Source organism: Brachypodium distachyon, chromosome 2, assembly GCF_000005505.3.
Source record: "Brachypodium distachyon strain Bd21 chromosome 2, Brachypodium_distachyon_v3.0, whole genome shotgun sequence".
In the NCBI taxonomy this organism is placed as follows: Eukaryota; Viridiplantae; Streptophyta; class Magnoliopsida; order Poales; family Poaceae; genus Brachypodium; species Brachypodium distachyon.
In genome coordinates this window covers 45,652,050-45,721,769 of record NC_016132.3, presented here as the reverse complement: position 1 = coordinate 45,721,769, position 69,720 = coordinate 45,652,050, and the positions used below count along the sequence as shown (strand labels likewise).

General features: G+C 45.1%; 6 protein-coding genes, 1 long non-coding RNA gene and 1 pseudogene across 9 annotated transcripts; 5 read left to right on the top strand and 3 right to left on the bottom strand.

Annotated features, from left to right (window-relative positions):
- The first annotated feature begins 9,812 nt into the window (after positions 1 to 9,812).
- LOC100840731 (ubiquitin-conjugating enzyme E2 5A) lies at positions 9,813 to 14,276 on the top strand. 2 transcript variants are annotated; one of them, XM_003569438.4, is made up of 5 exons: positions 9,813 to 10,113; positions 10,212 to 10,300; positions 12,408 to 12,535; positions 13,631 to 13,735; positions 13,856 to 14,276. In XM_003569438.4, the coding sequence occupies exons 2-5, from the start codon at positions 10,231 to 10,233 to the stop codon at positions 13,994 to 13,996; spliced, it is 444 nt and encodes a 147-aa protein (XP_003569486.1). In that variant the 5' UTR covers positions 9,813 to 10,113; positions 10,212 to 10,230; the 3' UTR covers positions 13,997 to 14,276. The 2 variants fall into 2 exon arrangements, with proteins under 2 accessions (XP_003569486.1, XP_010232099.1); XM_010233797.3 differs by having other exon boundaries at positions 9,816 to 10,113; positions 10,208 to 10,300.
- A 7,909-nt stretch (positions 14,277 to 22,185) lies between these two features.
- On the bottom strand, positions 22,186 to 24,697 carry LOC100843044 (annotated as a pseudogene).
- A 3,315-nt stretch (positions 24,698 to 28,012) lies between these two features.
- Positions 28,013 to 29,894, top strand: LOC100840424 (pathogenesis-related genes transcriptional activator PTI6). The gene has a single exon (XM_003569437.4). It carries the CDS (start codon positions 28,806 to 28,808, stop codon positions 29,706 to 29,708), a length of 903 nt encoding a protein of 300 aa, XP_003569485.1. The 5' UTR covers positions 28,013 to 28,805; the 3' UTR covers positions 29,709 to 29,894.
- A 5,977-nt stretch (positions 29,895 to 35,871) lies between these two features.
- LOC112270890 lies at positions 35,872 to 38,306 on the top strand. Its single transcript, XR_002963476.1, has 4 exons — positions 35,872 to 36,504; positions 36,847 to 36,932; positions 37,153 to 37,357; positions 37,566 to 38,306. It is a non-coding gene; the product is annotated as an uncharacterized LOC112270890 (long non-coding RNA).
- A 1,394-nt stretch (positions 38,307 to 39,700) lies between these two features.
- Positions 39,701 to 42,147, top strand: LOC100839916 (inorganic phosphate transporter 1-11). Its single transcript, XM_003569436.4, has 2 exons — positions 39,701 to 41,259; positions 41,345 to 42,147. The coding sequence occupies exons 1-2, from the start codon at positions 40,124 to 40,126 to the stop codon at positions 41,868 to 41,870; spliced, it is 1,662 nt and encodes a 553-aa protein (XP_003569484.1). The 5' UTR covers positions 39,701 to 40,123; the 3' UTR covers positions 41,871 to 42,147.
- A 12-nt stretch (positions 42,148 to 42,159) lies between these two features.
- Positions 42,160 to 42,893, bottom strand: LOC100839608 (arabinogalactan peptide 16). Its single transcript, XM_003569435.4, has 2 exons — positions 42,650 to 42,893; positions 42,160 to 42,452 (listed from the first exon to the last, which is right to left on the bottom strand). The coding sequence occupies exons 1-2, from the start codon at positions 42,750 to 42,752 to the stop codon at positions 42,346 to 42,348; spliced, it is 210 nt and encodes a 69-aa protein (XP_003569483.1). The 5' UTR covers positions 42,753 to 42,893; the 3' UTR covers positions 42,160 to 42,345.
- Positions 42,894 to 43,879: 986 nt separating this feature from the next.
- On the bottom strand, positions 43,880 to 47,220 carry LOC100842741. The gene is made up of 2 exons (XM_003566904.4): positions 45,839 to 47,220; positions 43,880 to 44,477 (listed from the first exon to the last, which is right to left on the bottom strand). Exons 1-2 carry the CDS (start codon positions 47,008 to 47,010, stop codon positions 44,297 to 44,299), a joined length of 1,353 nt encoding a protein of 450 aa, XP_003566952.1. The 5' UTR covers positions 47,011 to 47,220; the 3' UTR covers positions 43,880 to 44,296.
- Positions 47,221 to 51,858: 4,638 nt separating this feature from the next.
- Positions 51,859 to 59,818, top strand: LOC104582831 (COP1-interactive protein 1). 2 transcript variants are annotated; one of them, XM_010233796.3, is made up of 5 exons: positions 51,859 to 52,016; positions 52,136 to 52,243; positions 52,401 to 52,468; positions 55,210 to 55,417; positions 55,668 to 59,818. In XM_010233796.3, the coding sequence occupies exons 4-5, from the start codon at positions 55,363 to 55,365 to the stop codon at positions 59,588 to 59,590; spliced, it is 3,978 nt and encodes a 1,325-aa protein (XP_010232098.1). In that variant the 5' UTR covers positions 51,859 to 52,016; positions 52,136 to 52,243; positions 52,401 to 52,468; positions 55,210 to 55,362; the 3' UTR covers positions 59,591 to 59,818. The 2 variants fall into 2 exon arrangements, with proteins under 2 accessions (XP_010232098.1, XP_014755314.1); XM_014899828.2 differs by lacking the exon at positions 51,859 to 52,016 and having other exon boundaries at positions 52,034 to 52,243.
- The last annotated feature ends 9,902 nt before the right edge of the window (positions 59,819 to 69,720 follow it).

Here is a 69,720-nt window from a genome sequence, read left to right as displayed (position 1 = left end):
CGACGGTTGAACTGAATCGGGCTAGGGTTCTCAACGCATGAGAGTGGAAAAACCGTGCCTCTTAGGCATCCCACGCCCCTGCTTATATATCGAGTGGAAGTGGGCTCCAAGCCTTGTGGCCCATCCACCCTGCGAGTCCAACTCGCATTGTCAGCCCAATTCCAGTTCGGGTCCAACCCGACCAAATACTTGCTCCCGCTCTTAAGTGTGTGACCCCACAGGCTCATGGCGACTTGGACACGATTGGAGTCCGACTCACAATCGATCAATCGGTAGCGGCTCCTAGCAGAACGTGCCGACTCCCAAGTACCATCGAGTCATGACGACGTACCTTCCAATGTGACATACGTCTTAGTCCCTTTTGCCTCACGATATACCTTGTCGAACTATAGGCGATTAATCGTCATCCCTTTAATAGTTCAACTCTCTTCTCGATCCGTGATATACGATTCATCCGACTAACTCTTAGTCGATCGACCCGGTTAACAGTTAACCAAGTCGCGCATGGCCATGCTTCCCGAATCATATCACTCGAGAGGGCCCAGAGAATATCTCTCCAGTCGGAGGGGCAAAATCCCATCTTGGTTATCCACATCACACAGCTTGATTCTTAGTCAACCCGAACTCTGCCTTTATAACTGCCCTGTTACGGAACAACGTTTGACAGAACCTAAGTTGGTGATCCACAACTCGGATTGTGCGATAACCTCAGGTCTAAGGATTACATTGATTGAGACATGCAAATGACGACCTACTCGTTGCATCTCAATATGGGTCAGTCCGACTCGCTAAACTCTTTAGCCGAGTCCGTGTAAGCTGGAATGACATCACCATGCCCATGACAAGTGGAACCGAGTCATCAGCCAACTTTCACATTAGTCTAGGTTATGTGTCCAGCACAACCTCAATGACTAAGGACAATTTAGTATGAACAACATGAATACATAGTTCCACAATCAAATCACATATTCAATGATACATATCAGATGTTCAAATAAGGACAACTTAATAATATTTATGAATACATTGGGAATTACATCATACATGATTGCCTCTAGGGCATATTCCCAACATTGGCAACATCCCAATGCTACTTGTTTGACAGGGCGCGACCTTTCAGATTTTGATTTTCTTAGTGCTACTAAGAATGGATTTGTGCCTGTCTCTCTAAAGCCGGTTGGTAATAATCGGCTCCCAAATATGTGATTAATGAATCCCAACGAGGAGTGGTTGCGGCGAAGGCTTGAAGAGTATCGGTCCAATGAGAATGATATGTATGAGTCCATAGAAGAATTAGAAGACATGGATAAATTAGGACAAGGTTTTACATCGGCTGATCCATTGGAAGAGGTAGACATAGGAGATGGTTCAATTCCTAGGCCGACGTTTGTAAACAAAAATTTGAAAGCCGATTATAAAGTTGTATTAATCGAGCTATTGAAAGAATATGTTGATTGCTTTGCGAATATCATGAGATCCCGGGCTTGAGCCGAGAACTAGTTGAGCATCGGTTACCTGTTAAGGCTGGTTTTAGGCCGTACAAACAACCGGCCCGGAAAGTCAATCCCAAGATGTATGACCGTATCAAAGAGATCGGTCGTTTGCTTAAAGCTAATTTTATTAGACCTTGCAGGTATGCAGATTGGATTTCTAATATTGTGCCTGTGGAGAAGAAAGGATCCAGCAAGCTGAGGGTGTGCATTGACTTCAGAGATTTGAATAGAGCTACGCCCAAAGATGAGTATCCTATGCCAATAGCCGATATGCTTATTAATGATGCCTTTGGACATAATATTATTAGCTTTCTTGATGGCAATGCGGGGTACAATCAGATTTTCATGGCCGAAGAGGATGCGTTCAAAATGGCCTTCCGGTGCACCAGGTTTGTTGGTTTATTTGAGTGGACGGTGATGACCTTTGGGTTGAAGAATGCGGCCGCCACATATCAGAGAGCTATGAATTTGATCTTTCATGATTTGCTTGGGGTCATACTTGAGGTTTATATTGATGATGTTGTCGTCAAGTCGAATGCTAATGAGTCTCATTTAGCCGATTTGCGCCTAGCTTTTGAGAGGATGATGAAATATGGGCTCAAGATGAATCCTTTCAAGTGTGCTTTCGGTGTATCGGCTGGGAATTCTTGGGTTTTATTATACATCAGCATGGCATAGAGATTGATCCCAAGAAGATAGAAGCTATCCAGAAAGTGCAAGCTCCGACATGCAAAAAGGATATGCAGAAATTCCTCGGCAAAGTTAATTATTTGAGGCGTTTAATAGTAAATTTGTCAGGGAAGGTTGATGCAGTTACCCCTATACTTCGGTTAAAGAATGATGCTGATTTTACTTGGGGGGCAAAACAGCAGGAAGCATTTGATAAAAATCAAAGTTAATTTATCTAGTCCTCCGGTGTTAAAGGCGCCGAAACATGGAGAGCCTTTTAGGATTTATATTGTAGCAGAGGAAGGCGTTATTGGCGTTGTTTTGGCTCAAGAGACCGGAGAAAAGGAGCATGTCATCACTTATTTGAGCCAGCGTTTAATAGACGCTGGACAAGGTATACCTTCATTGAAAAATTGTGCTTATGCTTATACTATATGTGCACTAAGTTGAGGCATTATTTGTTGTCTAGTATGTGCATTGTAGCTTGTCAAACGGATGTCATTAAATATATGTTGCATAGACCGATTCTTAGTGGTAGGATTTGCAAGTGGGCTTATGCTTTAATTGAATATGATTTGGCTTATGAATCTTTGAAATCTATGAAAGGCCAAATTGTTGCTGATTTCATTTTAGAACATCAGATTGACAACGAACATGACATTGAGATTAACCTTGTCTCTTTAGTACCATGGAGATTATACTTTGATGGTTCAGTTTGTAGCAATGGCCAAGGTGTTGGTGTTGTTTATATATCTCCTCATGGTGCTGTTTTTGAAGTATGCTGCTTAGAATATTTTTGCACAAACAATCAAGCCGAATATGAAGCTTTATTATTCGGTCTACAACTTTTAATTGCTGTAGGTGCTACACATATTGAGGCTTTTGGTGATTCGTTGCTAGTAGTACAGCAAATATCCAAGTTTTTCCAGTGTTTCGACGAATCACTAAATGTTTATATTGATAAGTGTCTAGATATAATTTCTGCCTTGGATTACTTTAGCATTGCTCATATATCTAGACAAGACAATTGAAATGCAAATGAGTTAGCACAACAAGCATCCGGCTACCATGTTAATCGTGGTGTTTTCTATATATCTCACAAGCCGATGTTTTCTCCTGTTAGCATTGGTAAGGCCGAATTAAATCACATTGATTCAGCCACTAATAAAGGATCTAGTGCAGGTGGAGATAAAGATTGGAGAAGACCCATTGTTGCATATTTGCAGGATCCTAGCAAGATGACGGACAGGGCTGTTCGGCAGATGGCTTTCAAATATGTGTTGATGGATGATGATCTCTATCGCCGAACAGTTGATGGTATTCTTTTGAAGTGCTTGGATGAAGACCAAGCAAGGGTCGCTATGGGAGAGGTACATGAAGGCATATGTGGTACTCATCAGTTGGCGCACAAGATGAAGTGGTTGTTGCGGCGAGCAGGATTTTATTGGCCAAAATGATCAATGATTGCTTCAAGTACTATAAAGGATGCGAGGATTGTCAGAAGTTTGGTGATATTCAGTTGGCTCCTGCTACTATGTTGAATCATATTATCAAGCCGTGGCCATTTAGAGGTTGGGGATTAGATTTCATCGGTATGATTCATCCTTGTTCATCGAAAGGGCATCGGTTCGTGTTGGTAGCTACTGATTATTTTACCAAGTGGTCTGAAGCAATACCTCTCAAAAATATGACCCATAAGGAGGTGATTCAATTCATAATTGAGCACATTATACATAGATTTGGCATTCCTCAAACATTGACTACAGATCAAGGTTCATCATTTATGGCGAAAGAAGTGAAGGAGTTTGCTGAATCTTATAAAATAAAAATGCTCAGTTCATCTCCATATTATGCGCAAGCTAATGGACAAGCTGAATCTAGTAACAAAATTTTGATCAAGCTCATTAAAAAGAAGATCGATGATCATCCAAGGAGGTGGCACGAAGTGTTGTCTGAAGCTTTGTGGGCACATAGGATCTCAAGGCATGGTGCTACAAAGGTAACTCCATACGAACTTGTGTATGGACAAGAAGCCGTTTTGCCTGTAGAGGTAAATCTAGCTGTTTTGAGATTCGCTAAACAAAATGATTTATCGGCAGTGGACTTCCATAATTTGATGATGGATAACATTGATGAAGTGGCCGATAAACGTTTATTTGCTTTGAGAGAGATAGAGAAAGAAAATATACGGGTAGCAAGATCTTACAATAAAAAGGTGAAGTTGAAGAGCTTCCAAGTTGGTGACCTAGTATGGAAGGTAATCTTGCCAGTTGGTTCGAAGGACAGAAAATTTGGCAAATGGTCTCCGAACTGGGAAGGTCCTTTCAAGGTTGTGAGAGTGGTTTCTGGGAATTCATAGTTGGTGGAATCAACAGAAGGGGATTTACTACCTCGAGCACTCAATGGAAGGTATCTAACAAAGTTCTACCCGAGTGTGTGCAAGTTATTTTTCGGCACACAAGTTTGCCGAAAAACAGGGGGACATGTGTTCACAACCAATTTTGGCTTACAAATAAAACTCCACCAGAAGTTCCGGATGATCAGCCGAAAGTTCCGCATATTCCTGAAAGAGTAACAGAGAGTACCCGAAGGTTCGGTCGGAAGTTCCGGTGATGGGAACCGAAGTTAAAAACAGAGAGAAACAATCATTAAGATCTACTCGGATGGAAAAGTCATAAACATGAAAGTTCTTCGTGTTTTTGAGACGAATAACTTTGCTTTTGGAATCGTCACGATCGAAGGTCGTTTACTACCTCAAAACTGGATCGGAAGGTGTAGCCAGATTTTGGACCAAACAGTTTTGGAAAGTTCGGGTTCAACCGTCCGAATTAGACTCAAATTAGGGTTTTGGACGTGGATCCAAGTCCTTTTCTTGCACGGGAAGTCCAGCCTCCCTTTATTATACATGAGGGGTGACGGCCGATTGAAATAACACACACAATCGCAAAAACCAATCTACAAATCTATCCCATCCTATTCTCTGCTTCTCGTTCATCGTCGTTCTTCAAACCGGAGAGCTTCGATCCACGAAGTCCTAGGGGCAGGCAAACTGACCTAGGGCAGCCCATTGCTGTCGTGCATCCAGACGGGGTCCCTCCCGGGCATGTGGGGTTTCGGGTTTCAAAAGATCTCGCTGGCTGTCTTGCGTATCGCGCTTCCGGCGAGGCTCCTCCGGCGACGTGTCTTGCGTATCGCGCTCGACGCGAGGGGTACACGTGACGTGTTCCTGTGCGAACACCATCCACAAATTTGCTCCCCTCGTCAAGGACTAGCTGATTCCAAGGATTAAAATCCCAAGTCCATAGTGTCTGGCACATTATTGGGAGCAATCGATTCAAGTAGCTAAGTAAAACAGATCGATGGAAAAGAAAAATCATGATTGACATGAGTTAGCAAAACTCTCATGCAATAGCAGCCATGGATCTTGATCACCCCCCCCCCCCCCCTAGCTTCTTCCAATCTAGGCTGGAGCGAAATTAAGCAGGCCTCAGCGGTAGGCATTGACCGGAAGATGTTCTGCCATTTAGTTGTGGCGATGAAAGAAAAAAAATCTTTTTTAGATAAAAAAATCTAATGCAAGTTCCTTGCCTATTGGACAACCGGGCTAGAATTTTTCTTCAGCCTGCTATTGGTTGGCTTGCAAGTTTAGAGAGTTGGGCTTCAGCCTTACCAAACCGACACACCAGAGAGGCCATCGGTATGGACGGGGCTTAGAGCAACTCCATCCCCCCATATGTCGTCCGGCATGCCATTTTTTTCAGCCGTATGTGGTGGTGGTGGTGGTCCGGGGGGGGGGGTCGCCGGCTAGATTTTGTTTTCAAGATCCAGCCGGCGCCCCCAAACAGCTCCCCAAACCAAATTTTACAAACATTGCAAATTGAAACAAGCTTCAAAAAGAGCTTTCGAGACATTTTGAAATGGCGCCGAAAGATCACATCGTTGTGCAATGGATCATCGGCGAAGTAGTCAGCGTACAGCACGCAGTACCCTTCCATCCTTTGCCTCGCCTTGCTCTTGCGGCGGCCCTTCCTCGATCCTCCCCTTCCCGGCCGTTGTGCATCTTGGGCGATGAGGCCAAGAAGTGACGAGACGATGAGTTGATGCTCCTCTTCGCCGCCGGAAGCAGCATCCTCGGCAGCGGCGATTTCTTCGTCAAAAAGCGCGGCGAGCATCTCTTCGTCGTCCGAATCCATGGCCTTGCCAAATCGTCGAACACCTTGCGAGCAAGGTGACCGCGGGGTGGACATCGACTCAGTGGTGGAACTGGCCGGCGGCGGACGGTGGAAATGGAACTGCGGCGGCAAAGGAAGATCTATGCGGCGGCAGGGCTTCTTCTATCGGCTATGTACCGTCGCCGGTGTGAGGGGTGGTTCCGGCGGCGATTCGGTGGTGGAAGTGGCCGAAGCCGACGGAGAGGGGCAAATGGGGTATGTTGTTTGGTTTGTGTCGCTGACAGTGCTGGCCCGCGAGGTTTTGCGCCCGAGCCGGCGCCCCCAACAGCCCCCCCCCCCCATGGGTTGGGTTCGGTCTGGGGGGCGCCGGATGTGAAGTTGGGCCGCGCCGGCTGAAAAAACAAATTGGGGGGCACGGCTGGGTGGGTTTTTCGACGCCGGTGCCCCCATTTGGCCTTTGGGGTGCCTTTAGGGGGGATGGCTGGAGTTGCTCTTAGTCACCCAATTAACAAGCCCACGAACCGCAGCATCGAGACAGTTTCCTTCGTCGTCTTGCAGGCGACACGGCCACGCGGGTGGCGTTCTCATCTCCGTCGGTGAAGGCATTGGTCCCTTCTCACTGCGCTTGTCGCTCCGGCAGCAAGAGAGAGGGTGTGTCTGCTATGGTGCCGATGTCCGAGCGAATAAATTTGTCTCAATTCTACTCCCACACCGACGGCGGTCTTCACGACAGCGCCTAGGAGTTGAATATGTACTTGTCGGTCGTTCAGATTAGTAGGTTGGTCTTCTCGCCGTTCTTCAGATTGTGTGAGATCCGTTTCACGGTGTGTCACTAGCATTCATCATTATCCACGGTGGCGGTAGGGGCCGAGGCGAGGTGGTTGCTCTGGAGCGAGGATGTTGGTTCGGAGGTGGTGGATCTATCGTTATTCCCTGACTTCGGCGCTTGCACTGGGCCTGTTCATCGACTCACACAACCTCGTTGGTGAGATGCTTCTTTGGACCCTGCAATGGTGGAGACTTGGTATCTCTTCCGGCGTCCAGGCAGAGTTGGAGGTTAGCGGTGGCCGCTAGCTTTGGCGAGTGTAGGAACACTGAGTGATCGTTTAGTACTTTTCTAGCCGTTGGATTCTTTCTAGAAATTTTCCAGAACAACTGTTTTTCTCCTGGTCTGTCTTTTCGTTTCCACGGTTGTTTGTTCATGTAACTTGATTTTCTATTAATGAAATACTTGGCTGCAAAAAAAATAACAATGATGATTTTTTTTCACAATAATGCTGATTGCAGCTGGCCGGCAAAGTAACGAGTTTTCTCAAAACCCTAGCCTACGGGGATTTTGTCGAGGTGGTCGGTTCCGGATGCTATCGTGGACCTTCAAGATGATTAGATTTTGGCTCGATGTTGGCGGGCGGGAAAAGGACTGTGTTGCTTAGGCTTTCTTGGCGGCATTCTCACGTCGGAATACGTCCTCTCCGCTCCGATGGTGATGGCCTTGGTTCCATAGGGGGCACGTGGAGGGTTTAGTCGACCATTTCTTTTTGGACCAGGTGGATTGTTCAAGAGTCAGTGGCTATCCGACGCTTCAGCTCCATGCAATTGTGGCAATGGTCATTGAGTTAAGTTCGAGAGAGGTAGTTGTGGTATCTTCAGGCATGTGATGACTAGATCTGCGTGTCTTGCTCGACATGGTCATTGGTAGCTTCAGATTTGGCAATAGAAAAGCACTGAGTGTGCCCCTAGTCATGTTTTCCAACGAAGTCTTCAATCACGTCTTTAGAGACGTGTGGCTATTGCGGCTCGTAAATTCACTAGGCAACGGTGTTTTCCTTGTTATTGAGTTGTTAGTTTTGTGTGTGTTTGTTGGTGGAGACACACGCCTCTCGTAATAGTCTGCTTTTTATACTCGTCTTCCTATGTCTTACATTTTAATATAGATGTGTACGCTACGAGTATGTTTTTTTTTATCCTTTTTTTTATATAAGTCCGGATACGGAGATACCTCAGGATTTCCCTATGCTCACTATGAGAGCAGGACATGGGTAAGTAACTAATTATCAATAAGGTAGGACTCCCTCCATCCCGTATTAAGTATCGCAATTTTGTCTAGATATGCATGTATCTACACGGTAGAATACATCTAGATACATGTATATCTAAACAAAGTTATGACACTTAGTACCGGACGGGATGGAGGGGAGGTATTTTATAACTTACTACTATACATATTTGTTATTACATTACTTCTAAATGACATGACAACGTGTTATTGCCACCAACAGTTAGTTATACTATTATCTTTACTTTTACAAATGACCACTTTGATCTCGAATGGAATTGATTGTGATGTCATGGTACGGTAGCACATGACGCAGGCGTCAAAGCAATAATGTCGATCAATGTCTTTGAAACATGATAGTACATCTCTTTTTATCACATCCTTCTCAAGGTTTAAGGCTAGTCATAGTGGGAGTAATATAAACTAGTACTAACATGGACATGTTATTTGTCTACGTTACTACCAAATGAGAAGTAACATCATTTTAAAAAGAGAGAGGTGGTACTAGCATCATGATATGATACCAGTAACATAGCGATTTTTAAGACATAATGTCTCTTGTAAGTCAATAAATGAATGCCCTATGATATCGTGTTTATGATACCATGCATTATTAAGGTAGTAACATAAAGTAGTATCATGTGATGATATGATGATACTATTTCTACTTTTATGTTACTCTCTGTGACTATCTAAGGCTCAACTTGTGCCTCCAGCTCCAATTTTTCTATCTAATTAACCAGATCTATTAACAACCCGAGAGTCAGCGTGTTCGATGTATCATGGCTTGCTTGAAATGGAAAAATATGGGAAAATGAAAGCTACCAGAAAAGAAATCTTCATATATTGTGGAAGAAGAAATAAAATTCATGTCGATTTCTTGCACATTGGAATTTAATACCGCAGATTCTTGTGACAATAAACCCTTCTCGAATCGTTTCTGTTTTTATACCATGTGATGTGTACAGTATTCTTCTATTTTTTATTTTATGTTACTGTCATGTTCTGCAGGTCCTGCAATCTGCGCAAAAGAGAAATTTCGAGCATATATAGAACCAAACAGTAACAATTTTTTTTTTATTAATGCTCTATCACCGTCAGGAAGTATAACACGCAGCTGGCTTCCACTCATCCACTTGACTTCAGCAATGTAACACGCCAGAATTTGATTCTCTTGTCCCCATCGATGACATGTGGACCATGAGGTATCAATAGTCGGCAGGGCTTCCTAACCAGAATCTGTGGATGTTTTGTGGATTCTTTATATGGCTATCATTCCGTCAGTTTCAGTCCCAATAATGTCCACATCGGTTACAAGATACATGCATTTCTCCATCTCTATCCCCAACCATTAATTTAATTTATTGCTGTTTAGAAAAGAAAGAAGGGGGAATATATCTCTGTTGACGAGCAACCACTAATAGGAGAGGGGATTAGTGTAGTGGATGATGGCATTTGATTTGATACCACCCGCTTTCACTTGCCTTTGCTAATCAGCCATGGCACCACTAAAGTAAGCAGGTCCCAGGAAACGATGATTCGATGGGAACGAATAAATTAGAGCAGCACGCAAGCCTGTAGCAACTAGCAGCAAGGGGGGTTCATTTATTTACATATATAGCCCTGCTTCTGGCCTCTTCCCTCGGCTCTGTTATTGGTTCTTGCGAGGGGCGGAGAAACGAAAGCAGGGAGCAAAGAGGAGATCAGTCCTTCAATCAGAGAGGTTTGTTCTCTCTTAATTCCTCTGTGATGTGCAGTAGTGGGATAACTTGTTGGTACCAGCAGATTTGATGGTTTCTTTGTTCTCGTTCTTGAAGATAGGAGGACAAACAAGGGCGTGATGGCGTCAAAGAGGATACAGAAGGAGCTCAAGGATCTGCAGAAGGATCCCCCTACCTCGTGCAGTGCAGGTCTTGGTCCTTCCTTGCTTGCTCCTTTTGGCATGGATTTCGCTGTTCTAGGACATAACCTTGTGTAAGAGTCAGATTTTTGTACACATGCTTCTGAATGGTATCAGTTGTTCACATGCTTGCGCCTCCCCAAGGAAAAATGCTCTGCAATTTGTCATACATCAAAAGGGGCTATCTTAGCAATTATTTGAAGCGACGCTGTATGCACTGCATGCCCAAAAAAAGATAGGAGACAAGGGTGATGTATGTGTGGAGTACTATGAATGATTGAATATTTGAATGAACTTGGACCTGAATCCTCGGTTCCTGTCCAAGGTATAACTGATGCAACCATCCAGTGAGTTATGAATGACACAAGGATTGACGGAGATGTCGTGTTCACCTGAGGGGGTCTATCAAATGATAATTAGTCTCATCATGCTTGATAGATTAAGTCTTGTTGACAGAATATAATGTCTGGTTGGATTTGAGGAATTTGGTGGAGTTTGGTTCCAAGCCAGCTTTGATCATCGACGACTCATGAGAAGATATATTGTTCCATGCAATCTGTGTTTCTTAAAGTGTAAGAACTAATTGGATTTCTGGTGTGCAAGTGTGGTTCTGTTAACAAACTTCAGTTATATGAGTTTCATTTCAAAAGATCTCTTCTTTCTAAATTAACACGTTGGAGTATGGTGCAGAATAATGAAAATGGATGTTAAAGATGAGCCATAGCTTGGGCTGCTGGCTTATTTCTGGAGAAAACTAGCTAATTATTTATCTTGAGTTCTGTTTTCAATGTTCAAAATGGTTACACTAGAACTAGCTATATCCAAACTGGTTCCATGGGTAACCTGCCAGCCATTAGTAGAAAGCAGGGGTATATAGTTTCTAGAACACTGGCCATATTAGATCTGTTAATGGGATCAAATGCAGATCTATCATCTTTTCAAATTGATAGGACCAGATATTCAAATTAAAATACTCAAGTTGATACTTATAGGATCAATTGTATGGATGATTTCTTTTTGTAGTTTATCATTAGCCCTCAGAGTGAATCATGCAGCTTACATTCCAATCCATGTAATATTCATCACACTGGTAGGTTGGCATGTGTAAACCACAACAAGTTTACATAGGAAAAACATGATCACAAATAGGTCCCTAAACTCGCACGGTCATCTCACTTGAGCCTGAAGGTTCTTGAACTCGAGAATGGTGCACGTTGGCCCTAAAAATTATATTAGCATGTCAAACCAAGGTAAAAATTACATTTATTTTGCAAATATGAACTAATGATCATTTGACAATTTGGGTCTATTTAAGCCCGAGTTTGGCCATGCGAGTGGTAAGGTCTGACTAAGACCAATAAGAATCTTCCATGGTGGTCACACAATCGAATTGTGCTTTTGTCGACCAATACAATGTGCAAACTTTTTTCAAATCCGAAAATATTACTCCTCTTACAGTTTCAAATGGTGATCACATAATTGAATTGTGCTTTTTAATTTTTATTGATCTAAGATGTCTCATCATATCTAATTATCAACGAAGTAGAATTTGGACCTTTATGTAGCCATTTATGCAAGTTTAGGGGCACTAAATATGCAATTGTGCTTTTACAAGTTTAAAGACCTATGGTGAACTTTCCTGTTGTAAAAATTTTCCTACTATTTTACATTACCTATTCTTTCACAAGGTGTGCTAGAATTTATGCAATCCTTTGTACTAGGCAATGCACCATGCACATTAATGTAAAGGAAGAGTTGAAAATTTCATCAAGTGCACAAAATCTGAGGAGAAATATCAAGTTACAGTTTATTTCAAAGTACCACAGGAGTCTTTGCAATTGCTCTTGGGCCAAGCAATAAATCTTAGATAAACTGTTCCTAGAAGGATGGATACTGGTTTTTCGTCCTTTTTCAATTTGTACCTTGGTTAATACTTATATTGTCTTACAAGGTCATTTCCTGTCAAAAATGTTAACCTAGATCCTCTGTCTACTAGATAAGATGGTCCTGATGCAAAGGATTGTAATCTCGAACCTTATTCACTCAAATCACATTTCTTATTCTCCGCAAAGAAAAATTCACATTTATTACTGACGATGACATGTACTATTTAACAGGTCCTGTGGGTGAAGATATGTTCCATTGGCAGGCAACAATAATGGGTCCTTCTGACAGCCCATATGCTGGTGGAGTTTTCCTTGTTACTATCCACTTCCCTCCTGATTATCCTTTCAAACCACCAAAGGTACTTGGCATAAGGTTTACAATTTCGTTTTGGAAAAAAATTCAGTACCCACAAAAATTTCAGAAACTATTCCGGATTTTGATGTTTGAATTCCACCAATTACTCGGTTCTCATTCAAAAAACGAAAGCGACATGGTGGGCTTTAGGATAACAAGCTTACATAAGCTATTTTGTGCTGGCCTAAAATTTTAGTCAAAATTTCGAGGCCCACGGAAATGACAGAAATTCCTTGTTTCTCTAAAAAAAACGTTTACATTATGTAAATTTTCAACCCATATGTATGAGGTCATTTCATAATCCACGTCTAAAAGTGAATCTCTGGTAGATCTGATTCACAATTTTATTTAGTTCATTGGTTCGCTTCATCATTGGGATTTTCTTGTTTCTTTGAGAACCCTAAATGAGTTTCATATGTGTGGTAGATTTAGAAGCTCTGCTAAGAACTATTGTGCAATAGCTAGTCTGTCGGATACCAAGCCGGTACGCACACTTGCTGAACATATTCGATGGTTTAGGATGAACACTTAAGTATTGAAGCTACTTCATGTAAAGTGGTTCTGAATGGTGAAATTGAGCAATTAAGGTGGATTTGATTTGCGTTACAGTAAGCTAGGGCTTCAAGTATTCTTATCCATGGAGGTGGCGAAGCGTACCTCTAGTTTTGCATAAGCATAGCTGCAGTGTCCATAATGCTACTTCAGTTGTGTTCCCGATTTCCCGTAAAGTTTGTAATCTATGCAGTGCAGACACATGTTTTCTGGCTCGTGGTTTATAGCCACAGAACGGTTTTGCAGTAATTGTATGCCCATATTAATCACCGAGCTTTTCATCTGCTTATTCTGAAGGAACAAACAACTCTTTGAAAAAAAAAATAGTAGTGCCTATGAATTCTGGTATGCTCACTTGAAAGTTTTAGTCTGAAAGTCCATTTGCCATACGGAATATCTATTTATTTTTTTAGAAATTGGAAGCTTTATTACCTCCGGCCTCTGCATCTAGGATGCATACGGCCTAAAGTCTATATCTCTGCAATCTACAATGCAAGGTATTATTAACAGATCGCAAAGTATAATATCTGTGATATGCAATGTGCAGGTGGCATTCCGTACCAAGGTATTCCATCCAAATGTCAATAGCAACGGGAGCATTTGCCTTGACATCTTGAAGGACCAATGGAGCCCTGCGCTAACTATTTCCAAGGTTGCTCTTCTGACCTAGTACACTATTTCCTCTCTGGTGCAGTTTCTTGGTCCCTGTCTGTAGGGTTGTGAACTGAACAAATCCCTCAAGAACATCTGCACATACTCTGTCTACTTACAGGTGTTGCTATCCATCTGCTCCCTGCTGACTGACCCCAACCCTGACGATCCTCTGGTTCCTGAGATCGCCCACATGTACAAGACGGACCGGCACAAGTATGAAAGTACCGCGAGGACCTGGACTCAAAGGTATGCCATGTAAGATAGGCGGATCACCGGAGTCCGTTGTTGTAACAGTGTCAGTATTAACAGACAGTGTCTCGACTCTGCGCGTGTGTGTGTGTGTGTGTGTGGCTGTGTGGTGTATTTCGATCAAATCACTTCTGTGGTGCTCTGTGGACTGGTGTTGCTGAATCAATTGTGTCACTTGGCGCAATGGCTTTGAACGTCAAACCCGGCGCTGGATATTTTTGGATTCAGATAATATTGCTGTGTTTGCAACGTAGTGGTTCCTTGAACCTTTGTTAGAAACTTTTCATAATTGTTCCAGTGTGTCTATTCCTTTAACTGAAAGGAGCGTTGGTTCTATTCCACTCCTTCACAGTGGAATTTACTTGTCTGAACGTATACACAGGACCGAACAAGTTGCCGTATTGGGCGAGTCCTTCACTCCATTTCTGGCCAAAATTTGGCTCGTACTAGATGTCAGTACTACTAGTACAGAGTCTATGTGCAATGTGCATGCTTTCTCCAGAAATCCGGTTAGTCACCAGAGACAGTGGAATGGATATGAAAGCGAAAACTTTCGGCAGCGACCACCACACACAGGCTGATGAGATGAACCGATGACCGTTGGTCACATTGATCTGCTCTGGCTTGAGCCCTACTCTGCTTTTTTGGCGACTTTGAGATGCAGGGGTGCAGCAGCCTTGTGCCTGGGCAATAATACCCCGTGGCACAGGGGCCTGTTGGTTGTTGTGGCATCCCAAAAATGAGCCCGTAATCATGTACCGCTCACGTGGCCGTGCATGCCCCTCTGCAGCTTTCACCACTGTTCCTTCTGCTGGGGCACACGCAGTTACACGCATCTGCACGGGGTTTGGTGGTGAACGTGTGATCCGGGGGGGACGTAACTGTACTTTCTGGTAGGTATTTCTCGGGCATGTGTATTTGCTGCTTTGGGTTGGAACAGCGTTTTCCTCCGTCTGGGCTATGCCGTATGCGCAGCTTGCATTGTCTCAGAGCTGAGAGAGTGGGAGCATTGGGAGGTGCCCGGGCACAAAATGCACGCGCTGGATCACAGTGAGTTATTTCCTTTGTTTAAAAATATAGGGCGTCATGTTTGTTGACAATCAAATTTTTTAGAATTTGATTAAGCTTTTCGTCAAAAATATTAGCATCTGCTAGTTTGAACGAATACACTATGAAAATATATTTCATGATAAATCTAGTGATCTTCATTCAAGACTTTAAGTGTTGTTGGTTTTCCTTATAAAATTAGTCAAAATTTAACAAGTTTAACTGTCAACAAAAAACTATATGCCCTATATTCTGGAATGGAGGGAGTTGGGCAAGTAGCAAAGACATGACAAAGACTGTAGGAGTGTCATATCGTTCATTCATCGTCCATATCTATTGTTTGCCAGATAAGTTAAAATTATTTTCTTAAGGGCTTTTTTGATTCGTAGGATCGGAAAAGTAAAGGAATAGGAAAAATTGTAGGATTGCAATGTCATGTCCACTTGAGTCCTATATGATTTTGTTTGCATCAAAATTTGTTTGATGAGACCAAAGGATTTCTTCCAAGAGATTAGAGTGGATGTAAATTTTCCTATGAAATATAGTACAAATGAATCCTTAGAAAAAATTTCTATAGGATTTAATCCTACGAATCAAACGGCCGACATAGGAAAAATTCCTAAGGATTTCAAGCCTTCAAAATTTCTATGGAAATCCTTTGAATCAAAGGAGGCCTAAATGATCGGAGGATAACTCCAGCTTCTCCGTCGGTTGATGCATACAGTCGTATATCAAAGCTAGGCAACGAAGACGAACAAAGTAGACCTAAAAACACAAGATCGTATGGCCAGTAACTCTAGCAAACTACCACTAACATTATGGTAAATGGCCAAACAAAGGAAAAGAACACAATTCCTAAGCAAAGCCTTCAACAAGGATCGTCACACGTCCACCGACGATAACGAGTCACCATAGGTCGATCCTGTGATATTCATCTCAAACCCAAGATTCGAGCCATCATCTTCAACAACGACATGACGCAGTGACGTCGACATTGCTTGACCAGGGATCACGTGTTTTCACCGAAGGCTGCGTTGAAACCGCCTCTACCATCAACACTTGACTTGCTAACAGCACCACGTCGTGGTCGAGCCAAGCCTGAACCGGGTTCAAACTGGCCAGATTTGGACCAGGAAAGGAAAAACCGTGCTTAATTGAGATATAGAGGTTGATGCGTGGGTCCCACAAGCAGATATGCTGTTAACCTGCTTGCTGATGGGCAAATTATGGATTTGATTAGCACAAAAGTTATGATTATGGATATATTTTTTAAAAAAATTATGCTTTTCTATACCAAAGTCTAATTTTAGGGGTTCGTTTATCCTAAAATGAGTAGAACTTAACGGAAACTTATTTAGAATACCAATCCAGTGGTATTCGGCTCAAAACTCATATTTTATTAGTCAAATTACCGGTCAAAGTTGAAACCTCAAATTCAGATAGGCATTACATATAAAGGAATAAGGAATGAATTAGAGTACGTGGTCCTTTTTGTCTACTCTTTTTGGCAGCAAATGGACTAAACTCGCTGCCGTAGTGCCGTTGGAGGCAGGCGGTGCAGTGCAGCAGCAGCGCCACTCCATAAAACCGTGCCCAAAATCAGGCATGCCAGGACGCACCGCAAGTCTCCAATGAACCCACCCGCTGCGTCACTCTTTTCTTCAGACCGCGTGATGGATGCGTGGTGGTCTCATGGCCCGAGCGCTCGTCGCGGCATTTGGGCGATGGGCAGCCAGCCATTAAACTGACATGCGTTCCATTTTGATATGGCAGTGCGATCTGGAGTATCTGCCGCTGCTGCTATCTCTTCCGTGACACGGCCGTTCTCCCTGCAACGCACGCCGGCTGGACCAATGCCCGTCTCTCTGTCTCCGCTGCTCTCTTCCGAAGGTGCGGTCAATACCTCCGTTGGTGGCCTGGACCGAGATAACGGAAAGTGCTCACGGGGTACCAGGGCGTACGCGACGAAAAGCTCACCGCTGTCCACGTAAGTCGTCCATGAAGCTTTGCGACCTTGAGTGGCGTCAAGAGGTGGGACAACGAAATATTCCCAGAGTTCTACTCTTATATTTTATTTCCGCGTACGCATTTTCTTGTCAGTATTTGGGTATAAGCAATTTACATTCGAACATGGCAAATCAGGATATCTTACGTATATAGGCCTGGTAAAAAATCCACAAGGTGACAAACAACGTAAGTATGAGCTAAACAGTCCCGTAAACAGAACATGTAGAAAACAGATATAACAAAAAAGTTGTAACACTTGACCTCCAGTTCAGAAGAAGATATGAGATACTGTACACACGGAAAGCAGGACATAAGCCAAAGCCAAGTAGGACCTGCCACTCGTGCAGCTCCTCTAGTCGTCTCCTCCAGGTGACTCTAGGGCCGAAACCCTAGCCGCCGCCTCTTTCCCTCCTCTCCTCCCTCTTGTCGCCGACCCACAGGTGGCCGTCGTCTAGCATAGCCATGTAGTGTGAAGTGGGTGGCGGGGATCCGACAGTTGATGTCCTCACGTCGTGGGGAGGAGGTTGCCCATCGTACGTGGTGGCAGCATCTGGAGGAGGGATTGCGGACTGTGTTATGCGAGGGAGGCGCGGGCTGCGGGTGCAAGTGGAGCTATGCAGTGTGATGGGCTTCGGCCAAATCTTGCATGGAACGAGCGGCAGAAGCGTCTCCGGTGGCTGGGTCAGAGCGGGCTAGAGTCGCGTGCGGAGCTGTAGAGGCGGCATACGACGTGTGCTTGCTCCGGCTTTATATGTTGTGTGAATCGATCGACGTAGAGACCAACGGTTATCTTTTTTTTCAAAAATAATCTATTATACACATTGTGTGAAAAGGAGAAAAAAATCAACCATTAGAAATAACCAATTTATACTATTCACATCTGGTTTGTCTTTTTCGTTTTCGTCGTGTGAATGTTGTAAACAAATTTTAACTTCTTTTCAAGACTTTTTGAATGTCAAAGAAGAAACATGCATGGTGCACAAACCCCTATTGGTGGTAGTACTAGTCCCTTCTACTCCTCAGGAACGGACTGTTTCGACTGTCGCCGGCTGTCCGGCCACGTGTGTGGTCAGTGGTGTGATACAATAAATTTCTTGTCAACATTTGCGGGAACAAAAATAGTTATACAAAACTCTCATCCGAGGGAACCTGAGTTGAAACTTCAACTACTCTATAGTCTATACTGGTGGCAGCGGCATGAAGCTTCTTGAGTAGCGTATTTAACAGTTTAAGTAAGAAATGGAAATGGTGGCAGCTCGACATATACACAAATTTGTTCAAATATGAATGTATCTATTTTTAAAAGTGTCTAGATACATGTAATAAAAAGCCAGTTAATATAGGACGGAGCGAGTAGATGACACTGTCTAAGGCTGTCAAAAAAAATTTGATGACACTGCCGAAATACAGACTCATACTGGCCCCTCGCAAAAAAATTTATCATACCGACCCCTCACGAAAAGTAAAAGTAAAATAAAATCATACCAGCCACTAGCTATACCACCTGTTCTGAACTTCTGCCTGATGCATTAAGATTTAAAGGTCAACACATCAGGTTTCAGAATTAATCCCCTCCCATTTCATTATGTACCATGTAGTAACTCCATGTAACACCCAAATTGAAGCTTAGCATGGACTACCAGATGCTAAGATCTAGGAGGACTCGAGATCTATTCATCTATATGAACTGCAACCAACCTCTCGCCAGCGGGATTCAGTAAGACAGTAACTAATCAGTGAGGGAGTGAGGGGCCTGCACGGCGCGCGCCCTGGGAGACAGCCGACAATTAGCTAAAGCCGGAGGCTGTACGGACGCGCAGGACCATTCTTCCTTTTGCTTAAAAGGTCAAAGAACACGATGAGAAAAAAACTTGATTCGGTGGTATCCTGAAACACTAGCACGACCCGAATGAGCCGGCCGGTGATAATAATAAACGAAAAAGAAGCAATATATGCTCAGAAAGTGATAATTTGTAGTACTGACAAACGGGCTAAGTTCAGCCCCAGTGCAAATCAGGCCCACATGTCAGCCATTGTTACAGCCTGAGGATTTACGGAGCTCGTGGTATGAAAATTTTCTTGTCTGCTTGATGGTTCTAGTGATAAACAAATGGTAAACACTCGTCGGTGTGTGACACGCGTGTTGGGAGGTGGAGCCGTAATCACCACTGATTAGTGCAATCAGGAGTATAGCTCGCTATGGACATCGAGCTAGCTCAGCTTCTTCCTAGCCCAGCGTCTTGCCCGGTTGGAACCCTATAAATCCTTACGGAAGTTGCACTATACCTGCTCCTAGTACTGTTTTGAGAGTGCGAGGACAAGATCACACTTAAATACTACTTCCTTCTTTCCTAAATATTTGTCGCTGTTTTAGTACAACTTTGCACTAAAACAACGACAAGTATTTAGAAACGGAGGGAATAGATTATGTCCCACATATTGTTGCGAGAAGGCATGGCTAAGAGTGGATCGAAATATTTAGATGCAAAGGAAGGTTGAGTTATGCACGAGCATTTCAATAATTGTTATAAGAGTAAATTTCAGAAAACCACAGGTTTTGGAGCTACAGTTTCACGTAGCCACAAGTCTAGGCGGTTGCCACAAGTTTTGGTGTAATTTTTTTAAAAAACCCAAAACGCCAGAATTAGTGTAGGTCACATCGAAACCGACAAGGCGAGCCCACATGTAAGACACCTCGTCAGACGGTCTCTTTTTCCCCAACTCCTCATCCTTGCCTATATTTGCAACCAACTTCAAATCACATCTCAAAATTTTTGTTTTGAGAAAATATCACAAAACCACAACCGTTACGTCCTTTTATCACTTAACCACAACTTTTGAGAATTTTATCTGAAAACCACAACAGTGTGACCTAATTGCCTCATGCCTCTCTTAACAGCCAAACTGACAAGCCCGGCCCACCTGTAAGTGCTAACAGGGCTGATGATGTATCAGAGCAAGAAAGTCTAGATCTTCCCTCTCCAATTTCTCAATCTTCTGCAATCTTCCTCTCCCTGTCCAGAATTCTGAAAATTCCCTCTAAAACATGTTGTTCTTCCTCTTCCCTCTAGATCTGTTCATCTCTCCTCGTTTCTTTCTTTCCCCGGTCTTAAATCCTTCCTCTAAACCTATTCTACAACCCACCAACTTTCTTTTCTCATCCAAATCCCAAATTCTAGCTCTACATCTCTGTCCCAACTCCAAGTTTCGACCAAAACAACAACCTCTCAATTCTGAACCTCTTCTACCTTAATTCTGAACTTCTCTGAATCTGCACCAAGTAGCCACTTAAACCTGCTCCTAGACCTCACCTCTTTCTTCTTCCAATTCTAAACTCCTGTTGTTTCTCCTTCCCCAAGTCCTAATCTTCCATTCCCAAGTTGATTTACTCCAAAAAGGCATCCTGGATCTCTTCCCAATTTTCTGACCAATCTGCTAAGTATTAATCTGCCACTGTCTGTTTTCAGACTGAGACGGTTAAAACTTACCTACTTAAACTTCATCCATGCCCTCATCCTTTGCTCTTCCCAACCTTAATTCTTGTTGATTCTCCTTCTTCAGGACATCTTCTTCCTAGTCCAAGTTGTTTCATCCTCTAATTCCTTTCCTATTCTTCTAAATTACCCTATCTTTGTTGCTATATTTTACTATCTGCTGTCTGTTTTTAAGTTCCTGACAAGATCTGTTTTCAGACAGTGATTAGTAATTTCAGAAAACCCAAAAACATAGTTGTAGCTTGTTTTACTTGCTTAGTTAGATAATTCAAACCCCCGTTAGTTTGTTTAGCTAAAGATTTAAGTAAAGAAACTGTTGCACATTAATCTTTGTGGAGAACGTCATATAAATTACTGCTAAACTACAAGTTTGCTTATCTGCAAATTGTTTAGTCGATCAACTAGCTAGAATCTACTCCCTCCGTCACATATTAAGTGACTCAAACTTATCAAAATATGAATGTATCTATATCCAAATCGTTTAGATACATGTAATATTTCGTCACTTAATATATATAGAACGGAAGAAGTATTATATATACTTCCCTTTTTATCAATAGTCGTTAATTGCTTCGGCTGTAAGCATATTTCACTTGGTCTCTGATTATTGCATCCTCGTACCGATGATTACGAGCATCGGGGCATGTATACAGCACATATGCGGCTTGGAGCTGCGCATACATGGCCAACGAAAGGAAAGCCGTGAAATCTAAAGAAAAGGTACCCCATCTTTATTCGTTATTCAATCAGTATACTGTGTTCTCCTGGATCGAGTCCTGCGCACCTGCCTGCCATGTGAGCCACCGGTAGTCGACTTCAGCATCTTTGCCCAGAACCCTCCCACGTATATATCACCCCACACACCCCAGCATGTACACGTGTGTGGATACGTGCGCGGTGCGCCGCACGCGCGCTCCCCCGCCCCAGCTGGTACGCTCACGGCTCACGTGCACGCTAGCAAAGTCTCTGCAGTTATGAGTGGATATCAGGATTCAGGATATATATATATACACACCCGGCCTACCACCGGCCGCGGCCGGGCGGTTCAGTATATTGAGTCGTGTTTGCCATGCCCTTGCACGATCCGACACAAGTTTTACCCATCCTAGACCTACCTTGCCACGGCCGGCCAGTATGTACAGTATGAAACATGTCGACCTACTAGTAACTGCTAAACTGTCTATGGTCCGCGCTCAGTCCATACCTAGGCTTGTAGTAGATGCGTACGAGAACTGGTCGAATTCTAAATTGGGCCTTTATTAAAAATCGAGTGGATTCTAGGCGCTTAAAGGCTAAAGCACCGCATGCATGCATATGCATGGATTGTGTAGATTAAGTTCAGTTTAAACCGAGGATGCCGTACCTATAGTGCAGATGCTAGCTATATGGCGCGCCAGTGCACGCCCGCGACAAGTTAAAGGTCCTTTATGTATGCCAAATAAACAAGGCATACGGAGCGAACAAGAAGAAAGTTTTCTAGACATGATGGGAGCTAGCTAGCGAGGGTGCATGCAGGGCCGTCTCCAGGGCCATCTCCAGGATTTGGAGTAAACATCTAAAAATATAGCAAAAATGTAATGGTAGTATACTAGTGTTGGAGTAATAAACTGACCTCATGTTCTACTGAAAAGCATCATCCGTCTAGTTTTTTTTAAATGAAATCTGCAATTATATCTTCATAACCAATCTTCTCTAATGCTTTATTTTCAAGTGCTATTGTCGCCAATCCACTGAGTCTTTCTTGCGTCATAGTAGAATGCAAATAAGATTTCAACAACTTCAATTTAGAAAAACTTCTTTCTGCAGAAGCAACGGTCACCGGAATTGTTAACAAAATTCAGTATGCAATCATAGTATTATGATATAAGGGGCGCTTCCTCAAAAACTTTAGAATATCAAGAGGACCCATAGATTCTTTAGTAGATCTTGGAGGAAAGTTAACTCTCCACACAATTCTGGCCCATCAATATCTTTTTATTCTCCACTCTTCAGTGAATTCTCAAGATTGACACAAGCAGCCATCAAACTCTGATGATCCAAAGATCGCAGCCTATCTGAAGTAAACAAGAAACCAAATATTTTTTCAAACCCCTGATATTGTTCAAACCTCCTGGTAAGTGAAGCTATAGCTTGATCAACAACAGGTAAAAAATAATTGACCCTAAATGACTCCTCTTCAGATTGTAAATCAACAGATGCATCAGCTGCAACCTCATCAAATTGTCTTTTTCTCTTGATTTTACGTTTAGTGCGGAACCCCGGATGAATATCCATCTCCAATGCAATTTCTTTTGCAGCTTCCAGTGCTTTTGAGAAGGCATTTTCTCTGTATTTACTGAAAAACGAAATCAGCCCCTGTACAGACTCAATTGCAATATCAATAAGCATATCCTTCAATTGCAGCTCCTTGCTGATCAAACTAACAGCAAGCAATATTTCATACCAAATAATTATAGAAACTAGAAATTCAAAGCCACAAAGTTCATTTTCTGCTAGTGATTAAGCTTCACTACTTGTACACGGATCAATATCAGTTTCAGCCACTTGTAGTAATGCCTCCCGTATTTCCGGGATCTGAAACCTTATGGCCTTAACACTATCAATACGACTCTCCCAACGAGTAGCTGACAATGACTTGAGAGTCAATCCTGGTATGTTGTCCTTTAGAATTTTCCATCTTTTAGTAGACTTAGCAAAAATTGTATAGATGCGCTGAATAACTCCAAAGAAATCAGATGCTTTGCGACAAGACTTTGCCATATCACATAGTGTCAAATTCAGATTGTGACAACCACATGCTGAATAAAAAGCTCTTAGATTTAATTCTAAAAGTTTCTTTTGTACACCTTTATTGGGTCCTTTCATATTCGACCCGTTATCATATCCCTGCCCTCTCACATTGTCTATATCAAGGTCAAGACTCTTCAATTCATCTTTTAGAACATCAAACAATCCTTGCCCGGTGGTATCATTCACTTCCAAGAAACCTAAGAAGGACTCTTCAATGGAAACAAAATCTGAAGACACATCAACATACCTTATTATCAAAGACATCTGTTCTTGGTGGCTTATATCAGGTGTACAGTCAAGTAAAACTGAGAAGTATTTCGCTTTCTTGATCTTTCCAATGATTTCAGACCTGATTGCAGTTGCTAGCAAATTTATCAACTCATTCTGGATGGAAGGACCAAGATAATGATCACGAATTCTATCATTGGTAATGCGGTCAACATGCTCTCTCATAACTTGATCAAATTGAGCCAACATCTGAATCAGTCCTAAGAAGTTTCCATTGTTGTCTTGATACAGGTTGCAATTACTTCCACGAAATGCTATGTTACGTTCACCCAGAAATGGTACAATCAAAAGAATCCTGTGCAAAACTTTTCTCCAATGCTCCTTTTCTTTTTCAAGTTCTCGCTGAGCAACTTTGTCTATGGTTTGATTATTCTGGAACCTCAGACGACATTCATACCATGCAGCCATATTTGTGACATGTTCTCTACTAGTTTCATGCTCTTTAAGTCTGACATTAAGATGCATCCAGTCGTTGAAACCCTCATTTACTAGCAGTCCTTTGACATGCCCTTTTCTCAATAGTTTGCAGCAAAAACAACATACTCTATTAAGCTCTTTTCTGTAGACAAGCCATTCTATGTCACACTTTTCTCCATTTGGGAGAACTCTACTGTATGACAATGCAGAAAACCTTCTATTCAATTTGTCTTTAGGACCATACTGAATAGACAAGTCTCTTTTAGGTCCCTTTGGCAGCAAAATATCAATCATTTTAAGATCAAGAGCATCCCAAGTTCTTGGATCAAATATATCAGGCTGGGTGGAATATTGATGTTGTCAGCAATATTAGAATCATTACCTTCATCTGAAATATTAGCTTCATCAACGTTTCCATCGCCACCTTCATCTACAATGTTTCCATGTCCAGCATCACCTTCATTTGCATGTCCACCATTGCCTTCATCTGCATTTTTAGCGCCCACGACAGTATCTGCAACTTCATCTTCAGAAATAATTTCAGACTCCTTCACAACAAATCTGTCAAGAGCACCCTTTTGAGACAGAGCTGCTGCTTCTAGTCTTTGTTTCTTCTTACGTTTTTCAGCACCAGAATCAAACTTCCTGTTTCTGTTTCTAGAACTCATGATTCATCCTGTACTGTATAGCAAACAAAAGTAGTCTAAATAAATTCAAGCATCATATGAACTATAGGTTTATCAATACAATAGATGAGAGGGTCTGACCGTAACTGGAATTAGGAATTTAGGGCCAAAGCAATCCTGAGCAGGGGTTGCAGGGCTTGGCCGCTGGAGTCTGCAGATCAAAGAGCAAAGGCAGCAGCAGGGCGCAGGATTCAGGCCGCCGATGGCCGATCGCGTGCAGTTGAGGAGGGGCAGGGGCGGCCGATCGCGTGCAGATGGATCACGGAGGAAAGGATCAAAGGAAGAGCCGAGGAATCCCAGGAGTCGAACGACGCTTCGCTTTTTCCATGCGTAATTAGCCGGTTAATAGCATAACTAACCCCAGATTTGGAGGCCCCACAAATTTGGAGGCCCTGAGCGGTCGTGCACCTTGCGCACCCTCATCGACGGGCCTGGGTGCATGCCAATATGAAATGGAGCATTTTGGTCGTTGTAATCCTTTTAGGCAACGAAATAACATGCTCTCATGTTTTCTGCCTTGTGAGATGCACACAACAAACATTTTTATGTTGTTCTTACAATGTTCACTAGTAGTTGTCGCCGGCATCAAGCAACAAAAATCCTTGTGCTATCTTAAAAAACCCTTTTAATCTCTCGTCTTCCTTCAGAAAAAATAAAAGAAATAGACTGGATCTAATAGTACTTCTTTTCCTCTTCCAAATGAACAGTTCACCACCATCGGTCCGGCGGGAGGGGAGTGGGGCGACGGGCAGAGGAAGGGGTAAAGATGAGAGGATGGCTCATCGGAGAGGCCATGCACCCACCCACCAAACTGTAGACATACAACTATGCGGATCGGTGCAACTTGGCACACAAACACTTCGACATGGCGCATTCCATCTCACACTTGATTGACATCGAGAAAGGCAACAATGTGTCGTTGGTGCACCAAAGATGATTTAATACCATTGGACGATTTCAACTTGGATAAATCATGGTTGTTGATTAATGGCTAAAAAGAAGAGCAAGCTAGCTCAACGACATCCGCCACCGTGTCTTCCTTGCCTAGATTAGAGGAGACCTATATTGAGGCAATGGTGGTAGATGGTCATGGTGGTGGATTGTCAGATTCAACTGCTCATCGAGCTGAGAAACAAGGGGCAAGAGGGACATGAACGAAGGCAAGGGCAGACCAACAACTAGGGCAACCTAGGCTATAGCCCTAAGCTTGGAACCAAATCCCTTTGTATATGTATAAAAGAAAATTTAAAGTATCTACTAACTTAGCATATGATACGCTGTTTGTCCTTGGATTTAGGTGCTCAGTCACTGGACGAAGGAGATCGGGAGAGGCGAAAGGCGGCCTATGATACTTAACATGTACAGAGTAAATTGCAGAGTGTGCTGAAACTTAACACACTCTGTTAGGCGTGATCAATATGTCGTGACCACTTAAATTTAATCTGGTTCTTTTTCTTCATAAAACATGGATGGAATATTAGAACGTAATAAGCCCAGCTTCATTTGTCATAACCTAAACTTTTTTCAAAGATGATTTATTAACACGTATTATAACACTACACTAAATAAATATATTGAAACATATGATAATCGATGGTGTTCCTCATGCAAATTGCAGTAGACAGCGTACTTGTCTTCCTTCAATGAAAAACGAAAACCACCTCATTTCCGTCGAAATGTATCCACCGTGAATCTTATCCTCTAACTCCTGAAAGCGTGGTATCAAAAGGAAGATCACTGTTGCATCACACAATCAGCGCCGTGGCATACGATCTACTACTGCCACTAGATGAAGGTAACACTACCCGCAAAAGCATGAATACATATGCAGCAGCATTTGTGGTTGGGGGTGGGGGTTCCTGTGGAGCATACATATAGATTGATTCAGAGCAGTGATGAAGCTCCTTTTGCCCGTGCATGCATGATGCATGCGCGTATCTGACCCGGTTAAGCTAGCACCCGGAGAGTGAGTGAGACGGGGTTAGGATTGATTAATGGCTCTCCGTGCTCCGGGTCAGAGGCTCACTGACGCCGGTGCTCCGCCCGAAGATTTGACCGGAGTTTCCTTTCCAGCCACGACCGACCGCCATCACGTGCCGCCCCACCTCCCTCTCCCACTCCCTCTCCCGCAAACCGATGCCACCATTGCGGGCCCACCGCGCGTCAGCCTGCCATTGGCTCATCCCTCCCCTGAGCCAGTGGGCCCCCCTGCCGGCCTCCATCCCTCCTGCGTAGTACTGCCCCGGTGGCTCCCGCCGCTGAGCGACGACGCTGGCGCGGGGCCGGACTGAGACTCCCCGTTCTGACGGCCAGAAAATATCACGACGGGACGGAACCCTGCAACTGCAAGCTAGCTGTGTGTGCTGGTTTGCTGGAGACTGAAGCTCCCAAGAGGTGCTCGGGAGAGGATGCTGTATGCTGTATGGGGTTTGCTTCTTCAGCCAAGCCGATCGAAGACCCCGCGCGTGCCGACTGAACCGCGGATAGTGAATGTCGCGTAGAAATTCTCCAGTAAAACCCGCCATCACGCTCTACTCAACGGCCCTAAAGAGCCGAGAAGCGTCGACCACCGCCAACAGTGGGCTACGTGAGGGCATTTTCTCCGTATACTTAATGTTGCTAACAGCCCCCCGCTAGAACACGTGGTAGTACTGCTAGTAACTATACTCGGCCATGAAAACAGTGCCGCGCCCGCGCGCTACGTGATCTGAAACTGACAAATGAATGTGTAGGACTAGTAGGACGTGCTAACACGACCCCATTGAAGAGACAGGCATGGCGCAGACTTGAGACCCCCACTCAACTCACGGCCAAAGTCGATCGCCCGAACTCGACTTAATAAACCCACGGCCCGTTCCGCAGAGCCCGTAGTGTTCGCCACTTGCGCTGCGGCAGGCACTGCGCAGCGCCAGCCAGCCACCAACGGCACCAGTTCCCACAGTGCCAAACATGGCCGCAGTTTTGCAGGCTGCACGCACAGTTTACAGCTAATGTAAATATGTCGTGCGTGCTCGATCCAACTCCCCTGCCCTGCTACGGGTTAAATGGACGGAGGCGAGGCGACGTCCTCGGGGTAATTAAACTAGTGACCCGGGATTTGAAATGGAACCTAACCCGTAAACCAAAGCGATTGCAAATTGCAAGTAGTAAATGCGGTTGAGGAGGGGTTAAACCTGCAGGCTTTAATTACGGCTGGGGCCAGCGCGGGTCAGAGTTAAAAACGCATTTCACCGCGGAATCGGGCGTGGGCTCCAACAGAGCCTGTCGGGTCGGGGGATCCTATAAGACGGCGCTAACGACCCAGCCCACCTCCCCAGTCCACTCCGCACACAAACCTCCCAAAACCCTTCTCCAAACCCCCAAAAACTCCCCCATCCCGTCACCGCTTCCCAACTCAGCTCTCAACGCTAGTCATCTCTTTCTCCACACAGACTCTGCTCATTCTCTTGTCCAGTCCCATCCTTGTTCTTCGCGCTTTCGTTGTTGCACTCCACTCTCTTCTGTTCTAGTACTCCACTCCTAGTGGTGCTCGTACTCTGGCATAGCTTCTCTGTCGAGGGTCGAATTTTACGGAGTTCGAAAACCGTTATTATCCCGGCGCGCTCGGGGCTGCCGCTGCTTCTGCTTCTTCGGCAGAGGACGGGTCGCGGCTTTATTTCCTGCCGCTGCTTTGAGCTACTCGTAGCTGCTGTTACATTTCTGCCCGCCTTTTAAAAGAAGGCAAAGAGGCAGTCTTTATTGCGGCTACTGCCCTCCCCTGCGCCCGACCTCTGCTCTGCTCACATCGTCACCCCGTCCTCATCCTGCCGCCGTCCCTTTGGTCTTTATTCCCCTGCCGATCCGGCCGCAGAGCAGGAACGAATCCATTCGTTCAATCGTCCGTCAGCTCGCTCACCCGCCCGCAGCACCGGCTAAGGCTGCAGCTTCCTTTCCTGCTGGGGTCAGGTTGCAGGGCTTTGTTTGTTTCGAGTTTTTGTAAACCCTGTCTTGAAAAGGAGTTTTGAGACACACAGGGACTGAGATAGGCAGCAGCGTTTGTGCGGCGGAGTCTCGGTGGTGACTGGTGAGGAAGAAGGTGCTGGAGCGAGCCATGTCGCGGTCGCGCACAGTGCGAATCTTTTGGGACGACCCGGACGTGACGGACTCGTCCGGAGAGGAGGAATCTTGCGGCGGCGCCAGGAGGGTGGCAAGGATGGTGCGGGAGCTCCCTCCGGCGCCGGCGCCTGCCTTGCTTGTGCAGGCGGGATTTACTTCTGCTGGTTTCCCGGAGCAGTGCATCCTCGGAGAAGATGATGACCAGGCGAGGCCCGTCGGTGGCGCATGTACTGGGGCGCGGAAGAGGTCTGCCAAGGGCGGCTCCGCTGCGGCGGCTGGCACCAACAAGTTTCGCGGCGTCAGGAGGCGGCCGTGGGGCAAGTACGCGGCGGAGATCCGCGACCCGTGGCGCGGCGTGCGCGTCTGGCTCGGCACTTTCGACACCGCCGAGGAGGCCGCGCGCGTGTACGACTCCGCCGCCATCCAGCTCCGTGGCGCGAGCGCGACGACCAACTTCTCCACCTCTTCCGAGGGCGCCACCCAAGATCCGGCGGCGACCGGGTACGAGTCCGGCGCGGAGTCCTCGCAGGCGGTGTCGTCCCCGACCTCCGTGCTCCGCAAGGTCCCGTCGATGTCGTCGCTGGCGGAGGACAGGGGGGACGACTCCGAGGCGTACCAAGGCGATAATGGCGGCTCCAGCAGCCTCGCTGTTCTGGAGGAGCTCGGCGAGTTCGTGCCGTTCGAGGACGCGCCGGTCTACTCCAGCAGCAGCTTCTGGGACTTCGAGCCGCAGGCGGGCTTCCTCTACGCGGAGCCGTCGTCGCCTGATGAGGCTTCATGGGGGGACGCCTCTGCCGGCGAGCCATGGGCGGCGGCGCCGGTGCAGGACAACAATGACTACTTCTTCCAGGACTTGCGCGACCTGTTCCCGCTCAACCCGCCTCCCGCGATTTTCTAAACGGGCGCCTTCTTCCATGGTACTGTTAGTTTTTTTCGTGTATGTCAACTGTCAAGAGTATTGTGCCGTGTACGATGTGTGTGTATTTGTACGTCGTGTGGTGAGTAGAGTTGTTGCTGTCTTCGCTTCGGTCGACGAGAAATGTATTATCGGAGTACGTTTTTGAGTACGTCAAAGTTTTCCGTACTATACATAGCCACCACGTACACTTTGAGGCACCGTATCGCCATCGCGTATGTACGTCTTGTTCACCAGAGGTCACAGCTAGAGCATGCTGCATGCGTGCTTTTGCTTGGCACGGCTCCGCGGCGTGGTCCAAACGCTCCGTGCTGGAAATGGGGGAGGCCATGATTTGGTTGCGCAGAAAGCTTGCGGGTTTTGGCGGTCGGTCCGGGCCGCATCCATCGATCCCCCCCGCCTCTCATGACTCATGAGTGAGCCCGGGAAAGGAAATTATCTGCCCTGAACGACCGGGGCCCGATCGCACCGCGCGTCTCATGCGCGACGAGAGAGAGAGAGGGAGTGCCGTGTTGGAGTTTGCATCTTCGGTACAGTGCCCCGGCCGGGCGATTATCGTCCCCTGGGTCCGTGCGACGGGGCAGGCAGCAAGCTTCCCTCGTAAGGAACAGGCGTTTCGGTATTCATGGGGGCATTTACGCCGCGCGCAGTAACGGCACGTTTTCCTGCGATCGCGCTCCGGTCCGGCCGGGCAGGGGGGAGTTATTGGCGTCGAGCCGAGCCCGTACGTACTACGCGTGTGTGAATCTTGTGACCCAACAGTAGACACAAAGGCGAGTGAATGCGATGCGATGCGAAACGAGCGAGCGAGTCGCGGCGTGCAGGAGCAGCGGCGCGGGTGGTGGTGGTCCTGCAGGCTGGCTCTCCTGGCCTGGCTGAGGCGGTCGGGTCTCGTGTGGCCCACGTAGCTAGCGCCCCCGAACAACAACACGTACGCCGGTGACCACATGGGGAAGAAGACAACGCAAAAGATAAGGAGTGCCCGGGCGAGACCGAGGGAACCGCGTACGTGGCGGTGGCGGCCATCGAGGACGGCGGGGCGTATTGCTGCCTTGCTGGGTGCCGTTGGACCCTCACCAATCACCATGTCGACGTAATAACACGGCCCAGCAGCTACCGGGTCGGCGCGCGCGCGAGTACTCCGTTCTTGCCATAATTGGTGGGCCACGCATGCATGGACACCGCGGTGCAGTGCAGACCGCTCAGGGCAGTGCAGTTTGGGCCTCTGCATGGTTATCGTAGTACGGCCCAGCAAATGTGACATGAGAGGGATTAAGGCAGTATGGCAGTATGGGCCTGCCGCGCGCCCACGCTGGCTAGCATTTGGACCAGCCGAAGTTTTTCGTTTTTTCTTCATTTTGATTACTTATTTATTATTTTTCACCTTTAATCTTACGCTTTTCTCAATATGAACATTTGTTGAGAAAGTCATCAAAATTTCTTTTGATTTTGATACTTATTAAGATTTTTTAGAAATATACAAACATATTTGAAATATATACATAAAAAAAGTGTTTGTCAAATTATAAAATCCATTTCGCTGCTGCAACTGACGTTACAAGCACACCTTGTCCGCGTTTCTATTGGCATGCTTCTCCAAGCTAACTCCAAGGGCGTGGATGTAGGCATGCATACAGAAAAAAAAACTAGTGATGAAGTAAATAATTTGCCTGAGCGGAATTTATTAAATGCCAATTTAGAGGTGAGAAAAGTATATGTTTGGTTTCTCAATTAGCACATGAGTATAGAACTAGTCCATGAATTTCTTGTAGACATTTAGTCCTCAATTGGCAAAGTGAGGTAAGTTTGGTCCCTTCATGACTGGCCCCACAGACCAACGCATGTCTTTCCAGTGCACTTTGTGCTCACTCATGTGCTCCCGGGAGAAACTTCCTGGTCGGTCACCCATCCTCAAATTGATCTCGGCCAAACACGTTTAACTTTGAAGTTCCTTTCGATGGATTCTGGAAAAAAAGTATACCTCATTGATACGAGTATTTTATCAATCATATTAAGCCTAGACCAGTGTGTAACAATGACTTTGACATGTGGACCTCACAATGTCAACTTTGCGGCTATGTGGCAAAGTCAGGGGAAAACAGTTCCATATTTGGCAACAATAACGCCTCTAGCTCGAGTGGGACGATTGGTGAAAGTTATTTGATTTTACCAATTGATTGACCAAATATTTACAAAATATATTTTGTGACCAGATCTACACTTTCGTGCTAATTGCACAAACCAAAAAAAATATTTTCTCTTTTTAAAGACTACCATTATGTCCGGCTAACGGTTGAAATAGACATCTATTTTTTTCTAATTCACAGTACCGAGAGAGAAGATACAAAGGTAAGAGATTTTTTTTTGAAACCAGATTAACAAAGGTAAGAATTAACATGTTAATATCTTCAAGGAATCTAACTCGTGCCTCCGCACCGGCTTGTCTTACAAAGTGCTCGCGTCGCTCGTCCCTTGGATCTCATCCAACGAGTCACAACGTTCTCCTCATCTCTCATTCGTCCTTATCCACTCCCCATCATTCCCCAATTTCCCGTCATCTTGCCAGCCAACTACCTGCCCCCCCCCCCCCACCCCGCCCCGTACAACACGCACCCTGTGAGGGCGGCGCAAGCCGAGGCAACGGAGGAGGGAGGTCCGAAGGTTCCGGTCGTGAGGAGCGCGCGGTGCCTCGGTCTCCCCGTTCATCCTCGTTAGACTGCTTGCCGTGCCATTGTTCCTCGTGGCCCCGCGGCAACCAAGGGCACGCCATGGGAAGGGAGGAGGAAGGAGGGGAGGGCGAGGGTGACCGCCGTCTCCTGAGCGGAGGGCGCCGGTGCCGGAGTGGTCGCCGGCGAGCTCGGGGAAGAGAGGGGAAGGGGCCACGTGGGAGCCGTCCTTCTTCTGGTTGTGGTGCGCCCTTCGAATCCTCGGTGAGCGCCACCGGGTCCGCCGGCAGGCGCCTTCTACTACCACGTGAGTAGCTTCAATTTTTAGCTTCTGGTAGAGGGCTTGGGGGAGAGCAACGAGGATGGCCAACTATCCAAATGCGAGGCGTGGCGTGTACGCAGCCAGGAAGAAGGTGTCTCGCCTCCGCGGCTTCTGGCTTCGGCGTTCATGCCTGGATGCAACGATTCTGCTAGGTCTGATGTGAAAAGCAAGTGCACTCATTCAGTTGGTGCAGAGAAAGCTAGTATATGTTACTTTTAGTATTTAATTAGATGTATCTTTAAGTAGATACAGGGATTTAGATGTAACTTCTGGGTTAAGTGTAACTTTTATGATTCTGCTAAGCGTTGTTTTGGTATTAAAAGTTACTTTTATGATTAAGTAGATGTAGTTTTAATATTAATGGTTACTTGTATGATTTTGGTAGATACATCAACTTTGATATGGTAGCTCAGGAACTTTGATATTACAAGGAATTTTCTAATATTTTTGCACTTCATTTTTTTCATGTTCTAATTTTGGTTCCGTGCATAGAACATTACCTTCAAGTAAAGAGAATTTATGATTCGGTTGCTCTGTTTTTGTGTGTATAACCATTGTTACAAATAACTCTACCTTATTAATATGGTTTTAAAATCACAAAGCATGTTGCACTTGATACTTGTAACTATAGATCGGGTTCATGTTTTGTTGATTTTGTTTATTTTGTCATTGCCTCTTTTTGTGTCATCTAGTGTAAAATGCAGTCTGCTTAGAAGGCTTCTAGCTCAAGTGTTCCAAAACTGAGTAAACTAAGGAAAATGTCATAGATGAGGAAGAAATCAGAGGGAAGTAGTAAGAAGAAAGGACAGGATGAGCTTGTTGGGGATGAAAATCTGATGGAAGCTAAGAAGCAGGTAATAATTTCTCCTGAATCTTTCATGTGATGTTATGGCAAATTTTCTTGGAGTAACTTCAGTATTGCCGCGGTTGATCGCCACAACGGTTGTGTTTGCCCACAACGTCAGCGTCTTGGTACGACCTTTCCACCTGCTTCTCAACCGGGCATGTCTACGCCGAACATGGTAGTAGCTGATATGTGCATCCATTTCCATCAGTGCATTGCAAAAGAAGTGGATCCATTTCTTGTTGGATGTAACTGATGATCCATAAAAATTAGTTACTGTTCGCTGAAATTTCAGAGTTTAATTAGTGCTTATAATCGGCCCCTTTTGTGCTACTACTCTCCTATCCAATTCTTAGATGTTTGCTTGTGATCTATGTCGTATCTTGTTATTAGATATGTTGTTCTCATAAAGAAAATTACCAAAAACATTTTCTCTTTGTTATATTAAGTTTAGTAACTCTGTCCCATTCTTGCCACCTGCTTCCTTCCATTTTCGTGTTTTTGCTAGCTTTATTGCTTGACCTGTGTACTGGTTAAGTGGAGTAGTGTAGCTTATTTTCTAGAATCGGAATCTTGGCAAACTTGCTTGTGTTAATCGTTACTCTGTTTCAGATTAGAAACATTTAAATTTGTGCACCCAAGAATCATTCTTTTTCAATCTAGCTGCAAGAATATGCTAAAAACTTGTAATTTAGTCCCATTGAAAGAACGACCAACCTATACTTTCAGTGGATCAGTAACTTCATTTCTAAATGTTACATTTGAGTGTGAGTTAGGTGTAAATTCCAGGTTAAGAGTTACTTTACGATTCTGCTGGATGTAGTTTTCAACACGTCAGTTACTTCCATGACTTCAGTAGATGTAATTTTAATGTTAGGAGTTACTTTCCTGATTTTTTAGATGGAACTGTGATGCTAAAAGTACATCTACTTGTAGCTCTAGTGATAGACTCATGGACTATCCATGTGTTGTACCCTTGTGATAGACTCATAGGTAGGGATTTTCAGTGTGTTTATGTACTGCATGCAGCGACGTACTTGAAGTAGCTTTCTATGAGGAACAATTTGATGGATTCCGATGATTTACTTTTCATTTGTGTAGTTCCTTAAAAATTATTGTTCAGTTGGTCTTGTGTGTCTAGAGGTTCCTCTTTGAGAAGGGTTCATCTCATTCTGCATGTGTTGGTATGGTTATAAATCATATCTTATTTTTATTTGGGAGTTGATACTCTTATAGAAGTACCATTTCGTTTGGATATATACAAATTTCATTGACTTAGTTGCAAGATAGAATTTGAAATGTGTTATACCTGTTTTCACAATGACATATATATCGGGTTTTGATCATTTGATTTGTAGAGAGAATTTTTATATACTTTTATGGTAGGCAGCCATGTGACTATATTTTAGCAGGAAAGAGAGATCTTCTCACGGTTCTCTTTGGGTGAACTATTTTGTGCCTCACACTGTTGTAAATAGCAATGTAAACGGGCAGCGTTTAATCCCATTTAATCCCTGTGCATGCCTGTGACAGTGAAGCAAAAAAACTTTGGGTTGGAAGTTTTGCTAAACGGGCCTTGCGGTGTCTAGTTGGGTGCTGTTTACATCCTTAGTTGTAAGATAAGTAATTGCAGTAGTATCATTGCAACCTAACTTGAGAAGGTTTCGGTATTGTTCTTGATCTTTTGTCTGAACTTTTTGTTTACCAAAATCTTATTTTGCCATAATTGTGTGCTTTGTGACATGTTTAATACATTGACCAGGACATAATTTTGACTTCATAATCTTTGTCTTGTTCAACTGTTGCTCACATATTATTATTTTGTTTACAGGTGGATGAGAAGAGGGTTTGCATCTATCGAGATTACTTCTTGAGACGACATTTAGTATAACGATTAGAACAAGTTTTTACTGTTCTGTGGTAATGGAATGATTTCCTCCATTTGTCAAACTGCCGGCAGAACAAAATTTGTCTTGGTCTACACTTTTATTCTCGTTACTTTGTTGGGTTTATGCACACAGCAAATTCTGACAAATTATATGTCTAATTTTTTTTGGATGTAACTCTGCTGCATGATCTAAATATTATATACACTAGTTGTATTTTTAGTCTTTTCGATGTCTCCCGGTAATCACAGGTTGCAGGCTTAATTAGACCTGTGAATATGGAAAAATTGACGAAGAAAATATACGAACGTGTCAGAACCGCGCGGACGCATATGGCCTTTGCAACGACGATCAATGAGCGCAGCGCGAAGCATATGACCTTTTTAGGTAATAAGAAAACGGTACCAGGATTTCCGTCCTCCTACTACCAATCGGTCCGCCCGTCCGTCCTCCTCCATCGATTCCCCGATCCAGCCCCACAAGAAAAACCAGTGAAGAAAAATGCCACCGCCAACCGCCTCAGGAGAAACACCCCCAATCTCGCGACTCAATCCCGCATCCACGGATCCACCCGATCTCGCGACGCGTACCTCCGCCCCCATCTCGCCCCACACGACGAAGCCGCCGCCTCCCATCCAGTCGCCGGCGCGCCTCCGCCCATCCCCTCCTCTGCCGCCGGGATCTGCTGTGGTCCCGCAGGATGACGCCGCCGCCCCTTCCAAATCCGGCGCAGGCGGTGGTTGCCCGCGTCGCCGAACCTCCCATCTCAAGAAATGACTCCCTCAAGAACCCCTCGATGGGATCTGGCAGCAGGCTTCCCTCGGCCCCGCCAGGAGGAGCTCAAGCAGGTGCGCCTCGTCGGCGGAGCAGCCGGCGAGACTCACATGGCGGCGGCGGGAGAGCTGGCGATGCTCGACGTGGAAACGCTGGCGCTGATGGCGGGCGGACCCGAGGCGACGCAGGTGGCCGTGTGCGGCAAGTTGGAGACGTTCAAGGAGATCGTGCGGCCGCTGAAGCAGACAGACACCGCACAGCGAGCCGCGCTCCTCGCCGAACGAAGGTAATCTCATAGCTAATCTCCTCCGCTTCACCAATCTCAACCGCGCCCTCAAGGCGCACGCAGACACCGCCCAGCGCACGCATCAATATCTACCAGATTAATCCATGATTATGTAGCATAATGAGTTATAAATTGAAACTGGAAAGCTTACTTGTTTCCTTAATAATTGCTACCACCATATTACCAAGATAACTGAACTGAGATTGTGTTGTCTTGATTAGCACGGTAGGTGCTGCAACAAAAGAAAAATGGGAAAAATAGAGCACGAATTTGGGAATTCAAAAATCTGATTCAGTATTTGCTATAAGCTTCAGATGTTCTAATGGAAATTCCCACATGCAGGTGACTGAAATAGATGTTGGTTGAGGAAGGGTCAGCGAGTGATAATATGGCATCTAGGGGAACACATCGAAGTAACCTGGACTGAGGTAACCTGGACTGCTGGCTATAGATCATTTCACCGAATTAAAAGAAATATGGATGTATTTAGTTGTAGGTTCTGTAGAGTAAACTAATGATCATGGTACCCAAGGGATCTAATAATATTGCATGAACACACTAGCTCGCAAGTTGCCAGAGATGTTTGTTGTTTCATAAATATTGCATTTTCGTAAGAAGTCCATATTTTTGTATCACTTCTGTTTTTAGGCACCATACACTGAAGAACTGTTTGGTATCTGGACTCTGGCCAAATGAGTGAACAAATCATTATGATGGATAAGAGGTCAACTTCTGTTTTTAGGCACCATACACCATAGTCTGGAAAATTTCAGAGATCGATCCTCAGGGTGGAGCTTGATTAAAGTTGCTTCTCCGAAAGAAAATTCAGACATTGATGATTGGTATTGATCAGGTTAGGATGTTGCTTTCTCCCTTTGAATGATCTTGTTCGAATGCGAGTCTGGATTTTGCGAAAAGTTTACTTGCTCTGTATGCTCACTTGTTAAAGATTTTTGCTTGCAGCTGTGTTTATATTCGCTGAACCTACTAGAGCTTACATCTCTACTACTTATAAAGGAGCCAACTTTTCTTTTCTAATTCCCCTTGTCTTGTCGTTGTAGATTTTTACAGAAGTCAATCATGTCCTGTTTGCAAGCGCTTCTGTTGCACAAGTTCAGGCCACCACAACACATGATGGGGAAAGTTGCTATTGAGGTTGTAATCTAACAAATGATGCAGTTTGTCTTGAGTTCACTTATGGTTTAGGTTGAATTCTCACATGAGATTCATTCCACAATATTTTTTGAGTTACCGCTGTTCTTCAGATACTGCGACACTGGGTGACATAATTATTTTATGTTCATGGCATAAGCTCTTTTTTTAATGTTGATGTCTGAACTTTGTATGAATAGACTTTAAATTAGTTGAAAAAAATACATTATTAGTGTTATCTAACAGTTGCAGATTAAGCCTATAACAATTGCCTATTTAATCACACAGAGAACGAGAACTTGACAGGAGCAAAAAGATATGAGAGGGTAAACACTCATGTTGGAACTGGTAAGTTTACACGAGTGTTGGCCGTGTACAACTTTAGTCAGTAGCTGTACCTAGACTCAAGGCTTGTAGTGTTATTTCTTCCCTGTAAGTTTCTCGTACCTTTCCATGGATTTCTATGTTTAGATATTATGATTTGATTTTCTATTTCTTGATAGGAGAAAGCCAGACATCAGTATCTGAAGAAATTGTTTCGAGACCTCTTTATTTGAGAGGGTCGATTTACTCTTTTGGGCACAAAACCTGTAGCATTCTGAAGATACAATTTAGATGAATTTATGTTTATACATCTAGGTAATATCAAATGCTATCTGTTCGAAACTCTTGATACGTCAACGTTTCTCTACTTGAAGGTAGTTTGACTATGTTTTTTATTGGACGATTATTAAGTATCAACAGTCACAGAGAACCAATGTTCCACCATTGCTGGACCATGCCACCTATTTAAATGGCTTAGCGAGGAAAACGATAATAAAAAAATTCTTCAAGAGAAATGAGATTTGAAAGACATTTAAATTTCAGGGGCGTGTGTGCACGTGCTCGCTCACTAATGATTAATGCAGTACATTTGCTCCTGTGAGATCCAGGATTCAGTTAGTTTTGTGCGTGTGACTTCTATGCAACACTAATGCTTCTTATTTTGGTCAGGCATACATTTGCTAAAGAGACATATATATTTGCTTTACATCTATGCTCGATAAGAGGACTATTTAATACATGAGCTGGATAATATATAAAAATGTTATTTGCAATATGTGAAACCTTTTTAGAGATAAACTTGGCTTATTTTAGTGGTTTGTACCTTTTGTTTTACTGCTGGAACAGAAAAACTAAGCTACCCAAGCAATTTGTTTAAAATAGATGAAGATATAAACTCTGTATTAATATTTTGAGCAAACAATTTTAATTGTTATTTGTTTCGGGACTAACAGGACTACATTGAGTAGGGTAGCACGAGCCACATTAGAGGTTGACAGCTACAGAACGGGTCGACGAATAAGGAAAAGAGGAGGGTGGGAAGATTGGTTCTCACGAGACGAAGATGAAGAATATCTCTGACCGGGAGAAAGAGAACCAATGAAAACACGAGATAGATCAAAGAAGCGAGAGAATGCCGTCATGGTTCTTGCGTTACGTTTGATGTTCAACTCAACATAATATCATTAGCTACATTTACGAAGTAAATATTCATGTGATTGTTTTGTCCACGCACGTTCCGTAGCAACGCACGGGTACTTAACTAGTCATTAATATATGTTGTGTTGATGTTAGCAGTGACCTCATTTGCAACCTTGCTCCATCACGATTCGGATTGCTTCTGGACCGCCTCCACAACGCTGATTGTTTTGATGCGACGATTTATTTCCTTATTAAACCTCAACCATTAAAATTAGAATTAGTGATGTAGATATTTATGTGGTTGCTCCTATTGGGTAGTTTCAATCTGCAAACGTTTGGTGCACACATATACAAGAGCGATTGCATTACTCGTAGTGACAAAGAACTGCGAAGTCTTATTCCCTGTAATGATCAGTGATTTAGACAGTTGGTCTTGTACCGAGGGAAAACTCTGCTTGGCAGCCGGACTCTATTGATTCTTATGGTACCTATCGCCAATCAGCAAGGGGGCGACTGATCATCGAATATCCTGCCAAAAGGACACGTTGTCGTCTTAGTTACCTTCGCTCCTACCGAGCTGGCTCAAAGCGTTCCCCAGCGCTAGACAAAACAAAACCGCATATCCACTCGTTGATCGATCGTTGAATGCAGCACGGCACATCATTTCTCGGTACAATCAGAAAGAAGGGTCTGTACGCGCGCGCCCGAACCGCCAAGTGTAGCAAATCATCTCTCCCCCCCCCCTCATGCATCACGATGCTATTGCTACCTAGTTCACACGTCGAATATGCTGCCAACCAACACGAGACAAAGACGGAGCACACGAAAGACGACAGTTTTCCCTCGTTGCAGCCGTCCTCTGGTTCATCGCCATCCAACCCAAAGTACTTCCTCCGAAGCAACAAACTGGTATAAGAACCACAGCGCGACCAGGCAGCAGAGATCACGGAGCTGAATCGCAGAGTCTCATCCATAGTTGGGTTTCGCTAGACATCTTGGGGAGATGGCGGAGAATGAGTCTGGGGGACAGAACCTGGCGGTGCTGGAGGCGCTGGACTCGGCGCGCACCCAGATGTACCACATGAAGGCCATCGTGATCGCGGGGATGGGCTTTTTCACGGACGCCTACGACCTCTTCTGCATCTCCACGGTCTCCAAGCTGCTGGGCCGCATCTACTACCCGCTACAGAACATCGACCAAGGTAAGCCCGGCACGCTGCCCGTGAACGTGAACAACATGGTCATCGGCGTGGCGCTGGTGGGCACGCTCATGGGCCAGCTCGTCTTCGGCTACTACGGGGACAAGCTGGGCCGGAAGCGCGTGTACGGCATCACGCTGGTCCTCATGGCCGCGTGCGCCATCGGGTCGGGACTCTCCTTCGGCTACACCCATAGAGCCGTCATCGGCACGCTCTGCTTCTTCCGCTTCCTGCTCGGCTTCGGCATCGGCGGGGACTACCCACTGTCGGCGACCATCATGTCCGAGTACGCCAACAAGAAGACCCGGGGCGCCTTCATCGCGGCCGTCTTCGCCATGCAGGGCGTCGGCATCATCTTCGCGGGTCTCGTGTCCATGATCGTTTCGGGCCTCTTCCTCCACTACAACCCTGCGCCCACGTGGAGCAAGGTCGACCCGACCCTGTCAAACCAGACGCCCGCGGCGGACTACGTGTGGCGCATCGTGCTGATGATCGGCGCGTTCCCCGCGCTGGCGACCTTCTACTGGCGGATGAAGATGCCGGAGACGGCGAGGTACACCGCGATCATCGAGGGCAACGCGAAGCAGGCCTCCAACGACATGCAGAAGGTGCTGGAGATCCAGATCGATGACGAGCAGGACAAGCTCGCCAAGTTCAGGGCGGCCAACGAGTACCCCCTGCTGTCCAAGGAGTTCGCGCGGCGCCACGGCATGCACCTCATTGGAACGACCACAACGTGGTTCCTCCTCGACATCGCTTTCTACAGCCAGAACCTGACCCAGAAGGACATATTCCCGGCCATCAACCTCACCGACCCCCCGGAGACGATGAACGCCCTGAAAGAGATGTTCGTCATATCCCGGGCCATGTTCCTCGTCGCCCTCCTCGGCACATTCCCAGGCTACTGGGTCACCGTCGCGGTCATCGACAAGATGGGCAGGTACGTACACTCATGAATTTGAACCGGCCGACCCAGATCGAGTTTGCTTGGTTTTAATTACATTTCGGACATATATACACTGCAGGTACCTGATCCAGCTCCTTGGTTTCTTCATGATGTCCGTGTTCATGCTGGTGATGGGCGTCAAATACGAATACCTCAAGGACCACAACCACTTGCTCTTCGCAGTCCTGTACGCGCTCACCTTCTTTTTCGCCAACTTCGGGCCCAACAGCACCACCTTCGTGCTTCCGGCCGAGCTGTTCCCGACCCGCGTGCGCTCCACGTGCCACGCCATCAGCGCGGCGTCGGGCAAGGCCGGCGCGATCGTCGCGGCATTCGGGGTGCAGAGACTCACGCTCAAGGGCGACGTCAAGAACATCACCAGGGCGCTCATCATACTCTCCGTCACCAACATGCTTGGCTTCTTCTTCACGTTCCTCGTCCCGGAGACCATGGGCAGGTCGCTCGAGGAGATCTCCGGTGAGGACGGCAATACTGGCAATGGTGCCGGCGCCGGTGCTGTTAGTATGAGCGCTGCGGATGTGAGCAAGGATGGAAAGTTTCCTGCTTCAAGCACCGAATGGCAGCAACCGTCGATGCAGGCATGAGATTTGGTACGTCCTAGCACGAGAAGACACACGCACGTAATAATATTGTTGTTTTTCTTCTGTATCAATAGAGTTGGAAAGGGAGAAGGAATAACGGCGACCAGCTACTTAAGTTGCCAGCCAGGTACTTAGCCTGTGTTTGATCTACTACGCATATGTAGCACTACTGTTTTAAGGTTATTGTGATTTTACAGTATATATGCATGTTAAGGAGCGACAAATATATGCTGCCATTTCTCGATCATCAATATGTAAACCTGTGTACTTGTTTCAAACAGACACTTCTATGTATTCATGAATCGGTGTGTTTCTCATTCCCAATTCTCCAAACTGAACATCTAGAAGGAAACAAAACTACATAGATAATCCCACAACGCTTTTTTTTTCTGGATCGATCAAGCTGGATTAGTTGGTTGACCATGCACCGTTGATTACATCCGTAGCGTGGGGAGTTACTAGTACAGAAGACGCAGGTTCAGAGGAGCTTGTAGGTGGAGGACGCGTCCAGGGGGTGGATTAGATAGGTGAGCACAAGTGCCACGAACATGAGCACATACGCGATCCCTTGGTCCACGCTTGTTCCTGCCAACATAATAAATAGACAAAACACCAAGGAATCGTTTAGCAAAGATCGCCGCCGATCAACGTCACCACATATCGTACGTGCAACCTTCCAAAAAACTACATGGGAGCTTCCTCCCAACGGAATCACATCGATTCCGTCCACATCCACGCGAATTTTGCCCAAACATTAACACACAAGAGACCGGAGTAGTTACCATCGCTGGTGGGTGTCGGGGCAGGGGCCTGCGCATTGGCCACGGTGGCGAGCACGACAACGATGGCCATCAGAAGAAGAGAGACCCTGGAGCTCACTGCCATTTCCTCTCGATCGCTAAAAGGAGATTACCAAAAAGAGGCTAGATCAGTTTTCTAGATCCCCCTCCCTCTCGCTCTGGAGATCAGGACGAGAAGGAGAGGAAGGGAAGGCAGAGCGGCCAGGCGTTTCTGTTGTGCTCGCATGAATTTCGGCAACGCATGCGAGACCCAGATTTATACCCCTTCTTCACAGAGACGCGGACTCGTGCGCGGAAGGTACTTGCGGGAGTGGTCAGCCTTGCTCCTCTCACGCTTAGATTCAGGAGTAAAATCCTCTGCGTTCCTGCCCATCATTTCATTTTGACCCGTAACTACTAACGGATCCTCCCGTCTCCACCAAGGAACTCGAGATGCCCCCATTTAGCATCAGGCAACACGAAGATCAGGTCTGTGGGACTGCCAATTCTGCCCGGGTCTTGCTAAGTTGTTAGACAGTTAGTAAGCACACGACCTGAAAGTCTGAAACTGCAAAAGCATAAGCTAAATGGAACAGAAATTCCTCGGCCACGCCGCACTGGGAAAATGCTTGACGCGTCGCATGCCCCGGATCGCATGCCACCACTTGATGTAAAAATAGGGGAAGATTGATTCCCTGTATAGAATATTTGAGTTCACTTAGCATTACTGGACGAATGTGATCCAACAATGTTGAACAGTGGCGAAAGCCCGAAATCCTGAATTGCTGGCGCGTGTGAAATTGACGGACGACTTATACGATCGTTTGCGAGGCTAACTGACTGCCACCTGCAAGGATTTTGGGCAGACACCTATACTCCGCGTGCACAGAGACGGCTATCTCAACACCAAACAGGCAACGCAATGAGCTCAAAGACTGGAACAGTAAATCCACTCCATTACTCTGAACTCATAGGATTACGGTAGCCCTCTGTATGTGGCCTTTGAATTCAGCATAACTGGGCGAATTATAGCAGATAATATGGAATGGCGGATGCAAACAGCTAGCATTAACAAGCGCTAAACCACATCATAACAGGTAGAGTACAGAACACCATAGTAGCATGCTGAAATGCTAATGCGTGTGAAACTAATGGAGGCACCTCCTTTGCCAAACCACCTGACTACCTCTTCCAGAGAAGAAAAAATGCAGGGAAGAAATTTGGGCAACCATCTGTACTCTGCATGGCACAGAGACGACCATCTCAATACCAATTACCAAACAGACAGTATAGCGACATCAACATATCATGATGATGACAGCATTCACAACTCAGAGGATTCTTAGAGCCCTTTACAAGTCAAAAATAAACATCATGCGGAAGATAATGCGCAACATCAATATTTTTAAGCCTTAGCACAGTGATGCTTCCAGTGACTCCCCAACATTCTCTATTTAAGGAAGGTAACGACATAGATGGTCATCATGTCGATGCTTCGTCAATAGGCTAAAAATCATGGTTCTAGGAGGATCTAGTAGACTGCTAATTAGTAAACGCCTAATCAATACTGCTTGGTTTTGGCATCCACCAGTATGAGACAACGCACCAAGTTATGAATTCTTCATCTTATCGCATACTGCTTTATCGTTATCAACAGAAGTACCGATCTTCTTTGTTCCGGAAAATATCAAATAACTGCCCAGATAAATCAAGTCCTACTTGCTGCAGAAAACTGGAATTTGAAGGATCTTGGTTCTCTAGTTCCTCAGCAGTTCTTTTCATTGGTCCCTGGAGGTCACTATCCAAAAGAAATTCTGCCAACTTAGTTGCCCTGGAGTGAATAGCAGCAAACAAGTGTTAGATATCAGTATAATGAACCAGTACACATAGTAATATTACTACTGAGAAAATGTAATGAACGTATACCACAATGGTATAAAGAGAATCATCCAAGAAAAATGACGTTGAAAGGCTTTATAATAAAATAAAAGGATTATAAGAGGATTGTGCACAGATAAAAATACGAGAATTTTATTTATGCCTTATGCAAGTGATGCTTCCTGCTTTAAAAAATGTATTCAAAGTCTCATAGATATACCACACAAAATTATTTCTCGATCAATTCTTGTTGGCCTACTCCTTCCTTAAATGCGTCACGGGATTCCAACGTCCAGAGATTAATTAGCCCTCTAATTCTGTTGGCCTCCTCCTTAAATTAAATGTTCTGTTGGAGATTAATTATCCCCGTTGTTCGCAATTCCAATGTCCAGCGATCGATCTTACTCCCGAGCACGCGTGCGGGGTGGTATCGAGCAGCCTTATATTTCTGAATCCCGATTTTTTCTGAGAGCGGCCCTCTATGCCCTAACGGAGGGAGTAGATCAGGAAGATTCTTTGATATGGCAATATGAGTCTAAGGGCACTTACTCCTCTAGTTTCATGCATGTTATGATTACCTTCAGAGGGTTGCAGCCTGTTTTCCTCAATGTTGTATCGAAACTTATGGTACTTCCTAGAATTCAGGTCTTCTTATGGTTGCTTACCCAGAACAAGATTATGACCAGAGACAACCTAAAGAAAAGAAAGTCGCATAAACCAGAAGTGTGTGTGCACTGTAATGAAAACAAAACTCTACAGCACCTCATGTTTGACTGTGTAGTTGCTAGAGCAGTTTGGCAAGAATTTAGTAATTTCTTTAAAGTGCAAGTTACTGGTTTTGAATCCATAGCTGGATTTGGCTAAGTAAGAAACACATGGTGCTAAAACACTGCTTCTTCTACTGTCATGTGGGGATTCTGGAGTGGAGAGTATTAAGTCATTTGGCGCCTGATTCTCTCCTTTGTCAATTTGAAGTTATGAACCATTGTGTTTTATAGCCTGCACTGTGTCGCTCCGGATGAAAACATGGCTTTTATCTTTTCGTGCTTGAAATCTTTGTTTTTTACCTGAACTTGTGCATGTAGCAAGGTTTCGTATTCAATGAAATCACATGTTTGTTGAACTAGAGTGTTTTCACACTGTGGGTGGTTTACCACAATATTTTAGGTTATCTACTTGACCAAGTTCAATCTGAAATCGCATACAAAATTCATGTGATAATTTACTGAAGTTCAATTGATAATTGATACAAACAAAATATGTAGTAATCTAAATAATTAATTTTAACAATCAGCGGATTCAACAATAACATACCTGAATGTGAGTCCAGCATTCTCGAGTGTCAACTTCTTTTGGCGGTAAAGAGCACAGAGGGCTTGCATAGAGAGCTCCACGTTTTCGATAAGTGAAGTAATCATATCTCCTTCAGACTCCCAATTCCTTGTAACTGCCGAAGGCAACGAGCCCGTCTCCCTTTTTACCTGGGCACAGGTGATGTTACTGTTCCAAGGTTCAAATAGAACTCCTTGCCTTGCTATCCTCGTTTTCTGCATTTCAGCCCCACCTTCCTTGTTCCAAACCCCAGCTGATGATTCCACCATTGGTGTCTTGTTCATTTTAGCATTCTGCTTCAGTGATTGACTAACTCTCTTTGATGGAACATCATCTCCAGATGAGCCTTCTTTCTCGCCAGTTCTATACCTACCATGGTCACTCTTGGAAGAAACCTTCTGTAGAGTGCTGGAGCCAGGACGCTCCCCGGAAGGAAGCAGCACTGTCAAGGGTGTCAGCATTGGATCCTCAGGCGTACCCACCATCTTCCTTGCCAAAGTGCTGACCAAATTGCCCTGTTGCTGCCCCTCTCCCTCCCGCGATTCCAAAGCCCCGGGCTCACCTCGCCATAACCGCTTGCAAAGCTGGCTCAGCGGCTTGTCATCTTCATCGTCTTCGCCAAAATCCATTTCTTGTTTGCAGGGGTGCACTGGCAATTCCTCTTCCTCGTCGTCGCTGCAGAGGTCGATAATATCATCGGGTTGCTTCACCTCCCCCTCCTTGACCCCCTCGACGCCCCTCTGCTCCGGATGCACCGGGTCTGGCGCGGCTGGCCTGACCAGGAGATCCATCTCCTCAGCCTCGTCGCGCGGGTGGCGGTGCGCATCCAGCAGAGCCGCCTCCTCGGCCTCACCCCGTAGCCGGCGGTGTGCGTCCCGGAGCGCCTCGCCCTTTTCCCATAGGGCCTTGTAGTCCGCGAGCGCCGCCTCCAGTTCGGCCATGACCTCAGCCATCCCGCGCTCGCGCTCCTTGGCCGCGCTGAGGTCGGCGAGAGCGGTCTCCAGTGCCGCCTCGTACTTGACGAGCCTGCGGTCCCGCGCCTCGAGGACGCTCGCCACCGCCTCGAAGTCGGACCTGAGGTGGGTTTGGCGGAGGTGGCGCACGAGCTCCGGGCCGGAGAGGTGGGCAAGGTCAGCCTCGGACGGGGCAACCATGACGTCCGGCTCGAGGTCGTAGCAGGCGCTGTGCTGGCGTCTGGCGAGGCGGAAAATCCCTGACCTAGGTGCGGCTCGGGTGTGTGGAATGGGGTTTTTGGTCTGGGAATTGGGGGAGACGAGGAGGCTTGGTGTGAGCGCCGTGTGGGGTTTCCCAGGCTTGAAGAAAGGCCGTACTCCTCCATTGCGAGACACGTGGCGGGGCTTCCTTCCAAGTGCCCAGTGCTCAGATAGTCCGATACTGTTCTTTTTGTTTTGTACAGGAACAGTGAGATAGTCCGGTACTGGAGCAGTGGAGCGTCGAACATAAACACGTTTTGCAGGTGTTGGCAACTACCTTCGTCCCGTCCCGTATCACATGTATGTAGATGGTTTTTAAACATAAATACATTCATATTTAAAAAAATTTGAGTCATTTAATATGAGACGAAGGGAATAGACATGTGAGAGTCCTGTAAAAAAAAATAGACAGGTAGGAGTGGTACGTGCCCTAAAAAATATCTGTTCTTCTACGAAACAGGATTTTTTTTTACCTCTACTCAAAAGACAAAAAGATAGCGTATTTAAATTCTTGTGTGTCCATTACAAAACAAACAGGGTGATTTGTGTATTTACTACTCCTTCCGTCCCATTTAAGTGACTGAAATTTGTCCAGATATAGATGTATCTATATTTAAAAAACGGTTAGATACATGTAATAAAAAGTCATTTAATATGGGACGGAGGGAGTATATGTTTGTGTCACGTTGATGGAGCATAAGGTTCACTTTATCAAACGGTCACCGAAACTTTTATGCCTTCAAAGCATATTTGCCGGGGTGACCTGTTATCTCTGTGTTTGTTCATGTTGTGTACCAAGGGGCTCACGAGCCTATTATCGCCTGCGGAGGAGAATGCACAAGTGGTGGGGGCCAGGTTTTCCGTGATGCGCCTCTGGTGAGCAATTCCCTCTTTACCGATGACTCTGATCTTGATGCAGGTCGATACACAAAAAACGACGATATGCAGCAAGCAAATTCTGGAAGATTACCGTGGTGCTTCAAGACAACTGGTGAGTATGGAGAAATGTAGTATTTTCTGTAGCCCCAATACACAGGTTGAGGTACGGGAGGGCATTTATAATGTGTTAAGTATCATGAGTCATGACCTAGGCTCTCACAGAGAAGTAAGTGAAGCTTCTGGACACTTCCTGGGTGAAATGAAGTGACTGTTTTCAGTATATTGTTGATTCTTTTTTGCCATTGGTCAATGGGTCTCAGTTAGAGGTAAAGAGATGCTTCTGAATTAGGTTGGTTAGGCTATCCCAACATATGCGATGTCGGTTTTTAAAATTCCTAAACAAACCTCAAAGAAATCATGGACATGTTATTGATATATTGGTGGGACAACATCTTCCACTGATTTGCCTAGTGGAAGATGTTGTGTACCAAAGAAACTAGGAGGTCTGGGCTTTAGAGATATCCGCTGCTTTAATCTAGCCTTCCTTGAAAAACTGGCATAGAGAATTATTGATAACCCACTTTCCTTGTGTGTCGGTGTTCAAAGTTAAGTACTTCTTGAATTGCGACTTGATTAATGCAACTTTGAAGAAGGGTGCTCGTTTACGTGGCAAATTCAGCGAGTTCATGATGGAAAAGGTATCAATATATGGAAGGATGGCTGGATTCCTATTTCCCGCTTGTGTCGAGTGATCACACTGCATGGTCATAATCGTCTCTCAAAAGTTGGTGACATAAATCTATGGGGTCCTTATAAGTCACATAATGGGAGAATCAAATGCATTTTTGGGGATATAATAATTCCCTTATATGGGCCAACCCAGCAATCCAATTAACGTGGCGAAGACTAAGTCAAACAAATGTCAAAGAAGTCAAATCACTGGTCTATTTGGTTTTAGCCCAACCTTATCTTACAAAAAAATTGGCTGGCAAATATTTTGATTATGTCTTTTACTTGCCCAATTTTTAGCAACAAAAATGAACTAGAGTTGGACCTATGGATGATTGGCTCACCAAAAATTTGGCAACAATCCAAACAAGAACAAAAAACATTGTCTTGACCAAAATAGTGGGTAGAATTGGGTTTGACAATCAACCAAACACACCCGTCAACAAGTCAAGAAAGATCAAAAGGAAACAAATGGATAAAACAGCAAGGTAAAAAGGCTTGACTGTCTAGATGGCAATGGGTACCCATTAACCGCGTACCGGAAGGTAAAAAAAAACCATTAGGGGTATGGACCAATTTTTTTATCCGGGAGTGAGTAAATTGGGAATATACCCGACGGGTAGAATGGGTACATGTATGGGAATATAGAACACATACCGGTACTGTTGCTGCTGCCAAGAACAAAAACAAGGCAAGGTGACTCAACTTGGTGAGTTCCAATTATTTGTAGAATCAATGTGATGATTGCCATAAATATGGTTGTTCATGATATGATGTATTCATTATCATCATTGATTTCTATTTCTGTCGGAGCACGGGTCTCCGGCACTGGGGATGTTGCCCCCCCCCCCCCCTTGTTGTTCGGTGAGAGGCGAGGCGAGCGCTCCGGCGATCGCCGGCGTGACGTAAGACACAAAGTGTCGACACTTGGATTTACCCAGGTTCGGGCCACCTGGAGGTGTAACACCCTACGTCCTGCTTGGAGTTGTATTCAAGAAATGTGTGTGTTCTTACAAATTGCCCTGGGGAGTTCCCGGGTGGGCTACTTGCTCTCGTAAGAGATTCTGCTATGAACCCGGGCAATACTAGTTGCTATTGATTGGGGTTCGAACTCCTTGACCGATGGCCTTGGTCCTCTTTTTATAGTCAAGGGATACCACAGGTGCCAATGCATGCAGCGTGACACGTTTCCTACACGCGTGTCATCGCCACAAAGCTCTCCCTACTGTAAATCCACGCTGGGCTTCATACAGCGTCCAGGCCACTGTGCATCGTAAGCAAAATAGCTCTTAGGGTAGCCGCTCTAGACTTGTTGAGCAAGACTAGCCCTGCCGATGTGACTCCTGTCGGTGCATTAAATGCACTGCGCCTGCTGTGTAGTCTTGTCTCCACTGTTCCGCCAGCCCCATCTGCAACCCCCGAAGCCCCGGTACCGTTGCCCGGCAAGTTGCGGGGAGCGAACTGGTAGCTTCCCGGGTTCGCCCCTCCCGGGAAGCCGGCCTAGCGGGATCTCATCAGTTGCGACCCACGCGTCCCGTGCCAGTGGGGCCCCGTGGGCCACTGGTACGACAATTTCTATTAGAAATATAGATGTATATGAAATAATTGATTGATTTATGTGCTTATGTATTCATGTGTATGAGTATTGGTTTATCCGTACAGAAATATAAATGTGTATGAAATAATTGATTGATTTACGTGCATATGTATTCATCTCCATGAGCATTGATTTTTGCATATCAAAGTATAGATGCGTATGAAATAACTGATTGATTTATGTGCATACGCAGTGGAGGACCCAGATTTTCAATATTGGGTGAGAATACGGTGTATTTTTAAGATTGGGTGGGGCAAATACACTACATTTCTATGTGTTCCTTATTTTTTTTAATTTTTTTTACTTATGATAAAAGGATTTTAAATTTATTGGGTGGGGCGGACCCTACCCAATCACCCGGCTGGGTCCGCCCTTGTGGATACGTATTCATGTATACGAGCAAACGAGCAATGATTTTTATGCAATCAGTGTTGAGGATATGCTGCTTCAAATGGGTATTTTACTAGCTAGCGGGTACCTGTCTATCCTGGCAGGTAACGGCTATGAGAAAAATTGTACTCATTGGCACTTGGCAGGTATGGGTAACGGGTAAACTCATGGGAGGCAGGTAAGTGTATGGAGAGCCTCCACTCATGCCCATGCCTGGCGGGTGCCATCTTGAGGCCTAAGCACATATAGAAAAAGGAACTATAGAGGAGAAGGAGAAAAGGGGAAGGGGTAAGAGGAAAATGGGAATGGATAAACCTACCCATAAACAAAGCCATCCTTCTTGGTCGTGACAAAACATGTACTTCCTCCTTCCAACAAAAGATGTCTCAAATTTTACAAAATTTGGATGTATCTACACATGATTTAGTGTATAGATGCATTCAAATTTGATCAAAGTTGAGGCATCCTTTTGTTGGACGAAGAGAGTAGCAAGTTTACTTCTTTACCTCTAATTACTTTTCTCTCCCACCAAAGGTAGCAATGTTTTGTCATGGATCCCAAGCGTATAAATAACGTCCATGGGGAGAGCTCCAGGGCCGAGACCGAAAGTAGCTGCCGGACCGGATGTCGACTTATGGTTTCACATTGTTACACTTACCTTAACCACGCCATTATGTCAATAATTTAGCTTTAATCCGCTTTTAACATGTGAAAAATAAACTTCTAATCCCAATCAGTAAATATTAATAAAGGACTCAGATACATCTAATCCTTTAAGTGCATTTTATGAAGAAAAAACCTAGAGAATCCCATCTCATGGGTTTTTAATAAAATGCCTTTAAGTGATTATTAGATGTTCTATCTTTCATTTGAAACTTTTATTTAAGATCTAGTGGCCAGGATTAGATGTATTCAAGTTTTCAGTTAATAAAGGTTTTCACCTCAAACGTAGCTTAATCGTTTTGTCGTTGCATTAGCAGACCGATCGTAACGCAGCGTCCGGGAGTCGGACTCGAAACCGATGGTAACACAGCATCGAGCTACAAAAGATTCCTCTAGGAAACAACACAACAAGAACAAAAGCACAGCAGCATTCTATAGGAACAGGGACAGTGGGCTGTGGGCAGTAGCCAGCAGTAGGAGGTTGTCCTCGTCAGCCCCCACCGTCGTTTTCCCCAGCTATTTTGTATTTATGAATCCCACCCACGCTTGGACGAGACAAGAGCCGGCAGCCCGCAGCCGTGGGCCGTGGCTTGGCTGGCTCCCACCCCCCGCCAGCTCAGACCACAGGCTATCTCGCGTTCGAAATGGCGGGAGCTCTGTTTGGATTCGGGGTTAATCTCGTGATAAGGTGCGGATGCGAAGGGCTTTCAGCTAGATGTCGAGAGGCTCAACCGCTCAAGCAGGACAAATTGCTGTTCGCTCCTATTTTTCTCGGGTATTTTTTGTTGATTGTTCACTTCTGTGCAGACGTTTCTAAGCTCTGTCCACACACATCTCGACTACCTGTGGGCTGTGGCTGCTACTCCTGCAGTTTGTTTTGCTTCGTCAAGCAAACGCTTCGCCCTTCAGCCTCAGGTAACTTCTCTCGTCTTTGTCCCGGTCGATTCCCGCATCGATCTTCTTGCTCAGTTCTTCCCGCTGTTTTGATGCGCCAAGTGGCGCTCCGCTCGATTGAAATCGATGCACGGTCTTGCCGTCTTGGTCATGCTTGATCTTTCTTTCTCCTTATCAGATCTTTACTGCCCGGGGTTCAATAAGAGGTGGCAGACAACATATATAGAGGAGGAGGGGTTTCATTTGGTACGTTTCTTGACTTCCATCTATGGCTTCTAGGGCATGGGCTTACTGTGATGCCATTGTTGTTGCACCAGTATAGTGATTTCTGTTGCTGTACCAGTGTGTGTGGCTGTGTGCTGTTGGATGGATCACTCTGATGTGTTTAGAAAATCTTTAATTCATGGCGAATTTGTTTTCTAGCTTCCAAATGCAACTGAGTTTGAACTTGGAATTTTTACATCTTAAAAAGAATGTTATCTCCTCTGCATGTGGTACTTATTTTAGATTTTTCCCACAACCTATACAAATGATTCCCACGACTTCACACTGTAAAGATAGTTTCCACCAGGTAATTTTCCACTTTTTGGAAGTCATGCTGTTGGGAGGTCAAGTTATGCTGTGGTGTACTCCATCTGTTCCTAAATATAAGATGTTTTGGCTTTGTCCTAAGTTTGACCAAGTTTACAGAAGAATCTACCAACATTTCACAACTCTAAATTAGTTTTATTAGATCCATTATGATATTATATCTTCATAATATACTTATTTGATATTGTAGACGTTTACGGAGGTAGTTAGGGAAAGGTTCACTGAGATCTGATATAGTTCGCCCATGTATGTGTACTTCAGATGTTTGAAGTCATCAATAAGTAAAAGACGTGTACGGTAAAAATATAGAACCGCTAGATAGAGCTGGTATATGAAATTTTAATTTATCTACCAATATTAAGCCATAACACAATTTGGCTGTGGTCACAGTAAAGAATAATAATCTATAAAAACAAATATGGTTACCTGCTAGTCCTCCTTTAAAGGATTTGCTGTTTAACCATCTTTGTAGACAAATGTTCTTTGATGTCTTCATGAAATAAAAAAATAGTATCAGAACTTACCTTATCTCAACATTAGGTGTTCTTGTATGGCAGGCTGAGCTCATGTCTGATGTGCGAACCAAATATTTTGTACTGCAACTGCAACAATGTGTATATATATATATATATATATATATATATATATATATATATATATATATATATATATATATATATATATATATATATATATATATATATATAGATATGATTGATATATCCAATAGTCCAAGTGCAATGATAAAAAAAGTAGATCCTAACCACTTTCAAGTTTCAACCAAGGGGCAAAAGTCTTACCAGGTACTCCCTTTGTTCCATAATTCTTGTCGAAATATTACATGTATCTAGACGCTTTTTAGGAATAGACATATCCATTTTTGACAAATTTCAGACAAGAATTATGAAACGGAGGAAGTAGCACTTTATGTGTAACCTTCCAAACATGCTCCTTGCAGTGACGGAGATCGAACTCATAACTAGGCAGGTTGGCACTAAATAAAGCATAAATTAGACAGGTAGATGACATTTTGAAGTTCAATCAGCATAAACACCCTAAATACTACTCCCTCCGTTTCTAAATACTTGTCGCTGTTTTAGTGCAAACTTGAACTAATGCTTCAAGTATTTAGAAACGGAGGGAGTACTAGTTATCTTAGTGATTAAGCTTGCAATCCCTTAATCACTTAAATAATGCTTCCATTCCTCACAACTAGAGGGTCGAAGGTCCACTTTGGTCCTTGGAAAGCTGTGCCACTGTCTACTTGCATATCCATCAACAAGATGGTCTTTTCATTTTCATGTTCTGCGTCTAACTTCGCTGCCGAAATTAAGAGAATACAATATATATGTCAGCAGTGCAGAGAGCTACTAACACGTACTGAGTACTGCACAAGTACTTCGTGCTTTGTTATTCAGTCAAGAAGCATAAGTGTTGTTTTAGTTGATATGCTGTTTCAGTCCTTGAAAGGGTATGTCAAACATATTGTGCTAAGATTAAAAATTAAAAAATGTTGCCAAGTAAAAATACTAAACATGTTAATAAACTAGCTTACATAATCATCCCTGTGTCTTTGAGGTCACCATGGGCCTCAGCTTACTTCTGTAATTCCTCAATTCCCATCCAATTTCTTATCGCATACTGTTTGAATTTGATACATTCTCACCTTTAAAATAAATTCTCATTTCCTAGGTGTTTGTAAAGGTATATAATAGACCTCCAGAATCTCCATGACTCCGTTGAACTTTTGATCAGAAATTTCAGCTGGGAAACCATATCAATCTAAGCAAACACCAGTATTAAATGATACCATTTTAAGTACTCCTTCCGTCCCATATTAAGTGACTTTCTATTACATGTACCTAGACGTTTTTTAGGCATAGATACATCCATATTTGCACAAATTTGAGTCGCTTAATATGGGACGGAGGGAGTATATGTTATTATTACCAATGTAAACTTGTCGTGTTATTATTGCTCCTTGTCTTGCCTAGAAAGGGTGTAATAGCTGACAACTGCTGCCATTTTAAACCCCCAAAATCTTCGTAAGTGTCACTAGGCTAGGTGTACAACTTTTTGGTTGTTCCTTTTTTTCCCTGTTCGTTGCTTTGGGTGCACTTTGTTCTTTTTTATCATCCTTTCTGTCTTTGTTTGCTTTTGCAGTAAGACCCGCACCATCTAGGTACTTGCTTCTAATATGAAATGACGCGCATTTTGGTGTGCGTTTGAGAGGGAACAAAACTGCATAAGTTTTGTATTGTTGATACCTTTGTTTTTAAAAAAAAAATCCAGTTGGACAGACAACTCTTCTGTGATTTCATAAGTTGCTTACATACTCCCCAAAATGGGCTTCAATCTTTTCTATATCATAATTATCTTTTTGTTCTTGTACACAGTTCACTCTTGAGACATCTCTCAGTGTCACAAGTAAAGGTGTAATCTGGAGTTACAGCATCATATGATCTCAAGTATGAACACTTTGGTCTAGATCTGCTTTTTGGCAAAGAAATACCAAAGCTTGTCCACATAAGAACCTTCAGCAGTTCAGCATGACAAAGACACACAAAATTAGGAAGTCCAAACATCTTCTGGAGAACAAAAAGGGTATTCTCTTGACTCACGTTAACTATTACTTTTTTCCGAGAAGAAACACAAATCTCATAGATCAAATTATTTACATTAAAACATTCCTATTGTTCTATTATTGATACCGTTTACTTTTTGTTGGATGATCTAAGCACTTATGTCGTTTTAGCTATTTAGATGTACTTTGCATTGTACTGTGGTTAACAGCAGTTCCTAGTTGTAGCCATTTATTGTCTGAAAGCACTTTGCTGTTTTTTTCTTTCCACAGGTGTTGATGAGAACGTGGAAAGTATTCTTCGTATAATCAGAGAGGAGAATGAGATGCCTGAGACTGAAGTAGATGATTCTGGAAATACCTTCAAGAAATCAAAACTATCCTCCCTTGTGAAGGGTTTCCACGAAGAATATCAATATCTGCACAAGCACTGCAAACAGCTCATTAGTAAACTAGAAAATGTTGGGCACAGTTCCACAGGTTCAGATTCGTCTGATTCAGACTCAGAGGGAGACAGATCAGACAACGATGTTGCTGAGACAAAAGTAGACACGCTCAATGAAGAAAATGACTGGAAGCAGCTTACTGAAGATAATCAAGGCACAGAACGAAGTGTGGAAGCAGAAATTCAGAAACTGAAACAAAATGCAGATGAACAAGCAAAGGAAATATCAAATCTGAAGCAGCTATTGGATGAAGCACTAAATGATAAAGAATCAACCAGGATAGAGTTTAGTTCAGATGTAGCAAATTTGTCATCTGAGAATGAAAATCTAAAATTATTGGTCAAAAGTGCAGAGGGGAAGACAGGGGAATTACTGAAGGCATTAGCAGTCGTGGAGAATGAGATCAGAACATTATCCAGTGAGAAGCAAATTATCGAAACAGAGAGAGAGGACCTGAAGATTTCAATTGTACGCCTGGAGAACAAGAGGGAAGATATGAGCAATCAGCTGCATCATACAGTGGAGAAATGCACCTTCTTGTCATCCCAACTTGAGAAGGCCCAGCTAGCTGAGAAAGAAGTGCAGAACTTTTTATTGGAAAAAAAGAAGATGATGAATCAAAACTTGATGATGTCAGTGGAGTATGATAACCTGAAAGCACAACAGAAGAATTTTGATATCGAGTGTTCCCAGCTGAAGGCAACTCTTGCTGAAATCAAAGCTGAAAACGAGTCCTTGCTTGGAGAAAACCATTCACTTGAAAGCAAACTTCAACTTTCAGGGATGGAGATAGATGGTATGACACTGGAGAAAGAGGAGTTAATGAACAATCTGAACAAGGAACGTGCTTATGCACAAGAAGAAAAATTAAGACTAGTATCAGAACAATCCAAGTGTTTGAATGAGTTGGAGAAGGCACATTCTAGCGTCAAGGAACTAGAAAAGGAACTGGAATCAACAAAAGTTGCCCTGAATGATAATATTGCAGAGCTACATAGAGAGAAGAATTCTGCAGCACTAGAGCTAAAACAATTGGAAGCTTCTTTAAAGAAACTTGAGAATGAAGTCGAACAGCAACTTGAGCAAATTTCAGTTATGCAGAAGGGAAACAAAGACCTAGAGTTGACGAATTCCAATCTAAATAACGAGCTTACAGCAGTAAAAGGGCAAAAGAATGAAGCTGTTGCTTCAACTATTGATCTTGAAAGTAAGATGCAACAGAAACACGAACAAATTTCAAATCTTCAGGAGACCATTGAAGACTTAAGTGGAATAAAGACTGATATGGACAATGAGGTTATAGTACAACAGGAGGAGAAAAAATCAGCACTTGCACAGTTACAACAGTCAGAGGCCGACTTGAAGAACCTTCAAAGCGAGATGGAACAGAAACAAACCCAAATTTCAGTTCTCCAGCAAGCTAATGAAGAACTGCAGGAGGAAAATTATAGCTTGGATAGGCAACTGGAAGAAGCTAAGACTAATCTGCAAGCAAAGATCATTCTGATACAAGGAGAGAAGGAACAAGCCCTTGATAATTTGCAGCAGTCAAGCATTTTAGTCAATACCCTTGAATCTGAGTTAGAGCAGCAAAGAGAACAAAACAATATTCTACAGCTTGCAAATGAAGATCTGCAGAAGTGTAATGCTAACCTGAAGAAAGAATCTGAATATGCCATGGTTAGTCTCCATGCAGAAATTATAGCACTTCAAGAAGAGAAGAACAAAACACTTTCAGAGTTACAGCAGTCTGAGGCTTCCATCAAGAACTATAGGATTGAGTTAGAGCAAGCACAAGAGCGAATTTTGATCTTGCATCTAGCTAATGAAGATATGAAGAACGTCAATGCTAGCCTGGAAAAGCAATTTGAGGAATCACGGACCAACTTTCTTGAGGATAATGTAGCACTACGCAAAGAGAAGGAAACAGCCCTGTCAGAGTTACATCAGTCTCACGCTTCCATCATGAACTTTGAGAGAGAACTAGAAAAGCAAAGTGGAACTGTTTCAGCTCTAGAGAAAGCTAATGAGGACTTGCAGCGGAACAGTTGTGACCTGACCAAACAATTCGAAGAAGTCAAGGTTGAGTTGCAGAAGGAGATTAAAGTGGCACAAGAAGAGAAAGATACCGTATTAACCCAATTACAGGAGTCAGAGTTCTCTATAAAAAACCTTGAATGTCAGGTAGCTCAGCTGAAGGAGGATATTTCAGTTCAGCTAGAAAATAATTACAGCATGGACAAGCATTTGGAGGAAACTAGGGCCATCCTGCATGCAGATATTCTAGCACTTCGCGAAGAGAAGGAAACAGCTCTCTCAGAGTTACAGCAGTCTCAAGCTTCTATGATGATCTGTGAGCGCGAGCTAGAAAAGCAAAGGCAGAGCATTTCAGCTCTACAACAAGCTAATGATGAATCAGAAAAGAACAACTATGCTTTGACCAAACAATTGGAAGACTTTCAGGTTGAGTTACAGAAGAAGATTAAGGTGGCACAAGAAGAGAAGGATACACTATTAACACAACTAAAGCAGTCAGAGTCTTCTATCAAGAATCTTAAATGTGAGATAGTGAAACTGAAGGAAAATCTTTCAATTCAGTTGAAAAACAATTCTAGCTTGGAAGAACAGTTTGAAGAGGCAATATTAAAAGTTTCTAACTTACACGAGAAACTCGAGAAGGTTCAAGCTGAGGCAGATAGTCAAATTAGTGATATGAATAGTAATGCAAAAGATTTGGAGAAGATAATCGACATATTGTCATCTCAGAAGGGAAAGGTGGAGGAAGATCTGAAAATTATGATTAAAACATGCGCGGAAAACATGTCCTTCATGAATAAATTCGAAGATAGAGTTAAGCAGAAAATTACAGATCATGACACAGAACTTGCTGTTCTCGAGCAGAGCATCAGAGGGATACTTAGCAGTTGTCAGAGACTTCAGCATAGATATGATGAGGTATCCACAAAGGCGTCCCAGCTTGAGGTACTCAAGCAAAATCAGATTGAGAAAATAGATCAACTAGAGGAGAAAAACACTGGAATTTTGGACAAACATCATCATTTGGAAGCGGAAAAGTTATATGCAAATAAGGAGAATGCAAAGCTACAAAAGCATGTGCAGGAACTTGAAGTTCAACTCCAGCTAGCCAAGCAGAAGCTTAAAGTTACTGATGCAGAGAGCAGATGCAAAGAAAACAGCTATATCATGAAAGTGCAAACATCACAGGCTGAGATCGGGCATCTTGAAAAACAAATACAGGTGTTTTCTGGAAGGATCAGCTCGCTGGAAGAAACTCTCATGCAAATAAAAGAAAGTGCCGAGTCAGTGGTCTGTAAATTGGCCAGTCAACTGGATGAGCTTGAATCACACTCCAGTCAGAGTTTGGCACACTTCATTGCCCGATTTTCTGCATGCAGTGAAGAGCTCAGTGTCCTAAAGGATAAGTTACACCACCATCTTGATGAGCAGAAAGCATTGCTCAAGGAAAACAACGAGTTGGCTATTAGATTGAAAAAGAAAGAAAAGGTGATGTCAGAAATGGTTAGTAGTGCTGCTGAGGCAGATGAGAGGATGGTTCAACTTGAGAAGATAATTGAAGAAAAAGATGATGAGCTAGCAGCTCGAGTGCAAGAGAAAAGAGAAGCCATCAAGCAGCTGAGTGATACAATTGATTACCACAAGAACAACAACGATGATCTGGTCTGCTACATTCGTAGCCAGAGCCGCCCTCGCCTTCCATTCTGTCTGTAAATTTGGTCACCAAAAGTTCATTGCCGATAGGTGTAAAGGTTGCATTGTATCAGTGAACATTAGCACATAATTTATTGCCATTTTTTCATGTATTATATATAGTGCTCAAACACATTTTGGAAGTAGTCACATAGGTTGTGGCTTCTGTGTTCTATTGGCATTGGGAGTTGTAAAGACACTTACTATTCCTTCTATTATATATATCATCCTACTGGAGTTATATATCAACCGAGGCTGAGATGCAACAAATAGGAGTGTTCTCAATACAGGCTTTGAATTTTGTTTCTCTTGTTCTCAATAAAGGTACCAGCACCATAATTTCTTCTTTTGTTTTACATGTATGCTTGTAAGTATGGTGTGTCGTTCCCAATGCATATATAGCATATGCTCATCCTGGAGGTTTGGACAGATATGTTCGATGTGAAGATATATGAACTGCTGACCTGAATTCCTGAAAGCCTTTAGCCCTTGTTCTATATTTTTCCCATGATTTTGGTGTAGTCGCGCTTGACTGAAGAATTCCTACTCCAAAGTATAGCCACTACCAAGTCTCTGAATCTGAAGGTTTAGAGAAGGTTTCGTTGGACTGGCCGATTTTTTTTTTACTTCAGAAATCTAGAGTGGCATGCTGCATACCTGCCTTGGGTGGCAATGGCGTAACGCGGCGGATTGAGGGGGATTGGTGGGGGTGAGAGGTGTTCGATTCCCGCGGCGCGTTGTGGCGCGTCGGCGGAGTGCTCCGGCAGCGCGCTTTGGTGATGGGAAGCGCACGGAGCAGCGAGCAGCGAGGGTTCGATACGCGGGATTAACGGTGCTCCGTTCTGCGCTCGAGGAGCTTCAACGGGCAAACAGGCCAGAAGACGTGAAGATCTTTGCCGCACAGTGCCCAGGTGGAACGAACCGTGGAAGAAACGAAACAAGGCCCACAGAGCCGACCGAAGCGCCACAAGGCCCAAGAGACACGGAGGCAGCCGCTGGCCCGCTTTTGATGCAGTCCTGTTAGGCCATGAGAATACCGATGGCTCGCATCGCACCGACCAGTTTGCCATCCGGAACCGATGCGCATGGCTGCGTCTTCTCTCTCAGTGAGACGCCGCTTGCGGTTTCTCTAAAAAAAAGAAAAAAAACATTTTCCAGAAATTTTGAGTTAATAAAGTGGGATACTTCTCTCAAAAAAAGAAAAAAAACATTTCCTTGCAAAATTTCCTTTTTCAAATTTGGAACGCCAACATCGAATTTCATAGTATGCAATTTTTTTATTTTGCGAGTAATTATGCAACCGAATTGACGCTACATTTCCTTTTTTAAATCATGCTTTCATCATGGAACACAAACGTCGATCTTTTTAATTATTGCTTTAAATTTGTAGTTCTTGTTTCAAGTTACGATTTCGAATTCTCTGTTATTTTTATCATATTATATTGATGCTTTATCACATTGCCTTTTTATGATGAAATTCATAGACCATACATATTGCAATCCTATATCTTACTTATTCTTCTTTCTTCTTTATATCATCCTTCCCTTTATCTACATCTCTTTAGTTTTGCTTCAGAACCTAGAATCTCATTTCTTCTTTAGAGAAAAAATTGAAGTTGCTACAACTATATGATATATCTACCCATTTATGATAGATATTTATTTAGATAGTGATTGCTTCTTACTTAGGATCTCGACAATACGAAGCAATAGGTTGGTTATTAGGTAATTTTCTATAATTACTAAGTTTTTTTCAATTTTCATTAATCTTATAGAAAGAGGTATAATTTCTTTTTTTATAGGGATTTCTGGAAAAAATTACTTGAGGCTATGACGAGGGGCTACCTCGGCAATATCCTGATTCGAGGGTTTTCGACTGAAGGAAAGCACGGTGTGCACCAGCGATCTTGTCGACTAACAAAGACTAGGGGAGCCGCAAGGTTTACCCAGGTTCAGGGCCCTCGGAAGGTAAAACCCCTACGTCCTGCTTTTGGTGTATTGTATTGATCGAGATTACAGAGTAGCTATGAAGTTATGATGCGTAGATGGATCTGGCGTGTGTCTATAGAGGTCCCCCTTCCCGACTCCCCCTCCTAGCCTTATATACTGGCGGCTAGATCTCGGGCGTGATAATCGGGAAGGTTACAATCAAATCGGTTTATTCTGGTACGAAAAGATCATGTTCCTTGACTTGAACCGCAATTTGAGGGACTCGACCTGCATATACTTGGTGGGCCTTCGAGTGGACCCCCTGATGGGCTGCATTAGGTATATGAAGGTTGAGAACTCGAAGAGTTATTCCCTCGTCAGTTAGCCTCAGGTAGGGACTCAAGAGTTTTTTTGTTTCACTAACTTGATCGCACGTCAAGATGCAGATAGTCTTCTGATTTTAACTGTTCACCATTCGATTGATTCGAACGTTTATGAGACCTGAATTAAGGGAATCCCTAACTTGTGACTCAGAAGCCACATAGCATTTCTGTGATTTGTACTGATACTGTGTGGGATGGTCGCATAACGCGCCTGGAATACTTGATCGGTCGAGTCCAGTTAATTGCGCCTGGGCAAAAACTCTGTTAGCATACATCAGCACTCGAGTCCCCAGGCTCGATCCTGGATAACTGGCGGTATCCGGGTCAAACTTGCCGGGGGTTTTACAGACTCGAAATCCAGTACTGTAGGGCGATCAACCAACGCATCCGTTGGGATCTTTTCTTCATGCAAGCGCATGGATAGTCTGGAATCGCCTGATGATGCTGATTTCCAGGCCCAATGAAAAACCATCGGGTCTTACCTTCACGCTATGAACGTGGATTCGGGTTTGTTTCGCAGTCTGTGCGACCCGGATATTGTTGTCGAGTGCCCCTGAATGGGGTACACTTCGAGTTCCTGTACCGTCAGGTGCCATCCCGAATTTTCTAGAACTTGACATGACATCTCAACTGATGCTGTGGTTAAAGAAATAATATGGGCAGTCGATGGGACGTACCTTATGCTTTATGCACAGACTGAATTGAATACTGTGGATGTGGTCAGTTTGATTTGACAATATGACATGCGCGAAATTTTAGGCGCAATGATAGCTGTAGTGGGTTCCTGAACCAACGGAAGGGGGACGGTCCGTTTCCGCTGGGGCCACGCGTCATACAAGGATGTGATACACGTGGCACCATCCTAAATCGTGCGGCATTGATTCCGCTTCGTGCCGTTACCAATCTTCTTCTTCGTTCCTCCAATCACCCCCTTGTCTCCCCCATTTCACTACGTTTTCCTTCTGCGCTCTGCTTTCTCGCCCGAAACCTAGCCTTCTCTTCGTCGCACTTGCTCCCCACTTCCTCCACCACTGCCATTGCGTGATCCCCACCATGGGCAGAAAGAAGATCTCCACCGCCGCCGGTGCTAGCACCGCTGCTGACGGCAAGAGGGCGTCTCGCGACGCTCCCCCCGCCTTGGACAAGAAATCCAAGAAAGCTACTGACGCCGCGCCCGGCGGTGACAAGAAGACCGGGGAATGGAAACGTTCTGGGATCATGGCGCCTCATCTCTCGATGATGCGGAAGCACGGGCTCATTCCCGGCGAGGACTCCGGCAAGGCCGCCTGCCGAGCAACGAGGTAACTCCCCGTCCCAAGCCTGGGGAGAGAGTTATTTTCTACGGCTTCGTGATTCGCGGTCTCTCTCTTCCCGTCCACTTCTTCTTCCATGCGCTGCTGCTAGCGTACGGGCTTCAGATGCATGATCTGACGCCCAATAGCTACCTTCACATTGCGTGCTTCATCACGCTCTGTGAGTGCTATTTGGGCGTGGAACCGCACTGGGGTTTGTGGAAGAAGCTGTTCATCATCAAGCGGCGGGGTAAGGGCGACTGGATCTACAAGACCGGCGGCGCCAACATCCAAGTCCGCGGAGATGTCCAATACTTCTCCCTTCACCAAATCGAGTTAGTGCAGCAGTGGAGGAGTCGATGGTTTTATCTCCAAGATGAGCCAGTCAACGGCAATGATTTCAGTCTGCCCGAGTTCTTCTCCTCAGCTCAAGTGAGAAAGTTGAAGTCTTGGAATCACGGTTCTGCTAAAGCAAGTGGCTGAGCTTGAACAAACTCCAGAGAAGGAGGTGAGTGGTCTGCCACTTTTCATGAAGAGGCAGATTCAGCCGATCCAGGCCAGAGCCCACTCCATGTGGGAGTACTCAGGGACATCAGACTCCACTCCCATCTGTGTGCAAGATTTGTCAGACGAGGACCTTCTGACTCGAGTAGGGGTGGTCACCCGAAAAGAGATCACCTTGGAAGATCTGGAGTCGCCTCTGCCGCCTTACGGACCCGACCGGTCGCATGAAGAGGTGACTTTTCCTTACTCACTCGCCATTTACTACTCTGCATCTTCTAAGTTAGTTTATATTGAAAAAGTGTTGTTGCAGGGCCACCCGGAGCTTATGAGCCAGCCTCCACTGGACGAAGGGGTGCCAGTTGATGATGGTGAGCCGGTCGACTGCTCCAACTCCGACGCCCTTTACGAGGACGACGTGGATGAGGAGGAAGATGATCATCAGTCGCGCAAGCGTGGTCGGTTGAGTGAAGCGGAGCAGTCGACTGGAGATTCTCATCAGCATGAGGTGCCTGAGGAGACGATTCCGTCGAGTGCCACGGCTGCATCCGACGAACCGAAGCTCCGATCACCGTCCCCGTCGGCTCCCCTGACCAAGAAAGCCAAGGTCACTGTCAAGCCGAAAGGACGCCTTCGCATATTTGATGTGTCATCGAGGGACTCCTCTAGGTAAGTTCAAAGACCAGTTCCTTTGTTGGTTAAGAATTCTTCTGTCCAAGTTAATAAGTTGCTGAAATCCATAGTGATGGTGATGCCATAGCCAAGAACTCTCGTGCCGTTTCGCCAGCCCGGAGTCCCTCAAAACCTAGTGCCTCCTTGGCTCGGTGCGAGGCGCGAGACTCTTCGCTGACGAGGAACTCACCCGCCAAGCTTCCCGAGACGGCACCGACTTCGATTGTTGCTCAACCGTCAACTTCAGCATCCCGGCTTCGTAATGGGGCTTTGGCCCTGGAAAACCACGTGAGTATTCTCCCGATGGGAGTGTTGAGTGAAACATCGTTTCGTACTAACAGCTTTTTCTCGTATTTTTGTCCATTGCAGCCTTTTGTTGAAAGGTTGGTGGACCTTGGCGACCGCTACCTAGTACTGGAGGAGGAAAACCAGCAGCTGCGCCAGGAGCTGACCCAGGCGAAAGAGGCTGCTGCTGACGCCCATGGTATGAATTTAAACTTGTACTTAATCCTTGTCTGTAATGTCAGTACGGACTTGGCTCATGTTAACCTTGTCTGTTTTTGCAGGATTGACTTAACAGGCCAACCGACTACGTGACGTGGCTGGTTGCTGACTCTGCCAAGGAATTGGTTGCTGCTCGCGCCGAGGTGGACGCGGCTGTCAAGCAGGCCAAGCTGGAAGCGCAAGAGAGCTTGGCACTCGAGAGGAAAGAAATTGCCTCTCGAGATGATGAGTTGAAGACGTGACTGTCGGCTGCCATCGACGCGCTATTCGGTGAGTTTAAATGTAACTGACGTTGTTTCCTTACCCCTTTGATTTCTTCGCCTGACATGATTTTGGCGCAGATTCCCTCGGCTCACTGTCCTCTCTTCGTGGCAAACACCAAGTCACTGGATTGAGTGGTGTGGTGGGCTCTGTCGGGGAGTTGTGCAATCACGCAGGTGACATGCTCACAAAGGTGACTTCCTCGCTGAGGTCATTATTTACGAGTATGTATCCAGACGTCGAGACGCCAAGCTCACTCGACGGGTTGCTGAGCTTCTTCGACGGTGAAGATCCACTCGAAGACTTCACTCGGGCGCAGACCCAGGCAGGTGCTGAGGCTGCATTCATCCTTTCGCTCGCGCATGGACTCGACCAAGCGCTGCTGCAGAAGGTTGCTGATGGCGCCCCCACGACTTTTGATGGGCAAGTCGTCGAGTTGAAGCGCTTTGTTAAGCGGGGACGCAAATTGGCGAAGAAGTTCACCACGTGATCGAGTAGCTGAACGCGGTGATTGTCCAATCCGCACAGGAGGCTACGGATGAGGTGGGAGCTGGACCTTCGTCCTGAAGTTTGTTTTTGCTTTACTCTAATAGTTGTTAGTATTGACTTCGCCAGGATTTCATTTAAGATGAGTCCGTACTATGGTGCTTGCAATATCCTCTTTTGTTGCAATATAAATCTCTCTTGGCTGTCTTTTGAAGATGTATGTTCTTTTATGTCTTGCTTTGCGTTGTAGAGCGATGACGATGAAACGCGTGAAACACCAGTTGCCCAAGCCGTTCCTGCACAGTCGCAGCCAGTGCCCGCTGCCATGGCGACTCCAGCGCCCTCCCCCGCTTCTCTTCTGGACCCGACGATACTGAGGGACCAGCTGAAAGGTCTCGAGCAGAAACTTCGGGTGGTTACGGGGGAGTTGACCGTGCAACGAACCAAAGCCAAAGCCGCCACTGACCGCGAACAATTTCTGATGAAAGAGTTGTTGACGATGTCCGAGAAACTGGCGGGTAACTGAATTTCATTCCTTCGATTGACTGTCTTCTTTGCAACTGTTGTCGTTATTGACTCTGATGCTCCAGGCCTTTGAATTGATCCCCAATCGGAGGCCGAACTGGTGAACTCCCGACTGAGTAGGCTAAACACGTCGAACAGGTCATCCTTCTGGTATGACAGAGACAGGGGCCAAGCTTTGGCATTGATGCAAGACCGTGTTGACCAGATAGAGGATTTCGCCGACTCCTGTCGAGCATGTATACCAATCCTTGTTTCCTCTGCGTCGACTGCCTTCTGGACTTGAAGCTTTGATGCAGAAATTTCGTGGCGGCACGGGTATACAAGATTTTGCCTGGAGTTTGATGATTAGGGGCGCTCAACATGCGTTGGCGTTTGCCCTAGTGAAGCATCCCAGTTTAGATCTTGATCATATCCATGAACTGCCTGTGATGCCCGGGGAGACGATTGATATTTGACCCCAGATGGATCGGACTCTGCAACCGGCTCGATGGATCATCTTCCTCCGTGAAGAGGCGGAGCAAACACAGCTTGAGACGAACCGGGTCGCAAGTCAAGTCTTACCGTAGGCACCTTGGGGAAAATATCGGGTATGCGATCAGCGCTCCCGATGGGAGTAGCCCCCGAGTGCGGGTCCAACTGCTTGTAGTTGGGGACGGACTCGAAAGAAAAATTCAACTTGTATGTGGACGTTGTAATGGATCTGTTATATAAATCAATGTTCAGATGCTGTGCGTTTTGTCCATTTGTGCTGCGTAGGTTACCATCGAGTATGCGGGTAGCATCCCTGACGGCAATAGCCCCCGAGTGCGTGGTCAACTGCGTAGAGTTGGGATAGAACTCGGATGTATCCTGGTTTAGGAAGTTATCGTCGGGTGCGCGGACAGTGCTCCCGATGGGAGTAGCCCCCGAGTGCGTGGCTAACTGTGTGGAGTTAGGCACGGACTCGAACAGATCTTGAGTTGGTAATATTTCGTCAGGTGCGTGATCAGCGCTCCCGATGGGAGTAGCCCCCGAGTCCATGGTCGACTATTTATAGTCGAGTTTGGACTATTGATTGGCATATCCCGCCTCGATCAGCGGTTCCATTGGTTTCGTCGAGATGAGTCGCTCTGATGAGATTGTGTATCTTCGCGATCGCGTGAGGGACGCTGAACGTCAGCTCTTGGTGCTTCACGGGGAGGTTGCTGTGTGGAAATCGAAGGCTCGCGCCGCTGCCACCCGAGAGGAATTTCTCCTGGGGGAGCTAGTTTCGATAACCTCTGATCTGCGTGGTAAGCATTGTCCGTTGTGACTGCGTGTTGTGTACTGCTTTCTATCTTGAACAAGCTGTTTTGTGTTTGCAGATATTACCCCCGAGTCCAATGAAGAGGCTGGTCATGTTCGTCATCTCCTGAACACGCTTCAAAGGGCAGGGCCGACTATTCCTTCCTTCTGGTTTGATTCCGATAGGTGGTAGGTACTGGCGCTTCTGCAGGATCGAGCTGCCCGAGCCAAAGCTTGTTTGATCTCGTGCCACCAGATTATGACTGATATTCACCGAGCTCTGTTTCCGAATACGCCGGTTCTTGACGGTCTTCGGGGCTTGGTCTACTTGTTCACGGATTCGGCTGTCATCAAGAGCTATATACATGAGCAGCTTGTAACTGGCACCACCGTTGGCCTGGCTTTCGTTAGGCTTCGATATCCCGGCCTCGATCTGGGGGGACTGCATGTGGTGCCGTTTTTTGAAGATGGCGAGGTCAACATGGAGTGTTATTATGACGCCGTCGAGTGGCATGCTCGAGAAATGGTCAACCTTGTTGAGATGATATAGACTTCTACTGCGTTGCTGAGCTTTAGCACTGGTTTTTTCTTTGGAGGGGGCGGGGGGGGGGGGGGGATAGCCCCCGAGTCCTTTCTTGTCATTAGGTGTCGAACAGCTTGTGTTTCCTCTTCTTTGTCGTGTTCTGCAACCAAAATTTTGTTAGTTAAATATTTTGAATGCGTACCTTTATCTACTGATCTCGTTTGCGGATGTTGAGTATCTTGTATCGTGACGAAGGGTGATAGACTTGCGCCTGAGTGCCGTCCGTTGATGAATGTGTCGAGCTGGTGGTTTGGAGTTCCCTCCTGGAGGGGTGTAATTATGATTTGTACGATGTTTGTTTTCGCGGGTGCCCAGTGCAGCCCCCGAGTCCTGATTGGCTGTCGGGTGAGTGCCACCCGCGGAGTATTAACTGCGACGCTGGAGTTGCCGTACTCGAGCGGTATCCTATAGATGCATCCCTCAGGTCTTTGAAAAGACGGAGGTATTTAATGTAGTAATTCAGCTCATGTGCGAGGGAAAAACTAATCTTTATTCAATGACGTACTGACGAAAATAATATTACTGAGTAGAAACTGAAGACGATAAAACTAAGTCTGTTTGCAGAAAAAACTAAGTGTAAAAACGCCGTAGCTGTGCGGCATTCCACGGCGTGCCAAAATCGACGCTGGTGGCTGGATCCTTCAGGATGTAGGCTCCACCGGGAATCACTTTGGATATGATGTAGGGTCCTTCCCAGGGCGATGCCAATTTGTGGTGACCTTTCTATTTCAACCGAAGGACTAGGTCGCCTTCAACGAATGAACGATGGCGTATTCAACGGTCGTGATAATTGCGGACTCTGTTGGTAGACTGCTAACCGAGCCAGGGCGATGTCGCGTGCCTCATCTGCTGCGTCGAGTGCATCTTCCATACCTTCTGTGCAATCTGGTCCAGCGTATGCTGTGACCCGAGGTGCGTTGTACCTTACTTCGGATGGCAGCACTGCTTCTGCTCCGTACACCATGAAGAAAGGAATAAACTGCGTTGAAGAATTTGGTGTAGTCCTCAGGCTCCAGAGTACCGAAGGGAGTTCTTCAACCCATGCGCCAGCTGCTCTTCGCAGGGGTGTCATCAACTTTTCCGCATGCCTTCGGTGAGCAAACCGTTGGCCTTTTCGACTTGGCCATTTGTCTGCGGGTGCACGACTACAACATAGTTGATTCGGATCCCCATCTGCGCACAGAAGTCTTGAAAGTCGGCTGCTTTGAAGTTGCTCCCATTGTCCGTGATGATATTGTGAGGAACGCCAAAACAGAAGACGATAGACCTGAAGAATTGAATAGCCGTTGCAGATGTGGCACTTGCGATTGGCATGGCTTCGATCCACTTCGAAAATTTGTCTACCGCGACTAGCAGAAAGCGGTGTCCTCCATGACGCCACTTCCTCAACGGGCCTACCATGTCGAGTCCCCATTGCACAAAAGGCCAGGCGATGGGAATTGTCTTGAGTTCGGACGATGGGGCATGCGGTTTCGTGGAGATCATCTGACATGCCTCACATTTGCTGACGATAGCCTGGGCGTCGTGTAGGGCCGTGGCCAGTAGAACCCATCTCTGAAGGCTTTGGCTGCGATTGTCTTGCTTCCGGCGTGGTGCCCGCACGTGCCCTGATGGATATTTAGGAGGATATCATGTCCCTCTTCTGATGAGATACATCTCTGAAAAATACCGGACACGCTGCGCTTGTATAATTCGCTGTTGATTACTGTGAAAGCTTTCGAGCGCCGCATAACCCTTCTAGCTTCGGTTGTA

What these genes read in the sequence shown, in the direction of transcription:
- LOC100842741 (XM_003566904.4), bottom strand. Translation starts at nt 47,010, where the DNA reads ATGGTTGCCCCGTCCGAGGCTGACCTTGCCCACCTCTCCGGCCCGGAG. An exon ending in AATGCTGGACTCACATTCAG is followed by an intron (nt 44,478 to 45,838) that starts GTATGTTATTGT and finishes TATTCACTCCAG; the next exon opens with GGCAACTAAGTTGGCAGAAT.
- LOC100840424 (XM_003569437.4), top strand. Translation starts at nt 28,806, where the DNA reads ATGTCGCGGTCGCGCACAGTGCGAATCTTTTGGGACGACCCGGACGTG.
- LOC100839916 (XM_003569436.4), top strand. Translation starts at nt 40,124, where the DNA reads ATGGCGGAGAATGAGTCTGGGGGACAGAACCTGGCGGTGCTGGAGGCG. An exon ending in GTCATCGACAAGATGGGCAG is followed by an intron (nt 41,260 to 41,344) that starts GTACGTACACTC and finishes TATACACTGCAG; the next exon opens with GTACCTGATCCAGCTCCTTG.
- LOC104582831 (XM_010233796.3), top strand. Translation starts at nt 55,363, where the DNA reads ATGACAAAGACACACAAAATTAGGAAGTCCAAACATCTTCTGGAGAAC. An exon ending in TCTTCTGGAGAACAAAAAGG is followed by an intron (nt 55,418 to 55,667) that starts GTATTCTCTTGA and finishes TTCTTTCCACAG; the next exon opens with GTGTTGATGAGAACGTGGAA.
- LOC100840731 (XM_003569438.4), top strand. Translation starts at nt 10,231, where the DNA reads ATGGCGTCAAAGAGGATACAGAAGGAGCTCAAGGATCTGCAGAAGGAT. An exon ending in CCCTACCTCGTGCAGTGCAG is followed by an intron (nt 10,301 to 12,407) that starts GTCTTGGTCCTT and finishes ACTATTTAACAG; the next exon opens with GTCCTGTGGGTGAAGATATG. An exon ending in CTGCGCTAACTATTTCCAAG is followed by an intron (nt 13,736 to 13,855) that starts GTTGCTCTTCTG and finishes GTCTACTTACAG; the next exon opens with GTGTTGCTATCCATCTGCTC.
- LOC100839608 (XM_003569435.4), bottom strand. Translation starts at nt 42,752, where the DNA reads ATGGCAGTGAGCTCCAGGGTCTCTCTTCTTCTGATGGCCATCGTTGTC. An exon ending in CCCGACACCCACCAGCGATG is followed by an intron (nt 42,453 to 42,649) that starts GTAACTACTCCG and finishes TTATGTTGGCAG; the next exon opens with GAACAAGCGTGGACCAAGGG.